This window comes from Phaseolus vulgaris, chromosome 5 (genome assembly GCF_000499845.2).
Source record: "Phaseolus vulgaris cultivar G19833 chromosome 5, P. vulgaris v2.0, whole genome shotgun sequence".
Lineage (NCBI taxonomy): Eukaryota > Viridiplantae > Streptophyta > Magnoliopsida > Fabales > Fabaceae > Phaseolus > Phaseolus vulgaris.
In genome coordinates this window covers 15,885,945-15,958,033 of record NC_023755.2, presented here as the reverse complement: position 1 = coordinate 15,958,033, position 72,089 = coordinate 15,885,945, and the positions used below count along the sequence as shown (strand labels likewise).

General features: G+C 45.8%; 1 protein-coding gene across 1 annotated transcript; it reads left to right on the top strand.

Annotated features, from left to right (window-relative positions):
* Positions 1–51,009: 51,009 nt before the first annotated feature.
* Positions 51,010–51,387, top strand: LOC137834026 (uncharacterized). Its single transcript, XM_068642092.1, has one exon. It carries the CDS (start codon positions 51,010–51,012, stop codon positions 51,385–51,387), a length of 378 nt encoding a protein of 125 aa, XP_068498193.1.
* The last annotated feature ends 20,702 nt before the right edge of the window (positions 51,388–72,089 follow it).

Genomic DNA, 72,089 nt, shown 5'->3' with positions numbered 1-72,089 from the left:
GACCTTTACGTTTCCCCTAGGCAATTGAGCCTCTGACGCGTGGCACGATCCTACGGCCCTCAGTTAGCGCCTCTTGAGTTGCGAAATGTAACGTTTAAGTTACTCCAAACCCCGCGCTCACCCTACTGTTACATTCATTCACTCTGCTACTCCGCACTGTTCATCGCCTCCAAAACCTTTTCCTCTGCAATTGCGATTCTCTCCTCCCTGCGCTCTTCTACTGCCTCCATTCCAATAGTAAAGGTACGATTTCGAGTACTCACGACTCTTCCCTTTCATCGCATTATAGGATTTATTAAACTGCCTGAGACTGTTGTTATTCTCTTTATTACTGCATTTCTCCGCTTCTTCTTCCTCCTCTGATTTTTCTTCGCGTGGGTAACGCTTCCTGGGGTTCTTTGCCCTTCTTGCCATGGCTAAACTTGCTAAACCCTTTTTCCTCTCTTCTTTCTCCAGCTATCTATTTTCACCATGACGCGCGCGAACGCGGAGCCTGATTCTTCCCCTACGACCCCCAAGTCCAACTACAAAGCCTTCTACCCCTGGGCCTCCGATGAGCTCCTGAGTGAGTGCACCAGCCTGACTTCCTTCCAGGACCTGGAAGCTCACCGGGGGGATCCCCATTTGTACAACTTTAACGCCTTCTGCCGTACCCACGATGCCCACATATCCGTCCGTCCCGGCAGGCCTGGGGAACCTGTTTGTTTGGACGACAGACCTAGAAAGGGGAAACCCTTCTTCTTCATGTACCAGACCGTGTTCAAGCGCGTAGGAGCACGTCTCCCGTTCACTCCCTTCGAACGGGAGCTTCTTACTGAAATCAACACTGCCCCCGCTCAGCTCCATCCCAACAGCTGGGCATTCGTGAAGGGCTTTCAAATTCTTTGTGGATACCTGGGCATTCCTCCTTCTGTAGATGTCTTCCTGCACTTTTTTGAGGTGAAAAAGCAGGGGAAAAGCTTCTGGGTAAGCTTTTCCGGGATCGCTGGCAAGATCCTCCTCTCCCTCTTTCAGAATTCTTACAAGAACTGGAAAGGGAAGTTCTTCAGGGTGTGCTGCGCCAAGCACGACCCCACGGCTTTGGATGGCTTCCCTCTCTACTGGACGGAGCGCCCTAAACTGCTCAGGGCCAAAACCCTGGAAGAGCTATCTCTCGCCGATAGGGAGGTAAGCAAAGCCCTGGCGGGGTTGGGGATCGTCTTTGATACCTTGAAGCTGGTCGCCAGCGAGTACAACGCCCACGCCCTGACCACCTATTTTGGTAAGGGGGCTCTCCCCTCATCCCTTTGTTGTGAACAGCTTGCTATCCAGAATTGGTCCCTCTGGGCTATTATACTCATTTTATAGTGTGATATGCTGCTTGCATTTCACGCCTCCTCATGCATTGTGAATTCGCATAGCTGCTTTAGTACTAATTCTTGCTGTTTGGCCTGTCTTGATGTAGGATCGGTGATGGGCGCTTCCAAGAGAACGATGTTGGCGAAAGCACTGAAGGAGGCACGCGCCGCCAAGGCGGGCGCCTCCTCCACCCCTGCTGCCAATCCGGTTCCCCCACCGGTTCTGTCTCCGCCACCTCCGGTCACTGCTGAAGCTCCCTCTAGCCCATCTCCGTCATCTCCACCTGGCTCCACAGCGCTTCCAACTCCCAATTCTCCTCCGCCTATTGCCGCCGTTCCCCTAGCGGCGGCCTCGTCACCGGCTCCAACCCCTCTTGACAAAGGAAAGAGGGTTTTGGAGATTCTATCAGATGATGAGGAATCAGAAGGCGTGGCACCCTTCAGGAGAAGAAAATCCGCGCGGGTTCCTCTTCTGGTAGAGACGTCGCCGCAGGGAGGGAACCCCTTCATGGACAACCCTCCAAGTGCAACCTCACTCCCTCCCATGATACTCCAAGAGGAAAGGGGCGAAGGTGCCGAATCTGCCCCGCCTCCGCCGCCGCCAGAAACCACTGCTTCCCCGGCTCCCGACGCTGCCGCCCCCGACTTCATCGCCATCCCCCCTCCAATCATGCATCTGATGAGGGGTTTCAGTGGCGGGACTATGCCAGAGGGTACCGACAGGAGGGAAGGCATGCCTTTCTACTTGGGGGCCTTCTTGGCGGTGGCTCTCGAATGGCGCTCCCAGGCCAGAAACGCGGTCTTGCAAGCTCAAACCCTCCAAGCCTTGGAAACAAAGGCAACTACCCTGGAAGAGGAAATGAGGACCCTGGGACGCCAGAACGAAGCCTATGAAAACTCTATGAAACAAATACAAGAGTCCAAAGCAGAAACTGAGAGGAAACTGGCAGAGGCCTTGGAGCTCCAAGCTGACTTCTACGCTCGTGAAGTTGCTCTCCAAGTACAGGTAACGGGTCTTCAGGAATTGGTCAAAGCGGATGTAGAAACTCAAAAGGACCTGAAGGACCGTTGCTGTGAACAGGCTGCCAAGGCGGAGCGGATGGAGGGGGAAATGGCCACCCAGGCCAAAGCTATGGACCTCCTTCGTGCTGACTACGACAAACTACAGGTCGAGGTCAGCCGGCTTCGCGTGGAGAAAGAGGCTCTGGAGAAGCAGGTGACCTCTGGAGATGCCGCCGTTGAGGAGCTGGAGAAGGAGAAGAAGTCCCTCATCCAGGAGATGGCGGGTACTTTCGAGGAGGGGTTTCAAGAGGCCCTGACCCAGGCGTCCTGCGAGAATCCTGGCATCAACCTTTCGAACTGTGACCCCACATGCCATGTCGTCGACGGGAAGGTCGTGCCCATGGACTTGGATGACTAAACCGCTGCCTCTCAACCGCCACCTTCAGCCTCACGCTTAACCTCGTTATACTTTTACCTTCGTTTTTTGATCTTATTTGTCAAAACTTGTAATTCTTCGAACTATCCGTATTCTTGTTACTGATCTGGGATGTTCGCATGGTTGCCTTTATGACTTTGCCATATACAATTCTGCTTATGCGATCTCATCCTCATCTTTTCCCTTCACACGCTTCGATTATTTTATCTGTGTTCGGCCCATTTCTTTCACTTCGTTGGGCGGTTCTGTATGATCGGGGAAAGTCGCGTGCCGACCCCACTTCATGGAGAGGCTCACTTAGTGACGCCGTTTCGTCCACGGGGTGTTTCCCATACCCAAAAGGTCCTTTCCATTATTCTTAATGCCCGGCGCCCACGCCTAAGGAGGGGCCTGCTACAGCAGCGCCATATCGTCCTCGGGTGTCTAAGACCCCGGGTGCTCTGGGGGGGTCCGTTCCCTCCATGGTCTTTCCTTCCCATAGGTATCGGGGAACGCCCTGCCAATGATTCGCTGGCGTTTGGCGGTCTTATCTCCCTCCACAGTCTTTCCTACCTGTGGGTATCGGGGAGGCGACGCCTATGACTAACCTTTCTTTCTTCGATTTCGTCTCCCTCCGCAGTTTTTCCTACCTGTGGGTATCGGGGAGGCGACGCCAGTTGGTATTTGGGTTGGCGACGCCCGTGACGTCTCACGCTGGCGTCGCCCTTCACATCCGTCCGGGCTACGCCTCGGGCGTTACCTTTACTTCGACATTGTCTTTAACTCTTGCCTTGGTCAACGCCTGATAATAGCGAAGAGCTCAAGGTTTTGTCTATGCCATCCGCGTGGCACCTCCTGTATGGCTGATGGGACGTTCCGTCATTCGACTTGATCCACGTGGTGCTGCTTGTATGGTCGATTGGGCATCCAGTCATTCCTTTAAGTTCTGACTCCTGCCATACCCCTGACTCACCTTCGACGGCGCATCGTACCACTGGTTATTCTGCTGATACGACATTTTCTGATTTAACCCAGTGGTGCCAGCGTCATCCTTTCGTCTTCTGCCACGTGTATCGATCGTGCGGTTCATCCATTCGCGTCGTTTGGCGCTCTAACCGCTTTATTTAACTCTTCAAACTCTGGAACTATCTTCATCATTTTCTCACTCTTCATAACCTACTTGCGTTCTTTTTTCTTGCACCCTTCCTTCTTGCACCCTTTCTTCTCTGTCGAAAGGTTGTTCTAACCTTCCCTCCCCTCGCTCAACTCTTGCATTTCTGGCAATCCTGATCTTGTTAAAGAATGTCTGCTCACGATGCTTCCTCCAGGGTTCGTCCCAAAGACTTGTACCCTTGGGCCTCGAGTGAACTTCTTGACGAGTATTCATGCTTGCTCTCAACCAGGGCCATACGGGAACACAAAGGGGATTCGTGTTCCTATGATCACCGGGCCTTCGCGAGGAGGCATGATGACGACATCGCTGTGCTCCCTTGCACCCTAGGGGAGCCAGTATGTGGAGACGAACGGGCCAACGGAGGGGTTCCTTTCTTTTACTTTTACCAGGTGGTGTTCAAGACCATCGGAGTGCGCTTACCTTTCTCCCGGTTCGAGAAGGAACTGCTGACGGAGATCAACGTGGCTCCGGCCCAGTTATACCCCAACAGCTGGGCCTTTGTCAAGGCCTTCGATATCCTCTTCGGGTTTCTGGGTTGTGCACCCTCGGTTGACCTCTTTCTTCACTTTTTTGAGGTGAAGAGACAGAGACACAACCTCTGGGTAACTCTCAGCAATGTACCCGGAAGAGTTCTCTTCACGCCCTTCCAAAGCTCGTTCACGGGGTGGAAAGGCCGGTTCTTCAAGATCTGCTGTACTGATCTTGTTCCCGACGCCCGTGATGGGTTTCTGTTGTACTGGGTGAGAGAGGAAAAGGTCCTCAAAGCCAAACCCCTTAAGAATCTGGCTCCAAGTGATCAAATAGCTTGCCGGATTCTTGCTGAGGCAGGTGGTTTTGACTCTGCTACGGTGATCAGCTTGGAGTTCAACGCTAGGACTCTTGAGAAGTACATATGTAAGAACCACTGCCTTAGGCAACTTCGGCCTTCGTTACTTTCTAACTGTGCCTGTCTTTCTTCACGGTGTCTCTAATACATCTTTTCCCTTTGTGCAGGTTCGAAAATAAGCCAAGAAAAGAGGACACGACTTACTCGAGCGCTGCGGGCTGGGAAAGAGGCTTCGCCTTCCTCCAGTGATGACTCTGATGAGCGCTGAGAAGTGGCTTGTTCGCGTTTTTGCATGATTTGTAGCATTTGCTCCGTTTGTACTGAACATTGCTTGTAACAACAATCTTTTCAATATCATACTTAATTTTTTGCAACGCCACTTTACCTTGCATATGCTTCATGTACTGCGCACTTTCCTTTCATCTCGTTCTTCCAACGTTGCATACCTTCACTTGGGTGACGCCTTCTCAGGGCAACGCCCTTATCTAGGCGGCGCCTTCTTTCTGGGCGACGCCAGGGCCTAGGCGACGCTTTCTTACTTGGCGACGCCATGGCCTAGGCGACGCCTTCTTACTTGGCGACGCCATGGCCTAGGCGGCGCATCACATAATCTTCAAACAAGGAAAGATAAAGGCTGAAAACCAAGGCACTTCTTTTTCTCAAACTGGTTTTTTCCTTTATTAGGGTGACCTCATTAAAAAACCCCCGAGAGGGAAAAAGAGCGTCCCCTTCAACTAAATCGTTACATATTGCTTACATAAGTCACTTGAAATAAAATTTTAAGTTGGCTGCATTCCAACTGCGCGGGATAGGGCCTCCATCTAGAGTCTCCAGGTTGTACGAACCATTGCCCTTAGCCTCAGTAACCCTGAAGGGCCCGGTCCACTAGGGAGACAGCTTATTCTCCAACTCGTATGGGTGGGCTTTCCTCATCACTAGGTCGCCCACCTAAAACTGTCGCGGCTTTACCTTAGAGCTATAATGGCGCTCTACTCTTCTCTTCATCGCTTCAGCTTTTATTCTAGCTTCTTCCCTGGCCTCTTCTAGCAGATCCAGGTTTACCCGCCTCTCCTCATTGGGCTCCTCCACCACGAAGTTTTGAAAACGTGGTGAGCTTTCATGTATTTCTACTGGAATCATCGCGTCCGAACCGTACACCAAACTGAAGGGCGTCTCCATAATAGAGGATTGGGGCGTGGTGTGATATGCCCATACAATCCTTGGCACCTCTTCCGCCCACGCCCCTTTGGCTTTCTCTAACCTTCTTTTTAACCCCCTCAGCAGAACTCTGTTTGCCGACTCTACTTGTCCATTGGTCTGGGGGTGTTCAACCGACGCGAACACTTGTTTGATTCCTATTTCAGCGCACAGATTTCTCAACTGCTGACTGGCGAACTGGGTCCCATTGTCAGATATCAGGCGCCTAGGTACTCTAAAGCGACACACAATGTTTCTCCACACGAAATGCTGTACCTTATGCGCAGTGATTTGTGCCACGGGCTCTGCCTCTATCCACTTGGTGAAGTATTCGATGGCGACGATCAGATACTTCATCTGCCTGATTGCTAGTGGGAAAGGGCCCAGGATGTCAATTCCCCATGTGTGGAAAGGCCACGGGCTGTATATGAACCGCAACTCTTCCGGCGGCGCCTTGTGCCAGTCGGCGTGCTTTTGGCATTGCTTACACCGCTGGGCGTGCCGTGCGCAATCCTCTTTCACTGTTGGCTAGAAGAAACCTGCGCGTATTACTTTGGAGGCTAAGGACCTTCCTCCTACATGGCTTCCGCAAATGCCGTCGTGTAGCTCCGCCATTATCCTGGTGCACTCATCGCCACTTACGCATGTTAGGATAGGGTGAGTGAAGCCGTGTCTGAACAGCACTCCATCCACCAAGGTATATCTTGCGGCATTTCTTTTGACTTTCTTACCCTCTTCGGGGTCCACTGGAAGAGCCCCATCCGCGAGGTATCGTTTATAGGGCGTCATCCAGGTGTCTCCCTTGGACAAAACACAGACCTGCATCTGCTCTTCCTCAGGCATACCCGCGTATATGCTGATGCGGGGCGCCCTCTGCGTATCTTGGGTCAAAGAGGAGTGACTCATCGGCCTTCCCCTTGATGCATAAATCTGGAGGACATCCACCCTGTTGTCTTCCACGAATCGACGCGGAGCTTTGAGAGTCTCCTGGATCACTGTCCTCTGTCTACCCCCCTTGCCTGAGCTGGCCAGCTTTGCGAGCAGGTCAGCTCTGGCATTCTGCTCCCTCGGGACGTGTATCAACTCAAGAGCGTTGAACGCCCCCCTCAACAACTGGACGTACTTTAGATACGCCGCCATCTGTGGGTCCTTCGCCTGGAACTCACCCGACACCTGCCCCGTAATCAACTGAGAGTCGCTCTTCACCAGGAGGTTCTGCGCGCCCATCTCCCATGCCAAGAGCATTCCTGCTATCAGGGCTTCATATTCTGCCTGATTGTTACTTGCCTTGAAGGCAAAACGCAAGGCCTGCTCGATCAGTATGCCGTCGGGTCCTTTCAATACTATTCCCGCACCGCTCCCTTGTTCGTTTGAAGAGCCATCAACCGAGAGCAGCCACTGCGCACTCGCTTCCACCTCTTGCTCACCTCCGGGCGAAAGTTCTGCTACAAAATCCGCGTACACCTGCCCTTTGATGGATCCTCTAGGCTCGTACTGGATGTCGAATTCTGACAGTTCCACTGCCCAGCGTACCATTCTTCCTGCCACATCGGGTTTCTGCAACACCTTCTGTATAGGGAGGTTGGTCATCACCACCACCGTAAAACTGTGGAAGTAATGACGGAGCCTCCTAGCAGAGAACACTACCGCCAGCGCCGCCTTCTCCAGTGCTTGGTACCTCGTCTCAGCCCCCTGTAAGGCCTTGCTTACGAAGTAGATGGGCTTCTGACTCTGGTCCTGCTCTTGGACCAACACAGAACTGATGGCCCGCTCCGTTACAGTAAAATACAACCGGAGGGGCACACCCGTTACCGGCTTACAGAGAACCGGAGGTGTCGCAAGGTACTCCTTCAGCTTAACGAAAGCCGCTTCGCATTCATCAGTCCATGCAAAGCGACTGTTTCTCTTGAGGCACTGGAATTACGGGTGCCCCTTTTCTCCTCCGGCGGAAACGAACCTCGAGAGCGCCGCCATCCGCCCTGTCAACTGTTGCACCTCCTTTACCGATGTCGGACTCCGCATGGCGATAATAGCCGCACATTTGTCGGGGTTCGCCTCTATCCCCCTCTCGGTGAGCAAAAAACCCAAGAACTTTCCGGCCTCTACCCCGAAGACACACTTCTCGGGGTTCAACTTAAGGCGGTATTTGGATATTGTGTTGAACAACTCCTCCAGGTCTGCCATGTGCTGCACCCTATTCTGCGACGCCACCACCATGTCATCAACATAAGCGTACACATTCCTCCCAAGCATTGGCGCCAGGACCTTGTCCATTAGCCTCTGGTACGTGGCGCCCGCATTTTTCAGCCCGAAAGGCATCACCTTATAGCAGTAACTGCATGTCTCCGTCATGAACGCAGTCTTGCTCTCGTCTCTTGGGTGCATCTTGATTTGGTTGTACCCTGAGAAGGCGTCCAGGAAACTTAACACCTTGTTGCCGGACGCACTGTCTACCAAGGCATCGATGCTGGGCAACGGATAGGAATCCTTTGGGCACGCCTTGTTCAGGTCCGTGAAGTCAACGCACATTCTCCACTTTCCGTTCGCCTTTTTCACCAAGACGACGTTGGCGAGCCACTCAGGGTACTGAATCTCCCTAATGTGGCCAGCACTCAGCAGCTTCTGCGTTTCGTCTTTCACCACCTGTTGTCGTTCCTCATTGAACTTCCTCCTTCTCTGACGCACGGGGCGGGCCGTGGCGTCCATGCTGAGGTGGTGACACAGGAAATCAGGGTCGATGCCTGGCATATCCGAAGCAGACCATGCGAAGGCATCCAGGTGGCGCGAAATCACTTCTGCCACCCCTTCCTGTTCTTCTGGGCTTAGCGAACTTCCTAACTTGAAAGTTTTGCCGCCAATCTCCCTTTCTATGGCGTTAGCCGCAGGCTGTTCCCTGCTATCATCTTCGACGGACGCCGCCTCTTCGACGGGCGCCGCCTCTTCTACGGGCGCCGCGTCGTCAGGGCCTTCCTCCATTAGCACATCTGCTTCGGGCATCGCCCCCTCCGCTATGGCCGCTTCAGACGTCAGCCCAGCGGGCGTCGCCTCGATCATCGTCACGTCCGCGCTTGGCGGACGTTCATACACCATGAATACGCCTCTCTTCGTTTTCAGGCTGTTTTCATCACCCGGCCACTGAGGTCCGACAGCTTCATTTTCATGTGACGGGTGGAGGACACCGCGCTCAGACGGTTTAACGCCGGTCTGCCCAGCAAAATATTGTAGGCAGAATTAGCGTTCACGACGAGGTACCGGATGCTCTCGGTACGGGAGGCCTCTCCGTCTGTGAACGTAGTCCTCAACTCCAGGTACCCCCGGACTCCTCACTAGTTATCCCCGAACCCATACAAACATCCCGTATAGGGACTCAGCAGATCGGGGGACAACCGCAACTTATTAAAGGTCGACAGAAACATGACGTCTGCCGAGCTTCCTTGATCAACAAGCACTTTGTGGACCTTCCTTCCAGCCGTGACGACTGAGATGACAACGGGATCGTTGTCGTGGGGCACCACATCTCGGAGGTCTCTTCTTGTGAACACAATATCTGACTCCCAGGGCTCCCCCGAGAGCCTCTCCTCGATTGAGTTCACCCCCCTCGCGTATTTCTTCCGCTGGGAGGCGGTGGGTCCTCCGCCGGAAAAACCTCCAGCAATGGTGTGGACCTCGCCAAGCACAGGCATCTCGTGTGCTGGCTCATCTGCCGGCGGTGGCAAGGTGGCGGTCGTTGGGGAATCTGCGACATAATCTTTCAAAAACCCAGTCCTCACCAGCTCATCTAGCTGGTAGCCCAACGACAGGCAATTATCAATTTGGTGCCCGAAAGCCTCGTGGAATTCGCACCAAGAGTCTTTACGAGGCCCTAACACCTTGTCGGTCTTCGCCGGTCGCCTCAGCCTTTCAGCTATGTTGGGCACGGCGATCAAATCCTTCAACTCAACCACGAAGTTGTACCTCGCCGGTCTTGCTCTTTCTCTGGCGGGGCGTTCGCCTCCTGCTGGGCCCCGGGGCTGGGGCTTTCTGGCCTCGTAGGGGCGTCTCGCCTCTGGCTTCTTTCTCCCCGTCGTGGTCTCATTGACTCTGACGGGTTGAACTCGCGTTGGTCCCCTCGGGCGTGAGGGTACGGCGCTGGTGCGCTTCACACATACCTCCCCTTCCGAAGCAATATGCTCTACCGCCCTACGCCGTAATTCAGCGAAGGTCCTAGGGCGATTGCGGATAATAGATTCTCCAAAGGGGCCGGAGCATACGCCTTTCACAAATGCGTACACGATCATAGGCTCCTCTGTTGTACCAACCTTCACGACCTGGGCCCCGAAACGATTGATATACTCCTTCAGGGTCTCCCCCTAATACTGCTTCACATCAAACAGGTCGTAGGAGACCGGCGGCGGGGCCTTGTTGGCTAAGTACTGTTCTCTGAATAACCGCGACAATTGGCGGAAAGATGTGATATGGCCCTCTGGGAGGCTAATGAACCATTCCATAGCCATCCCGATCAGGGTGCTCATGAAGAGCTTGCACTTGGCAGCATCGGAACCGCCTATCAGGACCATCTGCGTGTGAAATGCAGCCAGGTGCGTCTCCGGGTCCTCCATCCCGGTGAAGATCACCTTGGGTCCCGCGAACGTGTTCGGGATCGCTGCGTCTAGGATCTCCTGTGAGAAAGGAGTGGAAAACTCCCTTGGTGGGGAATGGTTCTCCGTCTCGTCATGCCCAGGCCGCCTCCTATCGTTTCTCAGGCCCTGGCGCAACTCCTCATTCACACGGTGGAGCTCTTCGTTCCGCTCATGCGAGGCATCGAGGTCTGCCTGCATGCGTTCTTCGTTCCATCATCTCCAGGACCTGTTGCATGGAGAGGTCTGCTAGGGCTGCGCGTGCTGCTCTTCGTCTGGTGGGGGCCATTGTCACTCCAACCTCCTCCAACGTCACTGTGACCTGGTAAACTATCTCGAAACTTGTGATGGGACTGATGTTTTATATCGGCCCCACGGTGGGCGCCAAATGTTCCGTCCGGTTGACCAGGACGTCTTCGTGCTCGACCTCAACCGTCAGCTAGGGACTCCTTCCCACTGGTTGCCTGTGGATTCCTGCAAAAAAGAGGACAAAGAGGCGCCCTAGCGGCCGTGTGCACTTCGACGCTCAAGTCAGCCAGCAAGAAACACCAAAAACTGTCCACCCACGTCTCTGAGCACCGCGTATGGCACTCTGAAGGTGGTAAAAAGAAACTGTGTATATGTGTGCGTTGTCTCCTTCAGGAAAAAATATTCCCCAGTCACTCGTACGTAACCTTGAAGCACGAGCAAGCAACTAGAGAGTTCTCTGATAAATTTGCCGAAAGTTCCAACCTTCTTTCCAACATTCTCCGCGCTATTTAAACTACCCAAGCATTTAAAGCGCCTTAAAGCGATTTTAATCACAGACGTAACGCACTCATTAAAGCGTTTAATTAGAAAACTTAGCGCATTTAAGACGTTGAAACGCTTGGGAGCCATTATAGTACCTGAATGCTCGAAAGGGAAACTGTATTGAATGACTCTTAATTACCTGGCACCTGATTAAAGGGTGTTTCCATTCTGGCATGGCTGTTGTACACGTGGAGGGCCTCACGACGCCGTGGCCCCATCTGGGGGCGTTTCTGCCCATCTGGGGACGTTTCTACGTGTGAGTCCTCCTGCTGAGAGTGCTACTGCGCTAGGGGTGACTTTTTGGGTGCCAACTCATGCCCCAAGTATCTAGTCACTTACTTTGAGAGCGTATCTGCCTTCCTCTCACACCCTGCGCCCGGTTATCCTGGGCGTGACCTTCCTCTTGGGTCGTATCTGTCCCGAAGGCGTCTCTGGGGCGGCTGGGGTACTTCACAAGTCAGGCTGCCCTTCACTGGTACTATCACTATGGCCTTGAAGCCACCTTTTCCTTCTCTTTATCACTTTCTCGAGATATCGGGACCCGAGGCTTTCCCACGACGTCACTCCCTCCATGGTCTTTCCTGCCCATGGGTATCGGGGAACCACACCGTGATTGCCTTGCTTTAGAACTGTTTGATCTGGCGGCGCCCTGGTTGGGCGACGTCTTCACCTAGGCGACGCCTTGTCTTGGCGACGCTTTCACCTGGGCGACGCCTGGCCTTGGCAACGCTTCCTCTTGGCGTCTCTACACCTAGGCGACGCCTTACGTTGACTTTGACTGTCCAGTCGTTGACTTTGACCTTGACTTAGTCAACACCCGGATACGGGACGGTACAGTATCATTTTAAATCTTTCCCATGTCTCATAGAATGATTCATCTGCTCCTTGTCTGAACAAAGAAATTTCAGACTTTGCTTTGATGTAGCGAGAAATTGGAAAAAATCCTTTCAGAAATTTTTCTTCTACATCCTTCCAGCTAGTGAGACTCTGATTTGAAAGTGATCTGAGTCAATCCTAAGCCTTTCCTGACAATGACAAAGAAAAAATACATGTTAGCTCAGCCTTTCCTCGCATATAACTATCGATCGCTCGCATAATTATAAGAACAACTTAGAAAGAAGCTCAGGCGTTTAATAGCAATTAACATTTCAAGTCTATTCCTAGCCCTAAAATATATTAAGTACTGTTGTTTAGGTCCAAACCCTAAAAATACCTACTGGTCAGATTTAGGATTCTCAATTTGTCACAGAAAGTTAAAAGTAAAACAACAATACAAATAATCAATCAAGAACTGAATATTAATATATAAGATATCACCTCAATGCATAAGAGTTTGAGCATATTATTCCCAATCCCAAAGGGTAGAATTAGCCACACATACTTCTAACACCTTCCATTCTCCCAATTGGGTTACAATTCACTCAATGGTATTTTCCTATCAATATGGATCCATAGGGTTGAGCCTCTAACCCTCTATTTGTTCTAGTTTTCTAGGGTTAGGTTGCTTCTTGTGTCGCGCTAATGGGCTAAATGGTAAAACATAAAAAAAGCTCAATATTTCTTTGCATCTTTTTCCATTTTGGGACCTTCCAGCTTTCTCTTTTTAACTCAAATTATTCTCCTTTACTCCAAATTTTCAATCCTCCCTACAAATTTGCAATTAACACCAAATTTGGGAATAAAATGTTCTTATTCAAATAAAGCTCATAAAAATGTAAAAAGGTATAAATTCATAAATTAGGGATTATTTTATATGTAAATTAGCAATAAATCTTCATAAGTGCCTATTTTTTAATATGAAATATTACTGAAATTAGACCTTATTAGTAGAAGGTACTCAAAGATGAGTTGTGAAAGAGCTGCCAGCTTGTTGTTTCCACACACTCAAGATAAGACCCACTATGAAAACTCTCAAGTCTAACAAAAACACTCTTGCGGAGTTTCTTTACTATATTCAAATTCAATGTGAAAAGACATGAGGCACCCTATTTATAGGGAAGGGGTGCCTTGGTGGGCAAGAGAGAGGAGAGTGGAGAAGGGGGAGGGAGGGGTGCTAAGGTTTGACTATGGTCAATGCCACCCCTACTAATCTAGTTTCTAGAAGGTAGGTCAACCTTCCTAAACCTAGGTGCCTTGTCTTGCAAAAATGGGTTTGGCACAAACCCAATTTGCTAAGTATACTCCCATTTATGCTCTGTGAACCTAATCTACTGAAATTACAAATAAAGAAACTAGCTAGTGCTCAGCTCCCATCACATGGGCTCTACTCCTGGTGATCCTCTGAGGAATAATAGGCTATGAAGCACTGACTAGTGGATGGTCCTGACCTAGCCTTGGATCCTGTGTCATGCTCCGGGTCATCCTTCTGGAAGGTTGGGCTTGGTCAGGAAATGCTCTATCTTTCAGGTTTGCATCATTACTCCTCGTAAATGCTTGACCATAAGGCATTTTCTGATTGGGGGCTCGTACGGTGGTGTCAATGGGTTTGGTGGATTAGGGTTTTCAGGAGTTGGTAAGTTCAAAAGTGGTGAGGTGGGTGTAGTTGTGTTAGATACGTTCTTTGGGGGTATCCCTTTGAACAGGCAGAGTAACAAGACGTGAAACATTGGCTGGATTCATGATGACGGGGGCAACCAGAGCTCATAGGCCACATCATGCCTGTGTGGCGCTCGATCCGATAGGGGCTGAAATAACGTGGGGATAACTTGGGTGAGAGGCAGTGATCAACAGAGTGTTCTCTGTAAGGTTGGAGACGAAGCCAGACCCAACCTCCAACGATGAAGGAGCGGTCAGTGGGGTGGTTGTCCGCTTGGGCTCAAATGCGGTGGCGGTTGCGATGGAGGTTCTGTTTCAAGTGGTGAACGACGAGAGTCTGCTATTGTAAGAGTTTTGTACTCGTTGTGCCCGTTCGCAGTGTGTGGAACATGTCTATGGTGGTGTGCGGTGGTCGTCCGTACAAGGCTGGAAGGGAGAGGTTCTGATGGAGGAGTGGTATGATGTGTTGTACCATAACCCTGTGAGATGGAGGAATTTATACCATGAATGGGGGTTGTTACTGAGCGGAAGTAAGCTTCTAATACCTTATTCAAAACGTTTGTTTGATCATCGGTTTGAGGGTGGTATGATGATTGAAATGCAATTTTGTTCCTTGGTCTTTGAATAGGTTGTGCTAGAAGGTGTTTAATGGCAAAGCCCCTAGCCACACACAACCACATAATAAAGAGGATGAAGTTCTAAAGGTTGTTTATTTGCAAATATAGGTCTAAATTTGGCTTTTGTTTATTTTTGTAGGCCCAATCAAAAGGACAACTCTAGGGTGAAGGAATGTACAAACATATCCAAGAAGACTTCTAACTCATGAAAACATAAACTAGAGCTTTGGTCAGAAGAACACGAGAAGATTGAGTTTCGGCTAACTAATCAACATTATTTTTGGGCCAATATTTAGCTTAAATAAATTGTGTAAAGTTGTTTAGGATTTCATGGGTCATGTATTGGTCCTAGTAGCATAAAATAATTGGACCAAATATTTGGGTCAAGTAGCATAGGTTTTTGGGCTTGTATTTGGGGCATTAGTATTGTTGGTGTGCAAAAGAATGGTTGGTTGCGGGTGTGCGAAAGAATTAAGTGGTGTCCTTCTGTGGTGATGAAGTGTTGCTGCAATTCCTTGAAAATTGTGGGAATAGGGAGGAGATGGCTAACAACAATGATAGATGCGGCGGTTCCTGGCGGAAGAGTGAATTAGCCACCACATTATTTTTTACAAGTTTGTAAATTTTTTGAAAATCATATCCTTGAAGCTTTGTAGTCCATTTCTTTTGTTCTAGTGTTTCTAGTGTTTGAATTGTTTGTGATAACAATGTATTGAGGCTATTTTGAGTAACATTTTTATAATATTATTGTTTCATAAAAAAAAAAACATCACTAAGAAGATTTAGTAAATTTTTATTCTTAGTAACCTTTTTAAAATATTACTTTTTTCATTAAAATAAGTTACTAAAAATTTTAATAACATTTTCATAATGTTACTTTTTAACAAAAATATCATTAAAAAATTTAGTAATATTTTTAAAATGTTATTTTTTTATTAAATAAATGTTACCAAAAATTATTAGTAACATTTTTAAAGTGTTATTCTTTCATTAGGGTTTAGGCTCTGTTGGTTGAAACATTTTTCTAAATCCAACAGTGGAGAAGTGAAGCCCAATCTGAATTGCAAACATCATCCCACGAGGCAAGAGTGTGGGAGCGTTTAAGCTCCCTTTGGAAGTAAATGTATTTTTCTGGCCTTTTGTTGGATTCCAATAATGTATACCTTGGTTTGTTTTCTGTTTGGGAGAGGTTTTTGTGTAGTGCTGCTGCTAGCCACAGATTAACTAAGGCATCAGTATTGTGCCATAGTCTGTTTTGGTGTTATAAGGTGTCGTGGTTGGTGCTGTTATGGGGAGTTCTGATGGACAATCTGTATTAGCAGCTATGTTTCTTTGCTCTGCTTTCTTTTATGCAATTTTGTGTTTTGGTGCCTTTTGTGGTTGGGTTCTTTTCTCAGCTGTCATGATTTGCCCCGCCTTAGGCTTTAGTGTTGGGGGCGGTAGGATCCTATAGTGTTGTTTTGTTTTTTCATGGTAGTACCTTTTTCTCCTCTTTCAGAGCTGTGAAGCTATAAGTTTTGGTGTTAGAAACTTTGTGTGTGGTTTCTGGTGTAATAGTTTGGTTTTGTATACGGGTTGCGATACCCCTGAAGTATCTCTCTTAATTTTATTCATTTATTGTTGATAAAAAAAATCTTTCATTAAATAAATGTTATAAAAAATATTACGTGATAATTTTTTAATTATTATTATTGATATTTAAAAATGTTATTAAAAGTCTTTAATTAGTAACATTTTGTTTGACTTGGTAATATTTTTTTGATGTTACTAATTGTCATATATGTAGTAGTGATATTAGTAGATCTTAGATAGCATCTGCATCTAAAATTGAAATTTGGATTAGAGCTTCAAAACAATTGAGTACCTTATAAAATGATTATGTTATATTGGTGTTGTTATAACCTTATTTGTATTAGTCAATTTTCAGGTTTTATATTCAATTTAAACTCGCAATTCAAATTGATTTTTTTAAAAATAAAAGCTTTCATATTACGCATCACTATGCAACATCTCAGCTATGCTGACATCTCAAGTAATAACAATCATTTGCCATCACATGAAAAAAAATATTATTAAAAAAAATACAAAAAAATACAAAAATATGGGGGAACTAGACCAAAACCCATATGTTAACAAAAACGATACATAGATAGACTATACCTATTCATAAAGAATTCTAAGAACAGACTAGATGGAAGCCTATTATACTAATGAAAAAATTCTCTATGAATAAATCACATATTAGCCAACTTATCAGCACACGCATTCCCTTCGTGATTATGAGTAACCCTAAACCTGATTTCCCCACAGTAACTAAGATAAGAATTCCATCGATTACGAAGCATCGAAGGAACATTGGTCTTAGCAGTAAACGCAACACAAACTAAAGCAGAATCACATTTCAGTCAGACATTAGTAAGCTCCATCTTTTGATCTTTCTGCATAGCATGTATAACCCCATAAAACTTAGCAACCAGAGTAGTCTGAACTTCAAGAAACACAGAGAAAGCTCCAATAAATTCCCCCATACTCCCACGGAAAATACCTCCACAAGTAGAAAGATCAGGATATCCCTAGCAGCCCCATCAGAGTTAATTTGTTAATTTTAACCCAACCTGATGAAGGAAACTCCCATCTAATAGGAAGATGACTAAGAACTTTACCAGTACGAGTATTAGCCTAATCAATTTAACCAAAAGACTACCATCACTCTTAATAAAAGAGAGAAGATCATCCTTATTAGAGAAATGAGAAGTAAGAAAAATTTGTCAAACCCAACTCCAAATACGCAAAGCATTAGAACATTCAAAAAATAAATGTTGAATAGATTTCTCATGCTTTTCACAAAGCGTACACGTGGAACAAATATGCAGACCAATTCAAATTGGTTTTAAATTGCAATTTGATTTGTAATTAATCCACACAATCACGTTCAAATTCGTACTACAAACAAGTTCATTGTTGTTAACAATTTTGATTTCTAATTTTTTGGTCTCGAATATGATCAGAATAGGACTTAACATATAAAAAAAAATCAATATCTTGAGTGAGATAAACTTGCACTACTATTTTTATTATTTTTATTAATTTTGACATATGTTGGATAAAAGAACGCTAAATTATATTAATTAAATTAATATTTCATTTGTATCAACGCTAAAATATCATATTATGTGTGTAAGGCCGATGTTACTTGTATCCGCTTCATGATCAACACTAATGTATTAACGTTTTTGCGCTGCTATTTTAGGGACATTTAACTTATGCAACATCAAAGTTAGCATCAAACTTATGCAACATCAAAGTTAACATCAAACAAGTTGCGTGTTGTTAAAAGTGGACAAAGCAGCATCTTGACCAATCAAATTGTTTATTCTCATAGAAGTACCAAGTGGCACTTAATTGACCATTAATCCATATATAGTAAAAATACACGTTCAAGACTTTGAAGTCTTCAAACTATAAACACTCACATGTTAATTGAAAATGAAAAACTTTTTTTAAATAAAAACAATAAATATAAATAAAAAAAGTTTTTATAACTTGTTCCATTCAAAAAGACATGGATGTAGTATTAGGTTTCTTAATCAGACGATTCCGAATTAGTCAAGGTCAAGTGTTTACTTAATAGGTCTTTGTTTATTAATTCTGTTATCCAAATTAAAAATGAATATTCTTTATTTCTTAAATATTGAGTTAACATAAGAATTGACTTCCAAATATTTTAAGTACACAATTCTCTGATTTGTATGAAAGGCTTGTTGGTTTTTCCAAATGATTATCCGTTTCTTAACCAATCTACTAAGCTCAGTAATATTACAAGAATGTCAAATACCTCAAGATGCAAATTTTAGATTTTAGAATGATTCTCCTATTTTATCAGCAATTTTCTTAAAATAAAAAATTATAAAAAAAGTTAATTATGTTTTTGATAGAACTTATCATAATAAAATACCACGATTTTAGTACCTGTTATTGTTGTCAAGTCTTACGGTGAAAGATTCATTATTGAGAATGTACTTGTATAGATACAATGGGTCTACATCGTGTTGGTTGTACAATTGCTGAGATGTCGGTCGTTTGGTCACTCTTTTGTTGTTCAATACTCTAAGACTCATTCCTTAATTTGTTGGTACTCGGTCGAGATGGTCCTGCAAAAAATTTAATTAAGAGTATTAAGTTACCCGAGCTAATTTGTGTCCTAAAAATATAAGTTAAGAATAATTAAATTATTTCTCTTCGAATAATGAAAAATTCGAATAAAATAAAAAATATATTTACTTTTATGATTAGTTAGACAAAATCGTCAAATTAGCGACGCTGAATATTCAATAAAAAACAAATCGCAGAATGTATTTAACGTGGATTAAAACCGTTGAAAATGTTAAATATAACCCGTTAAAAATATTTTTTCTTATTGTGATAATAATGTTAGTATAAATAATATTAATAAATTTAATAATAATATTAATATTAATAGTATGAATAATAATTAAAATAATATTAATCTTAATTTTAATAATAACATTATTATTAATCATACTATTATTATTAATAATAATATTATTATTATAAATAATTATAATAATAATAATAATTTGATCATTAAATGTCTTCAGTCTAGTAATTGTAGGCTCTTGTATTATTAGAAATACTTATCAGAAAATAGTGAGTCATGTTGATTTATCACTAAATATTTTTTGTTTTAATTAGTAACTAATTTTTCAATTATTATTTATTATTGTTTTTTGCAGTAAATAAAAGTATTTTAAAACCAAAAAAGGAACAAATAAAAAAAGTGTCTCTATTTTGAAAGTTAAATACTATATTTTTAACGTATTTTGTACTGAAAATCATATTAATATGTTTAAATTCACTCCTCCTTATATTATATATATATATATATATAATATATATATATATATAATATATATATATATATATATATATATATATATATTTAAATTTACAATTTACACGGTTTCATTAGTTAGACCAATAAAATTGCACATTTTCTTTTCTTAATTTTCAATGGCAAATTTTCCCTACACTTCCATACCTGCACGTCCATACTACTTTTTTAATTCTAACTAATCTACATTAACTTACAATAAAATATATATAAAAATAAAAAGAGATTAAAAAATTAAGATGTCCATATAAAGTTTCCTGTAAAAAAAATGAAATTAGTAAAATGTCACGTTTAAATTATACCTTATTATTTTGAAAAATCTGTTTGATGTTGTTTATTTTAAAATGTAAGATTAGATAAATAAAAGTATTAAATTATTTGAGTTTGTGTTGTAAAAATAAAAGTTAAAAATGATTTAATTATTTCTTTTTGAATAATAAAAAAAAATCAAATCAAATAAAACAAAAAGATATTTAAAAAATATATTTACTTTTATGAGTAGTTTTAGCGAAAACAACATTTGATTTTCTACATTTATAGTTGTTCTCGCCGGTTGACCTTCAGTTGGATTGACTGTAGAGCTCCGGTTCTAGCTTGTCTCTTCTTGGTGCACTGGAACAATGCTCCGCTGAAATAGATGGGGCTCTGCAAAATAAGTAATTAGTTTTAGTCTAAAGTACTCAGAAACAACATCTCTTTCCCAACGGTCTCAAGCCCCTTTTATAGTTATCCCTTTAACAGCTTTCACCCACGAGAATATAATCTTAACTAAAAGCATATATACCATAAAGATATTCTGCATACGTGCACCTTCTCTCATGGTGCTAACAACATAAGAAAATCTCGTGCACCTTTATTCACGGGTGCTCGCTACTTAATTAACAACTTTACTCATTTAACTAACAACTTTATACATATATTCTAACAACTTTTACATATATTAACATATATATTTGACTAATAGCTTTATATATATTAACATATATATATATATATATATATATATATATATATATATATATATATATATTCAACTCAATATTTTCTCTACTTTAATTATTCATCACCGTGCTTACCATTAAAAATGGGTCGAGCTCATGACCCACCTTTTGGCCCCAAAGCCGAGCCAACCATACCCAAATGCTTGGACCAAGGTTCTGAGAACTCCTATCCAGTACACAAGCCCCCAGGCTCAAGCCGAGCTTCACTTGGCGAAAAGGCTTCCTAGCGTTTCGGCGGCTGACGCGACGTTTTCCTCAGCGGGTAGGTGAGGCGTAGCTACTGAAGCATCCCTGACGAGACATCTCACCACACTGCATCTGAGACATCCACGTGGCACGCGCATCTACGACCAGGAAGTGTTGTTGCTTCATTTTCCCTTTTAAACATTAAAAATCCATTTCTCATCTTACCGATTGCATCGTCTGAACTGGAATTTTCTTTGATCCATTTTCTTTGTCCTGAACTGTGCTTGTATCTGGTTTGTGTTTGTGTTGTGTTCTAGATATAACTGCAATGAATTACAATGCCATGTACCCTTGGGCCAAGAATGACCTTTTAAATGAAACCTCTTTCTATACTACACGTGAACGTATTAGGAATTTAAGAAAGAGTGGTTGCTCCTTTGGTAAGAGGCACGATAGGTTCATAAGAATAACAGAGTGTAGGGAAGATGAACTTGTATGTTATGATGAATCCTCAGACCTCGAAGGTCTATTCTATTTCTTTTATGGAAACCTTTTTAAGAAAGTCCTTTTGCATATTCTTTTTCGATTTTTGAAAATGAATTGTTAACCGAGCTCAATGTAGCTCCTGCCCAGCTACACTCGAATAGTTGGGCATTCATTCGTTCCTTTAGTATTTTGTGTTCACAGCTCGACATTTTGCCGATTGTGGAAGTTTTCCTTTACTTCTTTGAGGCCAAGCATTCGGGCTGCCAATTATGGGTATCCTTAAACAGTGCCCCTGGAAGAGCTTTGCTCACACTCTTCCAGTCTTTTTATTTCAAGGGAAAGTTCCTAAAAATCCGAGCTAACAAAGGATATCCGACCCTTCTGGACGGGTTTCCTTTATGCTGGACCCGTGAACCAAAATTTCAGATGGCTCGGTGCCTGGACGACTTGTCCCCACAAGATCAAGGAGTATGCGAATTCTTAGCAAATCTGAAGATTGTTTTCGACTCTTCCTTCCTCCTGAACAAAGAGTACCTTCCTGGTGTTTTGAAAGCCTATACTGGTACTCCTCATTTTCTACCTTTGGTAACATAAACTCCATTACTGTGCTTAACCACTTAATTGTTTTGTTTTGCATAAACAATGTTGTCCAACATCGACAAATCGAAAATGGCTTAACGTATCAGAAATATGAGAGTTGCTACCAGCCTAATCAAGGATTCTCCTACTCAAAAAAGGAAGGCATCGATCGACGTTGCTCCCACTCCATCTGATGAGGACGAGCACACCAATTCGGGTCTTGTTTTTAAGAGAAAAATTGAGAAGTTGCTTCCCCCACTGAACACTCCAACTTGGATGGTCAAACTCCTCAAAAGGAAGTCGTCACAATCCAAAAGGTTGAAGGCTCCCACAAGAATAGCTTATGGGATGTTGGTTTTGACGCTCTCGCTCCCAGCAAGGCCTCATTTCTTATTCTAGAAAAAAAAGCCAGACTATCTGTTGAAGGTGAAGACCTTCTTCGTCGCAACTCATTGAAGTTGTTCAGTCAAGCATTTTCCTTGACTTGTTTGGCTGACGACAAAGCTCAAGATCGCCAAGCGTCTGAAGCACAAAAGTCCAACGAGATGTTGGAGCTCCGCCCAGGGATGGGCAACCTCAAAACAGAGATCAACCAACTCAAAGACTTGTGCCAAAAAATTGAACACCTCTACATCGTAAAGACCCAAGAAGCCCTGGCTCTGACCGAGGAGAAGAACAAACTGCTGGCCGAGATAGAGAACTTGAAGAAGAAAATGGCACACGATCCGGTCGGTCATCGGTAGTTTATGACGTCAGCAGAAGATAACCACGTGGGCCACTCGTAGGGTGACACGTGGACCGGGTGACAGAGAGATCAGGGAGCAGATCACCTAGAACGGTGATCGGAGGTCATCCAAAGAGGTGATCGGTGGTCAGTAGCCAAGTGGCCACCGACAGACCAGTCGGCAGAGAAGTCAGGGGACAGATCACCCAGAACGGTGATCGGTGGTCAGTAACCAAGCGGTCACCGACAGATCAGTCGGCAGAGAAGTCAGGGGACAAATCACCCAGAACGGTGATCGGTGGTCAGTAACCAAGCGGTCACCGACAGATCAGTTCCCAGATGAACACCTGGGGGCAGAACGCGAGAAGCAATAGGGCACCGATCAGTCATCGAGTGCATGGTCATCGGGGTCTCATGTTACACGCATTTAAGCTGGGACTGAGGTTCCCAGCGAGAGCGTTACGCACGGACCTCGCATGAACATATCTCAGAGAATCGTGCATGAGAGTGGCCTGAGGGAGCTAGCCAACCGGTCAGTGATTGGCGACTCCCTCAACCCATTACGTGCATGACATCGTGAAGGGGAAATCGTCAACGCCAGAGAGCAATGCTTGGTGAGTGTGCCTAGACCAGCCACACCTGGGGTTCTCCTGAGAGTATGCGATTTACCCAGATAAGAGGAATGCGCTAAGTTACTCCGCAAGGGAATAACTTAGGCACACAGAGAGAAGTGCTAGAGCCCCTCAAGTAGTGACACGTGTGTGGTTAGTTGCATGCCTCCACGTGTCGTCATCTGAGAGGGGCGCGGTCCAGACAAAGGTGCACTCCGTACCGTTAAAGGTACAGACAAGCGCAGACACGCGCAGACACTCACGTTTTACTGATTCTGGAGGTACGTTGCCACAGAAAAGCGCAACAGGGTTCTGACACATGCCAGAGAGGCATAACAGAATTCTGTTAGGCGCAGATACAGGAGGAGGCATAAAAGAGAATCAGAATGAGATTCAGGGAGAGTTTTTTCACACACATTACTACACAGTTTTTCTTATTGGTGGTCCTGTGATCTAACTTGATCGTCAGAGTGCAAACGGCTGCTAGAGGCGCCGTCTGTGTGTTTTGCAGGTCGTGTTTGGAGATCCTAGAGAAGGTTCGGAGGGTGATTTTGCAGATAACACAGTCGCGTAGACGGGGTAGGGAGAGAGCTACGAAGCGATTCCTCCACGCTCGAGTTGTCGGCAGGATCAGCACACAAGGAAGAAAATGCCACCAAGGCAATTGAAGCCCTCAAAGATAATGCTACCCAATCCTTATTGGCAGGCTTTGAAACAGCCTTGGAACAAGCAACTGTAGTGCTCCCAACACTTGACCTCTCCACCTTAGACCTAGGTAAGATCGTGGTCAGCAACCAATTAAGGGAAGAGTAATTTAAACATTTTAATGGTCTGTAATATGCTAGCTTTCCTTGCTATTTGAACACTTTATATTTTTATCAGTACCTGATGTGAGTTGATTTTAGGATTGTTCATTTTAGGGTGTGACACTTTACTTAGATTGAGGTTTTAGGAATTTAAGAGTGAAAACCTTAGGAAACTCTCCACTGGACATTAACTTAACTAAGTGGTTAAGTAGATGTGAAGGTTCGTTTCACAAAGACAAAGATCAAAAGACAAGATATGGTGAGAATGGATGCAAAACTCAAATGATAAAGACAAAACTGTAAACAATATAATGAAGGAAACTAAGACAATGAACATAGAATGGAAGGTGAAAATGAAGGAGAATGGAAGAAGTAAACTTACGGAAAATGAGAGTGATGTTCACGCCACTTGATGGGTGGTAACCATCAAGATGAGTGGAAGGTTGCCACTTGAGAGCTTCATTCTTATCAAGATAAGACCAAGGGAGAGGAGATAGTACTCACTCAAGCTCCCACAAAATGTGCAGAGGTTCTTTACTTCTCAAAATTCAACTTGTCAAATACACTAGGTAGGCCTCCTATTTATAGGTGAAGGAGTCTTGGAGAACAAGCTAAAGGGGTAGGATTGGAAAAAAGGAAAAAATGGGCAGCCTTAGGGGTTGACTAAGTCAAACCTGCATCCTAGGCTTGTCCTTCTAGAAACTAGGTCAAAATGCCTTCCAAAAGGGCTAGGAACAAGCTAAAATGCTATCCACACCCGTATTATGCTAAAGGCACCTTATTCTAGCCTATCTTTGTTATTTGGACCCCTAAAGTGAGCCCAAATTATTTACAACATGTTTTATTCCTAAGTAGACTAGCAGGAAGAACTTGAGATGCTCTGGTCTTTGTCCATTTCTCCCTCTAGTGAGGTATTCACTTGAATGTTGAGATGACATTTCATAGTGTGCATCCTTGGTCATCTTCTTGTTGTCTTGGTTTGTATCAATACCTTACTTATTTCCTCTGAATTGCTTTACTGTGTACAACTATTTTAAAACCTTTTACGAATGCAAGCCACAATACTTAACTTATTATATAGCAAACTTCGACCAGCTTAGGTATAACAACTATTATCAACACACATGCAATCTATTACTTATACTAACCCATCTCTACCTCTTGAGCATGAAGTAATAAAGATAACAAGAATCCAACTTAGGTGAATCTAAGCATAAAAAATCGTGGAGTTTCCACTTAAAAAAGAACTAACCTTTTGATGAACTATACACCCAAAGCTAAGACAAGCCTATACTCAATCTCAACTTGCATAGGTGTGTTTCACAAACTTGGCCAAGGACCTTATACCTTGATCTCACCAAGCTTTGCTTCCCAGAGAGCCTACTCGGATAATCATACCTTCTCGAGCTTGGTCTTCTTATTCCATGCTAGGAATGATTCATTCATCACTCACAGTAACTAAACTCAAATAACCACTCGTACACCGAGCTAACCCCTCTTGTATAAGCGTGTGATTCTACTACATATCATTTCATCATTTCACATAGCGCCTAAACTCGGGTGACCGTTCACACACGATGTTAGCTCGACTTACCATGTACCAAAACAACTTATCTGTAACATCTATTTGCAGAGCGCCTATACTCGGGTAGTCGTTCTTACACCGAGTTTGGTCGTCTTACCTTGCATCAACTCAAACAAATTATTTTGCAGAGCGCCTGTACTCAAGTAGTCGTTCTTACGTCGAGCAAGGTCATCTTACCTTGCCTTAATACTTCTTTTACATCAATTTTATGCACAGGGCGCCTATACTGAGGTAGTCGTACTGATACCGAGCTAGGTCGTCTTACTTGACACTAAATAACCAATTTGCACGCAAGGCACCTATACTCAGGTAGTCGTACTAACACCGAGCTAGGTCGTCTTACCTAACACTAAATAACCAATTTACACGCAAGGCACCTCTACTCGGTTAGTCGTACTGACCCCAAGCTAGGACGTCTTACCTGACACTAAACAACCAATTTACATGCAGGGCGCCAATACTCGGTTATTCATACTAACACAGAGCTAGGTTGTCTCTTCGTGTGCTAAGTCAAATAAATCAACTGAAATAATGCACCATCTTTCAAGAACAAATTTATCACTAGATTACGTCGTTAAAAAACCCCTTCAAGGGAAAAAAACATCACCTTAAACATCACATTGTTCAAAAGAAAGCATTAAAACAAAACATTTTAACTGAAGTAAAACTTGAGATTTGCCACGTTCCACGTTCGAGGAATGGATCCCCCCTCCAGGGTTTCCAACCTACACACTCCATTTTCGAGCACCTTGACTACGCGAAATGAGTTAGTCCACTTTGGAGATAATTTGTTTTCTAACTGGTAGGGATATGCTTTTGACATCACCAAGTCAGCAACCTTGAACTGCCAAGGTCTCATCTTGGTCTTTTGCCTCATCTTCACCCTTCTCTTTAAAGCCTATGAGTTAATACAGGAATGTTCACGCACCTCATCCAACAAGTCCAGGTTCACCTTCATTCCTTCGTTAGATTCCTCAACAACGAGCTTGGAACCGCGAAGAGCTCTCTTGTTTGTACTAGTATCATGGCGTCTAACCCACACACCAAACTAAAATGCGTCTTTTTAGTTGTTGACTGAGGGATGGTGTAATAGGCCCACAAAATTCTGGGAGCTTCCTCTGACCAAGTTCTCTTTGCCTTCTCCAACCTCGTCTTCAACCCTCTCAATAGGACTCTGTTAGCTGATTCAACTTGACCATTCGTCTGAAGGTGTTCCACCGAGGCAAATACCTGTTTTATCCCAAGCTCCGAACATAGCTTACCCAGCTGTTGACTAGAAAATTGGGTGCCATTGTCAGAAACTAGGTGCCTTCGGATCCCAAAATGGCACACAATGTTCTTCCATACAAAAAGTTGCACCTTGTGAGCAGTTATCGGTGCAACTGCCTCAGCTTCAATCCACTTGGTGAAGTATTCAATGGCCGCAATGAGATATTTCATCTGACGTATCGCCAAAGGGAAATGACCTAGAATTTTTATTCCCCATGTATGGAAGAGCCACGAGCTACAAATGGACGTCGGCTCCTCGGCAGGCGTGTGGCATTAATCATCGTGCTTCTAACATTGCTCGTAGCTCTGGGCGTACTTCACACAATCCTCCTTCAAGGTTGACCAGTGATACCCAGCTCGGATGACCTTCAACGAGAGAGCTCGTCCCCCGATATGGCTACTACAGATGCCTTCATGGAGCTCGGCCATAATGCAAGTACACTGATCTCCACTTACGCAAATGAGGATTGGGTCGGTATAACCGTGATGAAAAAGTTTGCCATCTATCAGGGTATACCTCCCCGCATTCCTCTTAACTGTCTTAGCCTCCGTAGGCTCGACAAGTAAGGTGTTATCCAAGTCTATGTGGTGTCAACCTGCAAAACCTCAAGAAACTCATCTCCCAACATTCCGTAGGTAGTTATCCTTGGGACTTTCAGGGTCTCCTGAGTCATCGACCGATGCCTTCTCTATTTTCCTGAGCTGATCCCCAGGACCTCCACGTGTCTGACCTCGGTTGGTCTTCCTTCAACTGTCCTAGGCGACTTCAATGTCTCCTGAATTACTGACCTCTATTGACCTCCCTTCCCTAAACTAGCCAATTAGACAATAGGCTTGCTTGAGAGTTTTGCTCTTTAGGAATGTGAACGAAGTCGAACGTAGAGAAGGCTGCTTTCAAGATCATTACATACTTGAGATATGAGGCTAGTTGCGGATCCTTGGCCTAATACTCACCTGTGACTTGCCCAATGACAAGAAACGAGTCACTCTTCACAGCTCCTTAGCTAGCAACATCCTTGCTATCAAGGCCTCATACTCAACTTGATTGTTACTCGCCTTGAAGGCGAACCTCAGGGCTTGCTCGGTCAATAGCCCGCTTGGTCCCTCTAATATGACCCCAACCCCACTTCCCTACTTATTGGAGGACCCATCTATCGAAAGGACACACTTAAAATCATTGGGATCGAGTTGGGTGTCATCAGATGAAAGTTCTACCATGAAGTCTACGTATACCTGACCCTTGATTGACCCTCTAGGTTCATACTGTATGTCAAACTCAAATAACTCCATCCCTAACGAACCATCCAACCTGCTATATCAGGCTTTTGAAGGTCCTTGCGAATGGGCAGATCGGTCATCACAATCACGGTGAAACTCTGAAAGTAGTGGCAAAGTCATCGAGCTATAAACATCACGGCTAAAGCAACTTTCTCGATAACTTGATACCGAGTTTCCGGTCCATGCAGTACCTTACTCACAAAATAGACTGGCTTTTGGACCTTATCTTGATCTTGCAAAATGACTGAGCAAATCGCCCAATCTGTAATCACAAAATAAAGACAAGTAGGGATACATGGCTGGCTTACCAAGAACAGGGGGACTGGCCAAGTACTTTTTCAACTTGGTGAAGACTTCCTCGCATTCTTTGGTCCATGCAAAACATTTGTTCTTCTTGAGGCATTGGAAATAAGGATACCCCTTATCGCCATTGGCTAATAGGAAGTGAGACAGGGAGGTCATGTGCCTAGTTAACTATTGGACCTCTTTTACATTGGTCGGGCTCCTCATTCGTATGATTTCATCGCATTTTTCAGTGTTCGCCTCTATGCCCCTTTCACTTAGCAAGAAACCAAGGAACTTCCTATGAGTAAATGTTGTCTTACTCTCGTCCTTCGAGTGCATACAATTCTGGTTGTATCCCGAGAACGCATCCAGGAAACTTAACAATCAACAACCCAAGGCGTTGTCCACAAAGGAGTCTATGCTTGGTAGGGGTACGAATCCTTGGGAGAAACCTTGTTTAGGTTAGTGAAGTCGACACACATCCTCCACCTCCTGTTTCCCTTCTTTACAAACACAAGATTTTCTAGCCACTCGGGATATTGAATCTCCCTTACATGGCCACCACCTCACCATGGACCCCAAGGTCAGGCCCGTCCGCCAGAGAAGAAGGAAGTTCAATGAAGAGAGCCGGCAGGTCATCAAGGAAGAAACAAAGAAGTTGTTGAGTGCTGGCTATAGAACCAAGTGGTGTTCAAGCTTTGAAGAATCCAAACCCTTTGAAGGATGTTGAAGCCTTGATTGTGCTTGATGTTGCTGTGCTGGTTTAGTCTAGTTCTGGGGTAGTTTGAGTGTTGTAATCCACCCCTTGATCGAATCTAAAGCATAGGCATTCTCAATCTTTGTGAAAGTAAAATGTTTTCAAACTAAGTTAAAACAACCGATTGTTTTGTCAAAACAACCGATTGTTTATACTTAGATGTTTTGAGAAAAGATTGAAAAATATTTTTTAAATGGTTAAGCTGTTAAAACCAAAACTACCGATTGATTCGAGGAAACAACCGATTGTTTGTTTTGGGACCATAACAGAAAAACTGTTTTATCTTTGACTGAGCTTTAAATGATTTAACTGCTTACGCTCCAGTCATTAAATGTTTTGACCACTCTTTTAATGCAATTTAAGAGTTTGTTAAGATTTGATAACAAACTACATCTTTGAATAAATTCAGAAAAACAGATTTGAGAAAAAATCTTTGACAAGTTTTTTGCTAAGAGTTTTTGAGTTTTTCAAAGAGCTGAGATTGCTGAAAGTTTGTGATTGATCAAAATTTGTGGAATAGGATTCTGCTTGTATTGATTTCAGATTATCTTCTGTAACAAGTGAAACAAGTTTCGTTTCTGTGTTTGCTGAGATTGGCTATGTGTTCTTGAGGGTATTAAGATCAGCAATCTTAGTGTTGGTGTGTTGGCTAAGAAGAGTGTGTGTCTTGAGTTCTTCAAGGTCACTTTCTTTGTTGTGGTGTAAGTGATCAAGTTGTGATTGCTTAGTGGATTTCCTCAGGGTTTCTGAGAAGACTGGATCCAGCTCTGGGTTTGGAGTGAACCAGTATAAACATTTGTGTGCAATCTCTCTATCCCTAACTCTTTAAATTCAGTTTTGTTTGTTGTTTGCTGGTATAAACAACCGATTGTTTCTGTGAAACAACCGATTGTTTTTCTGTGAAACAACCGATTGTTTTTCTGGTACTGCTGTTTTTTATTGCTGTTTTGGCAAATTGAATTTCTTATCAATTGTTTCTTGTGATAATTTCATTATAGTTTTAAAAGTTTGTGAAAACCCTCTTTAAACAATTCACCCCCCCCCCACCCCCTCGTCTAGTTTAAAGCCATCCATTCTAACAATTGGCATCAAGAGCTTGGTTCTTGAAAGTTATTCAAGTTGATCCTAAAACTGTTTTTAAAATGGCTGATAGACTACCTTTTGGGAAAGGTGCTTCAATTAACAGACCACCTTTGTTTTGTGGTTTGAACTACCAATTTTGGAATGTGAGAATGAAAATATTTATGGAATCACTTGACAAAGGAATTTGGGATGCAATTGGAAATGGTCCTTTTGTCGCAAAGTTTGAAAAAGATGGATCTGTCATTGAGAAGCCATGGTCTCAATGGACTGATGCAGAAAGCAAAAAGGCCAAATTCGATTGCATTGCCAAAAATATTATAACCTCTGCTTTAAATTCTGATGAGTTTTTTAGGGTCTCTCAATGCAAATCATCAAAAGAAATGTGGGACACCTTGGAAGTCACTCATGAAGGAACAAATAAGGTGAAGAGAGCTAGGAGGCATGCTCTAATCCAAGAGTATGAGATGTTCAGAATGCTTAAAGGAGAAACAATTGCTGAGGTGCAAAAAAGATTCACGCACATCGTCAATCATCTCATGAGTCTTGACAAGACATTTGATAAAGAAGAGCTGAACATCGAGATCTTGAAATGTCTTGATAGAGCATGGCAACCCAAGGTAACTGCTATTTCCGAATCTAAAGATCTAACATCATTAAGTGTTGCTTCTTTGTTTGGAAAGCTTAGGGAACATGAGCTAGAGATGAATAGGCTCAATGTTCAAGAGAGTGAAGACAAGCACACAAGGAGCATAGCCTTAAAAGCTTCCAAGCACAAAGGAAAACAAGAATCCAGTGATGAAAGTGATGAGGAAAACCTTAGCTTGCTGTCAAGAAAGTTCAGCAAATTCCTAAAGAGAAACCGCAACAAAGACAACAACAAAGAAAGATATGGAAACAAGAAATCCAATGATTTTAATTCCAATAACTATACTTGTTTTGGTTGTGGTGAGCAAGGTCATATAAAGGCAGATTGTCCAAACAAATGTAAGGAGAAAAAGTCTAGCTACAAGGAAAAGAAAGGCAAGACAAAAAGAGCCTACATAGCTTGGGATGAAAATGAGGTGTCATAATCAAGTTCTTCATCAAGTGAAGATGAGAAAGCAAACATCTGCTTGGTTGCTAAAGATGATGATGAATCTTGCAGCTCAAGTGAGGTAAGTTCATGTGCTTCCTTGAATGAACAAAATTCCAGTGAATTACTTGAAGCTTTTCAAGAAACTCATGATGAAGCTAATCGATTGGTTCTTTCAAACAACCGATTGAAAGATCTTAACAACTGGCTAGAAAAGAGAGTGAAATCACTTGAAGATGAGATTGAAAAATCTAAAAATGATTTAAAAAATCTGGAAAAGCATTTAAAAAATGCTTCTTGCAAGTGTGACACTCTCATTTGCGAAAATTGTGAAAATCTTGAGAAAAAGGTTCACTACCTTGTTGAAACTGTGGACAAGCTTTCAAAGGGGAAATCTAACTTTGAGAATGTCTTGGCATCTCAAAGCTGTGTTTTTGGAAAGGCTGGTTTGGGTTTCAATCCACAAAACCAACAAGATAAGTTTTCAAAAATTTTTAAGAAAGTCAGTAAAACAACTTGTACCGCCCTGGTGATCGGGTGTAATGACGTGGCACCCTGCTACAGTGTAGGCGTGTTGATAAGGCGCCAGGTTGGCAAGAAGGGAAGGAAGTCGGGGGGCACGCGTAGTCGCCAGTTGCTAAGCTGGCGTGTTCCGACTTCCAGTTTACCAGAATAGGCGATCGCCAGGTTAAAGATCAAGTCGCCAGATGAAGACCCAGGCGACCAAGCAGTCGGAGATCGCCAGAACAAGCACATCGCCGAAGATGAAGGAGAAGCAGATTATGAAGGCGGCCGGCGAGACCACAGGGAAGGTGTATGAAGGCCCTAACTCGCCAGTTCCAGTAGAGATCGCACTCCTAAGTTAGCTATGCACTGGGCAGTACCATGCATAAGTAACTTAGCCAAAATGAGAGCAGAAGCAGCGCCAAGTCAGAGAGCCTCCAGATGATGGCACGTGTACAGTTGGATGCGAGCCACGTGTCCAAGTCTGTAACTGCCAGGAGAGAGAAAACCACCAGGTATATAAGAGTTCTTAACAGACTTTCTGAGGTACGCACGTTCAGTTCATACACTTTACGCTTGCGAGTGATAGAGCTGTTTGTGAGAGGATTTGCACGGTTCTAGTTCTTAGTATTTGGTGATACCGTCACTGACTTGAGCGTCGGAGTGCGATCGGCCGCAGCGGCGCCGTGTCGTTTCTTTGCAGGTTCTTGAGGTAGATCCAGGGGAGGAACGAAGGTGATAAGCGGTGCGCACGTCGATCCTTTGACGAGGCATTCTCCAGCGCTCCGGTCAACAGGCAGGATCATCAGGCACCCACCGTGGGGCCGTGTAAAACTTGCTCCCATCCACAGCGTGAGTTCGTGGAAGTTTTCGAGGTTTTCCGCGCGGTTGTGTGCTGGTACAACCGTCGTTCGCAGTTTCTTTGAGTTTCGTTCGGTGAATCTGTGTTTTGTACCGTTTGTTTGGTTTTCAATCGGTGGAGTGAGGTCTTTTGTTGCTTGCGCGCAACCTGTTTGGTGGAAGTTCGAGTTCTTTTGTGGTTTTCTGCGAAAGTTTTCGGTGTTCTTGAGTTCTTGCGCAGTTTCTTGAGTTTTCTCCGATTGATCGCTGTTTCGATCGTGGTTGAAGTGTTGTTTGCTGTATTCCTGTGGTTCGCTGAAGTTAATGAGAAAGATGAGAAGCAATCGTTCCAGTCCCGTGGCTCCTGTCGCTGCTGAAGGCGACGCCGCCATGACCATGGCGCAAATGGCAGAGATGATGCGCTCGCTGCAGGCAACCGTGGAAGCCTCGCGCGTAGAGCAGGCAAGGATACATGAGGACCTGGTCGCCTCTCGCGCCAGGAACGAGGAGCTTAGCAAGGTAACTGAGGAGCTGCGTCGAGCTCTTCAGGAGCAGCAGGGACGTTCTTCCGCTGAAGAGGTGGCACCGTCGACGCCACCTCGTGTTTTCCCAATGCCTTTTGTTCAGGTGATTACCGACACGCCAATTCCCACGAGCGTGGTTCCGGTTAAAGCTGTTTTTACCGGCGTGGAGGATCCAGAGGCTCATCTGACCACGTTCCACACACAGATGATGCTGTCGGGAGGGTCAGACGCCGTCTACTGTAAGATGTTCGTGAGCACGCTCCAGGGAACGGCGATGGAGTGGTTTGTGAGCCTGCCTAACGGCCACATAACAAATTTTCAACAGTTCTCGAAAATCTTTGTCGAGCAGTACATTGTGAATAAGGCACCGCCCAGGGTGTCCTATGATCTGTTTGATATAAGGCAGTACCACGGGGAGTCCCTCAGAGACTACCTCAATCGCTTCGGAGCGCAGATGGTCAGATCGCCGACCAAAGATGAAGAAATGCTGGTCTACGCCTTCAAGAAGGGCGTGCAGCCAGGGCCATTCTGCGAGGCCTTGATCAGGGCTCATCCAGCGACGTTTGCTGAAGTCAGGCGACTTGCGGTGGCCCACATCGCCGACGAGAGTGAAGTCGCCGAGAAGAGAGGCAGCGTGGCTCCCGCCAGGCCACGCGCCCAGACCAGGATCCAGCCGCAGAGGGTGCTGGAAACGGCGGCGGCGGCCAGAAAAGACCAAAGGACTCGCTATCCTTACGATAGGAGAAATAAGGGAAGAAGCCAAGCGCGCCAACAACCAGCACGCCAGCAACCAGCACGCCAGGAGTACAATCGCCCGCCTAAGCACAAATTCGTCATGGGACTAGCGGACCTGATCGCTATCCCTAACATATCTGCTAGGTTGAAGGCGCCCGAGAAGGTGGGAGACAAGGTGCTGGGGTCAAAGCCGGGCGCCTGGTGCGAGTTCCACCAGTGTTTTGGCCATAACCTGGACTCGTGTTTGTCTTTAGGATACCAGCTCGACGATCTGGTTAAGAGCGGGTTCCTAAATGATTATCTGCTGGATAGAAGGACGGGGGGAGCGTCGAGTTCCCAGCTAGCAGGTGGAGAAGCCCAGCAACACGAGATGCCTATCCATGGGGAGATCCACACCATTGCGGGGGGTTTCTCGGGTGGTGGATGCACCGCATCGCAGAGGAAAAAGTATGCGCGATCGGTGATGTCAGTGGACATGTTTGAAGATCACTCGTCGGAAGTGGACATTACGTTCACCAAGCAGGATCTTCGGGACGTTGTGCCTCATGACAACGATCCCATTGTTATTTCGTTGATCACGGCGGGAAGGAAGGTCCACAGAGTTCTGGTGGACCAAGGAAGCTCGGCAGACGTGATGTTCTGGCCGACTTTCACGCAGCTGGAATTGCCCCTTGACCAGCTAAGGCCCTATGGAGGGTGCTTGTATGGGTTCGCTGGCGACCAGGTGGAGGTCAGGGGGTACATTGAGCTGAGAACTACGTTTACAGATGAGGCTGGGTCGAGGACGGAGAAAATCAAGTACCTCATCGTAAACGCCCCCTCAGCGTATAACATCCTGTTGGGAAGGCCCACTCTTAACAGGATAGGTGCCATTCCGTCGACTCGGCACATGAAGGTGAAGTTGCCGTCAATGGAAGGGGTGGTGATCACGATAAAGTCTGATCAGAAAGAAGCGAAAAGGTGCTATGAGAATAGCCTGAAAAATAAAAGATCAGTGAGTTATGTAACAACCACCCCACCTCCCGGTGTGAAGCCCAGACCGCCGGTAACAGAGGAGGCCGCCGGAAGGGATGTAGAGATGGTGGATGCTGAGCTGGGGGAGAGGAATGCTGGCCTGGAGGAGGAAGAGGCGCGTAATCGCCCCGAGGAAGCAAGGAAACAGGGAATCGCCAGGGCGGTGATCGCCAGAGAATCCAGGCCCAAACCCGTCGAGCAGTGGCTCGAGAAGGAGATCGGAGGGAAAATCTTCAAGCTCGGAAGATCTCTGGAGGTTGATCTCCAGGACCAGATCGCCAAGGTGATTGAGCGGCATCTGGACGCGTTTGCCTGGTCCGCTTCGGACTTGCCCGGGATCGATCCCGACTTCTTGTGCCATCATCTGGCGATGGACAACATGGTGAGACCGGTGCGACAAAGGAGAAGGAAATTCAACGAGGAGAGGAGGCAGGCGATCAGGGACGAAACCCAGAAACTCCTCGCTGCAGGCCACATCAGGGAAGTCCAGTACCCTGAATGGTTGGCGAATGTCGTACTGGTGAAGAAGAGCAACGGGAAATGGCGCATGTGCGTCGATTTCACCGATCTGAATAAAGCTTGCCCAAAGGATTCGTATCCTTTACCAAGCATTGATGCCCTGGTTGATAGTGCTGCAGGGTGCAAGCTGCTGAGTTTCCTGGATGCCTTCTCGGGCTATAATCAGATCAAGATGCATCCCATGGATGAAGAGAAAACAGCCTTCATGACGGAGAGGTCGTGCTACTGCTATAAGGTGATGCCGTTTGGGCTGAAGAACGCGGGGGCCACGTACCAGAGGTTGATGGATCGAGTACTTGCACCGATGCTGGGAAGGAACGTGCAAGCCTACGTCGATGACATGGTCGTGACCTCGCAGGAGAAGAGCAAGCACGTTGCAGACTTGGAAGAATTGTTCACGACGATCGCCAAGTTCAAGTTGAAGCTCAACCCGGAGAAATGCATTTTCGGCGTGGAGGCTGGAAAGTTTTTGGGTTTTCTCTTGACGGAAAGGGGGATAGAAGCTAACCCGGACAAGTGTGCCGCCATCTTGGCGATGAGAAGCCCGGCTACAGTAAAAGAAGTCCAGCAGCTGACAGGTCGGATGGCAGCCCTATCTCGCTTCGTGTCAGCTAGCGGAGAAAAGGGGCATCCCTATTTTCAATGTCTGCGGCGCAATAACAAGTTCGCTTGGACGAAAGAGTGTGAGGAAGCTTTCGTCAAGCTGAAGGAGTATCTGGCGAGCCCGCCGGTTCTGTGCAAACCGCTGGCGGGAATCCCTCTCAGGTTGTATTTCGCTGTGACTAGGAGGGCGGTGAGTGCGGTGCTCGCCCAGGATCAGGATCAGGCTCAGAAGCCTATTTATTTTGTGAGCAAGGTGTTGCAGGGCCCAGAAACGAGATATCAGGCCCTGGAGAAGGCTGCGCTGGCTGTGGTGTTTTCGGCGAGGAGGTTGCGCCACTACTTCCACAGCTTCACAATACTGGTGATGACTGACCTGCCCATCCAGAAGGTCTTGAAGAAACCTGACGTTGCGGGAAGAATGGTGAAGTGGGCAGTGGAGTTGTCAGAATTTGACATTAAATACGAGCCCCGAGGCACGATCAAGGGGCAAATCTTTGCAGATTTTGTGGTCGAGCTCTCATCAGAGGCGACGCGGGTTGAAGGAGATGGTTTTCGTTGGGTGCTTTCGGTGGATGGATCGTCGAACCAGCAGGGCAGCGGTGCTGGAGTCATTTTGGAAGGACCCAACGGCGTGCTGATTGAACAGTCTTTGAGGTTTGCCTTCAAGGCCAGCAACAATCAAGCAGAGTATGAGGCGCTGATCGCCGGGATTCTGCTGGCCAAGGAAATGGGGGCTAGGGTGCTGATGGCTAAGAGTGACTCGCTGCTAGTCACAGGGCAAGTAACAGGCGAGTTCCAGGCTAAAGATCCACAAATGGCGGCTTACTTGGCGTATGTGCAGGAATTGAAGAGTTCCTTTGCCTCTTTTGAAGTAATACATGTGCCCCGAGAGCAGAATGCCCGAGCTGACTTGCTTGCTAAGCTCGCCAGCTCAGGCAAGGGGGGTAGGCAGAGGACGGTGATTCAAGAAACTCTGAAGACGCCAAGAGCATTTGTAGCGGATCACCTGGTCCTTCAGATAAGCAGGTCGACGGAGAGAGCAGCGAGAAGCCATAAGTCCTTGACGCAAGAAACTCTGAGATCACCGAGAGTTAGAGCATGTCGAGGAGAGAAGGTGGACGTGATGCAGGTCTGCGCCACCCATGAGCCAGACACTTGGATAACGCAATACAAGCGGTGTTTGGCAGACGGCCTCCTCCCGCTGGATCCAACAGAAGCTAGGAAGGTAAAGAAAAATTCTAGCAAATACACGTTGATTGATGGCGATCTGTACAGGTTTGGGTTCACTCACCCGCTCCTGGAATGCATACACGGCGAGAAGTGCACGAGAATTATGGCAGAGCTCCATGAAGGTATATGTGGAAGCCACGTCGGGGGTCGAGCTCTGGCCGCGAGGACTCTCCGTGCAGGCTACTATTGGCCATCTATGAGAGAAGATTGCAAGAAGTATGCCCAGTGCTGCAAACAATGCCAGCAGCACGCCGATTGGCACAAGGCACCTCCCGAGGAGTTGAAGTCGATCTATAGCCCTTGGCCGTTTCATACTTGGGGAATCGACATCCTGGGACCTTTCCCACTGGCGATCAGGCAGATGAAGTACTTGGTGGTGGCGATTGAGTATTTCACCAAGTGGATCGAAGCAGAACCAGTGGCCCAGATCACCGCACACAAGATCGAAGGTTTTGTATGGAAGAACATCGTGTGCCGGTTTGGAGTGCCTAAGCGCCTGGTGTCAGATAATGGGACGCAGTTTGCAAGCCACCTGTTGAAGAAGCTTTGTGAAGGGGTTGGAATTCAACAAGTGTTTGCATCCGTCGAGCACCCTCAGACGAATGGCCAGGTGGAATCAGCTAATCAGGTGTTGTTGAGAGGTTTGAAGAGAAGGCTTGAGAAAGCCAAGGGAAGTTGGTCTGAGGAGGTGCCCCGCATAGTCTGGGCGTACCACACCACCGAGCAGTCGGGAACCCATGAGACCCCGTTTAGCTTGGTCTATGGGTGCGACGCCATGATTCCGGTGGAGATCCAGGAGAGCTCGCTGAGATTCCAGAACTTTGTAGAGGAAGACTCGAACGAAGAGAGAAGGCTGAACCTGGATCTGCTGGATGAGGTCAGGGAAGAGGCGAGGCTGAAGGCTGAGGCGGTGAAGAGGAGGATCGAGCGAAGGTACAACTCTAAGGTGATGCCAAGGCAGTTTAGAGAGGGCGATCTGGTGATGAGGAAGGCTCACCAGTACGAGATGGAGAATAAATTGTCACCCAAGTGGACTGGACCGTTCAGAATAACCGAGGCGCTCGGGAACGGGGCCTACCGTTTAGAAACGCTGGAAGGAGGGGCGATCCCTCGTACCTGGAACGCCACACACCTGAAGTTGTACTATAGTTAAGAGCTTTGTAAGTAAAGACAAACACAAATGTTATATTACAATGTCTCTGTTAAAGCAGTTTCAAGGGGGCACTCTTTTTTCCCTAAGGAGGGTTTTTAATGAGGCCACCCAATAAAAGAAGAGTTTTCGAAGTATAAGGTGTTTTCAGATTGCATGTGTGCTATTTTCGAAAGTTTTGAAGAAAGACCTTGTCATTTGTACATGATTTAAGGCAAGAAAAGATATATCGCGTGCTTTCTAAAAAGTTTTAAGTCCTCATCGTTTTTCGGCGATTGGAGGCACCAGTTAAGTTTTAAGTCCTCATCGTTTTACGGCGATTGGAGGCACCAGTTAAGTTTTAAAGTCCTCATCGTCTTTCGGCGATCGGAGGCACCAGACGAAAGACCTCCTCGCCGTCGAGCGAGTGCAGGCGAGAAAGAGAAAGGTCCTCAGTGCATCCAGGGGGGAGGAGATGTACACCCTGGGCAAGTTGAGGCACCAGATAAAGTCCTTCTCGCCGTTGTGCGAGCTAAGGCCAGTTAAAGACCTCCTCGCCGTCGAGCGAGTGCAGGCGAGAGAAAGAAAAGGTCCTCAGTGCATCCAGGGGGGAGGAGATGTACACCCTGGGCAAGTTGAGGCACCAGACAAAGTCCTTCTCGCCGATGAGCGAGTTCAGGCGAGTAAAAGTCCTCCTCGCCGATGAGCGAGTTCAGGCGAGTTAAAAGACCTTCTCGCTTACGTGCGAGCATAGGCAAGATAAAATCCTTCTCGTCTCGAACGAGTTCAGGTATGGCGAAGAGGGTGGAAGAAGCTTGAAAGGTGGCTAAGGTAGGTTCGAAGAGAACGCCTAGCCAGCCGGTCTTTTGCTCCGAAGTTCAGGAGGGCAAAGGAAGATTCCAAAAGGCGTTTCTACCCCAGATAAAGAAACGATTGCCAAAGCATGAAGCAAGGAAAGACTGATGGTACCAAAAGTTCTTGGCGATCGGGGAAAATTCAAACGACGGCGAGAAGGTTGAAAGACTTGTTTGATAAAGCAGGTCGAGTGGGACGTTGTTTGAGCCAATGATTGAGTTACAGTTCACTGTTCGAAGGGTATTCTTGCGATAAGGTTAGTTGCCTTAAGAATACAAGTTGTTTAAAGTGATTTTTGCTTAAGTTTGAATTGGCTCAAGGCGGTTACGTCAAAAGTCGCGTTTGCAAAATCACTAAGTTAAATCCGACAAAGTTAAACATGCAAAGAAGGCTAAAGCGCTTAAAAGGAGTCAGGGGAGAAAATATCCAAGTTTTGTGATTAAAATAAGTATCTGTTCAAAACACATATGCAAGAGTTTTTACAGAGTAATACGAGGGAAATTATAAAGTAGCAGATGAGGTGGAATGGATTAGTCTTCAGCAGGAACGACCTTTCCATCTACTACTTCGTTGTTCAACGACACCATGCTGAGGTCAAGATCGGGGAATAGGCATGCGAGTTGTTCCCGAGCGGCTTCGAATCCAGCAGCCAGAATCTGAGCAGAGTTTAGCTTAAGTTCTTCAAATTGCCCTTGAAGTTCTTCAACCTGTTTCTTGAGCTCTTTGTTCTGCTGCTCCTGCTCTTCAACCTATTTTCGCAGTTGTTCGTTGGTCTCTTGAGCATGGAGAAGGTCGTCAGTAACCTTCTTGGATTCTGTTTGAGCTTGGGCCAACTCAGCAGCCATCTTTCCTTTCTCCTTGTTTGCCTCGGCGAGATCAGCCATGGCGTCGTCCCTCGCTTTTTCTACTTGCCCAAGTAGCTTCTCGCGGTCGATCGACCTCTGCTCCAGTTTTTGCACCCTGGCGGCGTCAGCTTGAATGTGAGCCTCCAGGTCGCTCGCCTTGGTGCGCAGAGGCACGATTTTGCTTTCTAGCTCAACTTTCTCTTGGGCAAGATCATGGACTTTGCGGCGAAGGTCAGCAGCTTCCTTGCGCGCCAGCCTGAGCTCGGTATTGAGAGCATCCTCCACTCGGGTGTGATCAAGTTCTGCGAGCGTCAGGCTGAATGACATTTTCTCCACCTCGATCTTCATAGTGCTATTTTCAGTCTTGAGGTGGTAGAGGTCGTCTTGAAGCTTCCTGGTGGAGCTCTCCACAGCCCTCGTTATGATCGATGGGATATCCTCTGCTATGGTTTTAAGTTTGGCAGTCAGAGGTTCCCACATCCTTGTAACTTCGAGGGAAAGGTTCGCTGCTTGGAGAGGCGCCAGGGGGGCTTGTTGAGGGTTCTCGCCGCCACCTTCCTTAGCAGGATTTTCAGTGTTTGCTTCCTGGCGTGGCGACGCAATCGGGGACTCGGTGATTAGAATTGGAGAGGTATGAGCAACCTCATCCCCGATTGGAACGTTCTCCGCAGCTGAAGTGTTTGAAGGGGGGCCCCCTCCAGCTGAGATGTGTGGCGTAGAGGCACTTGGGGGGTCCTCCAGAAAATTTGGCTCTTGAGCCTCAGCTGCTGGTGGCGCAGTTGCCAGTGGAGTTGCTTGGACTGGTGATGAAGGGGCTTGTGGTGTTGGCGATGAGGGAGGAGGAGCGGGCGGTGATGGTGGTGATGAGGTTGGAAGAGGGGGTGGAGCAGGTGGAGAAGATGGTGCCACTCTCTTCCTTTTCGTGACAAGGCCATCCTCTGTGACCTCGTCGTCCTCTTCTTCCTCCTCTTGGACGACTTGGGGGGGTTTTCGTTTAGGCCTCTTAAGGACCAGTTTCTTGCGCTGGGTGGGTTCCTTGGGCGGTGATCGCCCATGAACGATGGCCTTCTCGACCGCCGAGTTGGGCATCGTCTGGGAACCGGTCGCCAACCCGTGGTTTCGGGCGAGTGCCTTTAAGTCGGCGAGCATGTTTTTACCCAACATGGTGTCTGCATGAAACGAAAATGCATGAGTTAGCTCAGAGAAGAAAAAGATAAGTGTATGAGGCAATGAAACAGCAAAACAGGTATATGCAGAAAAGGTAAAACCAAAGTCTTGTGCGTATCGCACAAGACGCCCAGAAGCAGTATCAGAAGTAATGTCAAAGCAACAGTTTGGATGTCCTAACCTATTTGGAATTCTAACTGGTCCTCAAAGAATTCGAAGGAGATCAGGGTGGGGGTCAGGAATGTTATGTTGGCATCTGCCACCCTCTTCCAGAATAGGCAGAGGTCTCGGTCCAAAGCTCCCATGCTATCAGGACTTTTGGGCCTCTTGAAGCAGCTCTTGGACTCCTTTTTCCCCTTGTCCACCCAGTACAAGGGGAAGCCGTCGAGAAGGGAAGTGTCTTTATCGTTTGCGCGTACTTGGATGAACTTCCCCTTCCAGTCCTTGTATGATTGCTGGAAGATGGTAAAAATGGATCTCCCAGCAATTGCATTCAGGCTGACCCACAGGCGGTCTCCTGGGTGCTTGGCCTCAAAAAGGAACAAAAACACGTCCACCGACGCGGGCAACCCCAGGTGGTCGCATGTTATTTGAAAGGCTCGAACAAACGCCCAGCTGTTGGGGTGAAGCTGGGCGGCAGCAATATTGAGCTCGGTTAAAAGTTCCCTCTCGAATCGGGTGAGGGGAAACCTGAGCTTGACCTTCTTGAAGAAAGTTGTGTAAACAAAGCAAAAGGGCCCGTCGGCGCTTACTTTGTCATCAGCGCACACTGGCAGAGCGGCGGGGCAAGGCAGCACCATCATCCTCTCGTCGTGCTCCTTGTGAAACGATTGATAGGCCTCGTCCCCCTTTGTCAACCGCAGAACTGCTCCTGCAGTGTTCACCGACGAGGTCTCCTTCAGAAGGGTTGGGGTGGCCCAAGGATATAGTGTTTTGAAGTCTGGCAAAGGCGCGGGGGCTCCTCCAGCGTTAGGTGGAGTCGCCTGGGCCAGAGCAGGTTGGGAAGATGCAGGCCTCTCAGCCTGCAAAGAGGAAGCGCCACGAACTTGCGTTGAGTCGTGTGTTTGTGAAGGAGGGTTTCCTGCTGAAGGAGGGGGGTTCGGGGTGATCTTTGTGCGAGTCATGATAGCAACTGCAAAGGAAGAAGAAAGAAAAAACGATCAGGGGATTACAGAGGCTGACTAGGTCATGGAAGGAAGGTGAAACGACGAACGAATGTGAGTTCGTTGCGACGATCGACAAAGCCCTAAGTTACGCAGAAGAGAAATGGAAAAACGACCCACAACGTATGCACCAGGCAGTTACAGGATGATGCAAATCGGTGAAAATGCAAGGAAACCCAGCAGATGAAGGAAAGTAATTACCTTTCAATGATCAGGAAGACGAGGGAGGAAGATGGTGATCTGGAACGTTGAAGAGCGTTGAGAGTTTTCGCAGAGGGAAGTTAGAGCGTTTTGCAAGCACGAAGAAAGTGATGGAACAGTGGAACGTAATGGGTTTAAGGGTTTTCGAAATGGTTTTGGGAAGCGCTAACGGCAGATGAAGATAGCCGTTGATGAAAGCCACGTGTCGAACGATGAGCGAAGGGTTTGGTGGAGCGTCAGAGCAGCAGAAAGTACTATCGCTTGGAATTCTGCGTCAGTGCCACGTAGACCGGTGTTAACGAAGGCTCTTTTAGTCTTTTCGCTAGACAAGTCTTCGCTTAAGACTGGGGGGCTTGTGTACCGCCCTGGTGATCGGGTGTAATGACGTGGCACCCTGCTACAGTGTAGGCGTGTTGATAAGGCGCCAGGTTGGCAAGAAGGAAAGGAAGTCGGGGGGCACGCGTAGTCGCCAGTTGCTAAGCTGGCGTGTTCCGACTTCCAGTTTACCAGAATAGGCGATCGCCAGGTTAAAGATCAAGTCGCCAGATGAAGACCCAGGCGACCAAGCAGTCGGAGATCGCCAGAACAAGCACATCGCCGAAGATGAAGGAGAAGCAGATTATGAAGGCGGCCGGTGAGACCACAGGGAAGGTGTATGAAGGCCCTAACTTGCCAGTTCCAGTAGAGATCGCACTCCTAAGTTAGCTATGCACTGGGCAGTACCATGCATAAGTAACTTAGCCAAAATGAGAGCAGAAGCAGCGCCAAGTCAGAGAGCCTCCAGATGATGGCACGTGTACAGTTGGATGCGAGCCACGTGTCCAAGTCTGTAACTGCCAGGAGAGAGAAAACCACCAGGTATATAAGAGTTCTTAACAGACTTTCTGAGGTACGCACGTTCAGTTCATACACTTTACGCTTGCGAGTGATAGAGCTGTTTGTGAGAGGATTTGCACGGTTCTAGTTCTTAGTATTTGGTGATACCGTCACTGACTTGAGCGTCGGAGTGCGATCGGCCGCAGCGGCGCCGTGTCGTTTCTTTGCAGGTTCTTGAGGTAGATCCAGGGGAGGAACGAAGGTGATAAGCGGTGCGCACGTCGATCCTTTGACGAGGCATTCTTCAGCGCTCCGGTCAACAGGCAGGATCACAACTGATTGTTAAATCGAAACAACCGGTTGTTACATGCTTTTATTGCATGAAAAAGGGCCATTCGGTTAGATTCTGAAAAATAAGAAAATTCTCTGTTCCTAGAGGCTACATGAAATGGATTCCGAAAGGATGTGAGGTTCCAAATGAGAAAAAGAAATCTATTGGACCCACATTTGTGAAGGGACCAAATCTTGTTGCTTGAACTCATGTCTGTGCAGGAATTCTAAAGAAGTGTGAAGTACTAAGTCATGTGATCAAGTTCTTGGAAGAAAAAGACAATCATTGAAGCTGAATCAATGATATGCATCTGTCCAAAGGACCTCAACAGTGAAAAGAGGCTTCTTGATCATAAAGCACATGGCTCATTGAAGAATTAACATAAGGATAAGACTTTCCTTTACTTGTTCTTAATTTGTGTTTTATAAGTCTTTCTCATGAATAAAAATCTTTTTAATATGCTTAGTGTCATCTGCTTTGAACTCTTTCTGCTCATGGTTAAAATTCAAAATTAGTTTTAACTTTTGCAGAAAAACAACCGATTGTTTTGGGTCTGACAACACTATGAAGAAATCTTTTTAATTGCTATTTTGAATTTCTATCAGTTGCAGGTCAATTCAAAGAGAGAATCTTGGTCAAAGAAACTGTGTTGAAAGCTGATCACGTTCAGAGAGAAGTTACAACAGTCATAAAGGAATATATTCCAAAATCTTGGAAATTCAAGAGCCTTAATGACTAGTCAAAGATCACATGTGAAGACCATGTGATTTTCAGCTTTTTCTGACGTTTTCTGTGCTGGGCAGAGTAAGTCCTCTCTCTCTGAAAAATCAGGTACCCACTAAATAAAATTGAATGCTAATTGATTCTTTTTCTGCTATAAAATCTGGTGCAACTGATCTCTTTCACAAGAACAACCAATTGTAACATCTCTTGCAAAAATCTATGAAGTGAACTCTTCTCTGTTTTTCTTCTTTGCCATCATGGAATCAATTCCTCCCACCTCAAAGAGAGTCAAATCCAGGGCTGTAAGGTCTGGAGGAAGGCTAGAAGGCTGGTTTTCTGGAGACAATGATCTTATTGAGAGGTATAGGTATGAAACAAGTATCAAAAAGATAAACAAACCCAAGGTTTTATGCTTTGATTGGCTGAAAAGTCAAAATCTTGACAATGTAAGAAGGCTGCTCAAGGGTCAATCTCTCAGAAAGTTCCTAGAGATGAAGGGAAACATTTATCCAGATTTGCTAAGGGTGTTCTACACAAATTTAAAGTTTGAGGGAAACAATCTAGTTTCTCATGTGAAAGGTGTAGAAATGGAGATAACTCATGAAGTATGGACTGCTGTTGCTAGTCTCAAGTTCTCTAGCCTCAGAATCAACAAGGGAAATCTTGGAGTAGTGGAGGATTTTAACAAAATCCAATACTACAAGAGTTGCTTGAAGAATCAACATGCTCAAGTGAGAACATGCTCGGTTGGAGGTCTAAAGCTTGATGAAAGATTGCTTGCTCTCATTGTGACTTGGATTCTAACTCCAAGGGGGAGTAATCATTTTGTTCTTACTGAGGAAGATCTGGTATATATTTTCTGCATCATGAAGAAGATCAAAATCAATTGGATCCACATCATCAAATAGCACATGCAAAAGGCTATGAGGTTAAGTGACTATCACTATCCATATGCTGTTTTGGTATCTAAATTTCTACTCTATTTTGAAGTGAACCTTGAAGATGAAACTTCTGAGTTGGTCAAGTCAACTCAAGAGTTGAACAATGGATCACTCAACAAAATGGGTTTTACCAAAGTAGGTGGCAAATGGTTTTACCAAAGGATGGTGATCGTGGTGCCTCATCTAGTGGTGTTGCTGATCTTGAACAAGATGAACCTGCTGATGTGGATGTTCAACATGAAGATCCACCTGAAGATTATCAAGATGTTGGACCAAGTGCTGGAGCTGGAAATCAAGAAGAAAGGATGCAAACCATGTCTCCTTTTGAAAGACTCTTGGTGAATAGGCTTGATAGCTTTGCTAAAAATCAAAGAAACCTCCATGATCTCTGTGTTAGTAATTTCCAGAGGATTGACAACAGGTTTGACAACATGGATGCACACTTCATGACTCTAGATGAACATGTTGAAGCTGTCCAGAACCAAATCTTTGATCTTTAGTTTGCTGATGATGATGAATGAAGAAAAACAACCGATTGATATATCGGAACAACCGATTTTTTTTTGTGGCTATATCTGGTGTTTTAAATTTTCTTTCCTTCTGCTGTTACTGCTTTAATTCTGATGTAATCAAAACAATATCTTGTTTTATCTCTTCTCTTTGTCTATTTGTGAAGACAAATAGGGGGAGATATATATGCTGTGTTTAAATTTCTGTTTTTTTTTTAGTTGTTAAAACAGTTTGGATGAGTAATATTTGTTTCTAATATTTAGCTCTGATCTTTAAATCTTATATCTGTGCTAACCAAATATTAGAAGTTTTATGCTTTGTTCAAAACTGTATCTTGCAGGAACTGCTTCAGATTTAATCAGGTACAACTCAAGCATCAGGGATTTGTCTTCATCAAATAGGGGGAGATTGTTGAACCAAGTGGTGTTCAAGCTTTGAAGAATCCAAACCCTTTGAAGGATGTTGAAGCCTTGGTTGTGCTTGATGTTGCTGTGCTGGTTTAGTCTAGTTCTGGGGTAGTTTGAGTGTTGTAATCCACCCCTTGATCGAATCTAAAGCATAGGCATTCTCAATCTTTGTGAAAGTAAAATGTTTTCAAACTAAGTTAAAACAACCGATTGTTTTGTCGAAACAACTGATTGTTTATACTTAGATGTTTTGAGAAAAGATTGAAAACTGTTTTTTAAATGGTTAAGCTGTTAAAACCAAAACTACCGATTGATTCGAGGAAACAACCGATTGTTTGTTTTGGAACCATAACAGAAAAACTGTTTTATCTTTGACTGAGCTTTAAATGATTTAACTGCTTACGCTCCAGTCATTAAATGCTTTGACCAATCTTTTAATGCAATTTAAGAGTTTGTTAAGATTTGATAACAAACTACATCTTTGAATAAATTCAGAAAAACAGATTTGAGAAAAAATCTTTGACAAGTTTTTTGCTAGAGTTTTTGAGTTTTTCAAAGAGCTGAGATTGCTGAAAGTTTGTGATTGATCAAAATTTGTGGAATAGGATCCTGCTTGTATTGATTTCAGATTATCTTCTGTAATAAGTGCAATCCTTGTACTCTGTGAAACAAGTTTCGTTTCTGTGTTTGCTGAGATTGGTTGTGTGTTCTTGAGGGGATCAAGATCAGCAATCTTAGTGTTGGTGTGTTGGCCAAGAAGAGTGTGTGTCTTGAGGTGTTCAAGGTCACTTTCTTAGTTATGGTGTAAGTGATCAAGTTGTGATTGCTTAGTGGATTTCCTCAGGGTTTCTGAGAAGATTGGATGTAGCTCTGGGTTTGGAGTGAACCAGTATAAACATCTGTGTGAATCTCTCTATCCCTAACTCTTTAAATTCAGTTTTGTTTGTTGTTTGCTGGTATAAACAACCGATTGTTTCTGTGAAACAACCGATTGTTTTTCTGGTACTGCTGTTTTGGCAAACTGAATTTCTTATCAATTGTTTCTTGTGATAATTTCATTCTTGTGTTTAAAAGTTTGCGAAAACCCTCTTTAAACAATTCACCCCCCCTCTAGTTTAAAGCCATACATTCTAACACTGGCCACATAAGGGAGATTCAATATCCCGAGTGGTTGGCAAATGTGGTCTTAGTAAAGAAAGCCAACGGGAAGTGGAGAATGTGTGTGGACTTCACCGACCTTAACAAGGCGTGCCCGAAGGATTCATACCCCTTACCAAACATCGACGCTTTGGTGGACAGCGCCTCGGGTTGTAGGATGCTTAGTTTCTTAGATGCCTTCTCCGGGTACAACCAAATCAAGATGCACCCCATAGAGGAGTGCATGATGACATTTATGACCGAGACGTCTTGTTACTACTACACGGTGATGCCATTCGGGCTGAAGAATGCAGCGCCACCTACCAGAGGCTGATGGATAGGGTCCTTGCACCCATGATAGGCAGGAATGTGCAGTCCTACGTGGATGACATGGTGGTGACCTCATAGGAGAGGGGTCAACATGTGTCTGATCTGGAAGAGCTATTTGCGACGATAGCTAAGTATCGGTCGAAGCTAAACCTTGAGAAGTACGTGTTCGGGGTCGAGGCGGGTAAGTTCTTGGGTTTCCTACTCACCGAGCGTGGGATAGAGGCGAACTCGGAGAAATGTGCGGCAATCCTTGCCATGAGAAGCCTGGCCTCGGTGAAAGAGGTGCAGCAGTTGACCGGGCGGATGGCAGCCCTGTCCAGATTTGTGTCAACTGGAGGAGAAAAAAGACACCCCTACTTCCAGTGTTTGAAGAGGAATAACCGGTTCATGTGGACTGAAGAGTGCGAAAAGGCATTCCTCAAGTTAAAAGAGTATCTAGCTACCCCTCCCATGTTGTGCAAGCTGCAGTTGGGCACTTCGCTCCAATTGTACTTTGCAATAACGGAGCGAGCGATTAGCTCGGTCCTCGTCCAAGAGCAGGACCAGGTGTAAAAACCAATATACTTTGTGAGCAAGGTCTTGCAAGGACCGGAGGTGAGGTACCAGACCCTAGAGAAGGAGGCCTTGGTCGTGGTGTTCTCGGCTAGGAGGCTTCGTCACTACTTCCAAAGTTTCACAGTGGTAGTGATGACGAACTTACCTATCCGAAAGGTGCTACAGAAGTCGGACGTGGCAGGAACGATGGTACGTTGGGCAGTGGAGCTCTTGGAATTTGATGTTTAGTACGAACCCCGAGGCCCCATCAAAGGCCAGGTGTATGCAGATTTTATAGTAGAACTCTCCCCAACGGATGCACGACAAGGGGAGGAGGTCAGCTTCAGATGGGTGCTCTCAGTGGATGGATCATCCAACCAGCAAGGCAGCAGAGCCGACGTCATCTTGGAAGGACCGGACGAGCTATTGATTGAGCAGACCCTAAGGTTCGCTTTCAAGGCCAGCAACAATCAAGCAGAGTACGAAGCTCTCATCGCCAACATGCTCTTAGCTAAGGAGATAGGAGCGCAAAGCTTATTGGCAAAGAGCGATTTCCTTCTAGTCACAGGTCAAGTGATTGGGGAATATCAAGCTAAAGACCCATAGATGGTTGATGAGAATCAAAAAGATGTTATCAATAGAAGAAATGGACAAGGGCCAAAGCATTTAAAGTTCTTCTTATTAGTCTTTGCAAAAGATGAGGCCCAAGCCCAAAGCCCAAGCCCAAGCCCAAGAAGGCCCAAGCCCAAGAAGCCCAAATCCAAACCATGAGGGGCAAGGCCAAGCATTAAATAAAAGAGCATCATTTTAATGACTCTTGTAGGAGGTGTGGATATTAAATAAATAGGTGTGAATGTATTAGAGAGAGTCACTTTGTCCATGTGACTTAGTAGGGGGTGTAGGTGTAGTTTTTAGGAGGTGTCATAGTAGAAAAAGGTCACACCTCCCATGTGACTTGTTTTTGGTGGGAATTTCAAATGAGTTTTATTTGAAATTTCCCACCTATTTTTCAGAACCTCTAGGCTATAAATAAAGGTGCTTAGCTTGTACAATTCATATTGGAATTTTATAGTAGAGAGACTATACTCAAATTTGGTGAGAATTTGTGAGTTTTGAGTCTTCTTCTTCTTTTCCTTATCTTGTGAGCTATGGTGAGCTTCAAGTGGTGGCACTCCATCACTTATCTTGGTTCAAGGTTCCAAGTGGCGTGAATGGCTTCTTCCAATTCTCAAAATCCAGCAAGCATCTTCTTCTATAAGTGTTCTTCTTCCCTTTTCTTCAATTTTCCATTCGGTAGTTTTGATTCCTAGAGTTTACTTCTTTTTCTACCGTTTATTTTTGTGTTTCCAGCATTGTGTTCTTAATTCTGTTTTGGTTCAGTAGCTATCATTTAAATTCTGTCTAGTTTTAATTCTTGTTCTTCTTTCCTTTTGTTTTGATTCAATTTCACAATACATGGACTTCAATATGAGTCTTGGTTGGTGCTTAGTTTTGGTGAGTTCTTGAATTTAGAACATTGATCCAATTCTAAAGTAAAGTGCCTTTCAAATCCAACTCAAGTTGTTCCTAAGAATGTCAAGAATAATGTGTTCTTGTAGTTACATTCACATCAATGGTCGCGTACCTGGGGTACGTCCAAGTCTTGAAGAGTTCGTTCGCGGTGTTTGAGCTGGTGCACGTCCAGAGAGAGCCGAATGCCCGAGCCGACGTGCTAGCCAAGCTTGCCAGTTCGGGCAAGGGGAAAAGGCAGAGGACGATGATATAAGAAACCCTCAAAGCACCACGAATATTCGTCGCTGATAATATGTTGTGCACTCATCAGGTCAGTAGAGTTAGGGGAGAGGCGAGGAGTCATCGGTCGTTGACTCAGGAGACGCTGAGGACACCCAATGTAAGTGTTTACCCGGTCTCGCAGGGCAACCCTATGCAGATATGCGCGGTTGAAGAGGGGTACACATGGATGACACCCTATAGGCGCTACCTAGATGTTGGGATACTCCCATTGGAGCCCGAGGAGGGCAAGAAGATAAAGAGGAACTCCGCCAAGTACACCTTTGTGGATCGGGAGCTGTTTAGACATGGGTTCACCCATCCAATCTTGGTGTGTGTGAGCGGAGACCAGTGTACATGAATAATGACTGAGCTCCACGAGGGAATCTGTGGCAGCCATGTTGGTGGTATGTCCTTGGCATCGAAGGTCGTTCGTGCAGGGTATTACTGGCCAACAGTAAGAGAAGATTGCACAAGGTATGCCCAGCGGTGCAAACAATGTCAACAGCACGCCGACTGGCACAAGGCGCCACCGGAAGAGCTGAGGTCGATTTACAGCCTGTGGCCATTTCACACATGGGGAATCGACATTCTGGGGCCCTTTCCTTTGGCGATAAGACATATGAAGTATCTCGTAGTGGCCATTGAATACTTCACGAAGTGGATAGAGGCTGAGCCAGTAGAACAGATCACAACTCATAAGATCCAACACTTCGTATGGAAGAACATAGTGTGCCGTTTTGGTGTGCTGAGGCGTCTAGTTTCCGATAATGGTACACAGTTTGCGAGCCAGCAACTGGGCAAGCTGTGCACAAAGGTCAGAACAAAACAGGTGCTCGCATCCGTTGAGCACCCCCAGACAAATGGACAGGTTAAGTCCGCCAACAGAGTCCTACTCAGGGGTCTGAAAAGAAGACTCGAGAAGGCTAAAGGATCTTGGGCGGAGGAGGTTCCTAGGATAGTGTGGGCTTACCACATCACGCCTCAGTCCACCACGTGAGAGACATCCTTCAACTTGGTGTATGGGTCGAACGTAATGATTCCGGTAGAGATTCAGGAGAGCTCGCTGCGTTTTCAAAGTTTCGTGGCTGAGGAGTCTAATGAAGAGAGGAAGGTGAATGTGGATATGCTGGATGAGGTCAGGGAGGAGGCGAGGATCAAAGCTGAAGCATTGAAGAGAAGGGTGGAGCACAAGCACAACTCCAAGCTAAGGCCTAGACAGTTCCAGGTCGTTGACCTGGTAATGCGAAAGGCTCACCCATACCAATTGGAGAACAAGTTGTCCCCCAAGTGGACTGGTTCTTTTAGGGTGACGGAGGTCCTCGGCAACGGGGCGTACAGACTTGAGACTTTAGAAGGAGGCGCAATTCCTCGTATATGGAATGCGACCAATCTCAAGTTTTATTTCAGTTGAACTCTTGCATTGTACACAATTTCAAGGGACACTCTTTTTCCCTTACAAGGGTTTTTTAATGAGGTCACCCAATAAAAATTTCGATTGAAGTATACGCACTCGAATTTTTGTGCAATGGAGGGACGAGCCTGTCGTCTTGGTGTTTAGACACCTCGAGAGGGAGTGGCAACTTCCTTTAGGACGCCTCCCCTTCGAGCGTGGGCGCCTAGTACGAACAACAAGGTTCAGCCAGGGCGAGCCTGTCGTCTTGGTGTTTAGACACCTCGAGAGGGAGTGGCAGCTTCCTTTAGGACGCCTCCCCCTCGAGCGTGAGCGCTAAGTACGAACAGCAAGGTTCAGCTAGAGACGAGCCTGTCGTCTTGGTTTTTAGAAACCTCGAGAGGGAGTGGCAGCTTCCTTTAGGACGCCTCCCCCTCGAGCGTGGGCGCCAAGTACGACCAACAAGGTTCAGCCAGGAACGAACCTGCCATCTTGGTGTTTAGACACCTCGAGAGGGAGTGACAGCTTCTTTTAGACGCCTCCCCTTGTGGGCGCCAAGTACGAACAATAGGGTTCAGTCAGGGGTGAACCTGCCACCTTGGTGTTTAGACACCCCGAGAGGGATTGACAGCTTTCTTTAGGACGCCCCCCCCCCCTCGAGCGTGGGCGCCAAGTACGAACAGCAAGGTTCGACCAAGCTAAGTCCTCCTTTGCCTGTTAGCAAAGACGAGGCTAAGTGAACGCCTTGAGACTAGAAACCTTGAGGGGAGTGGCAGCTCCCACGTAGGACGCCTCCTCTCAGGTACGGAAGCTAAGCGAAAGGAGCCCTAGTTAAGTCCTCTATCATCTTAGGGGTAAAGATGAAGCCAGTCACTACATCCTTCCCAACCACAAAGCAGAGGTAAGGATCACCAAAGGAATTTTCCTTGCCTTGGCAGAATCAGGCCAAGGCCAGTTAGAGTTAAAGGTAGTGAAGGTAGTAGGCGTGCTACCTAAGGTTCAAAGTCTTAAGTTTGTCAAGAAGGTCGTGTGCTAAAGATGTTAGTATTGAAGCGCTGTCAAGTAAGATCGACAGTAAAAGACGCAGTGCTTGGCAAACGAAGATGAATAAGACAAGCAGTGCAAACGCAGTAAAGACGAGTAAAGAAAGGTGCGAGATCATATTAAATACAAAGTTTACAAAGGGGCATTGTTTCAGAGATTAAATTACACAAGCCTAGCTCCTATTGAGGGCGCCTAGGCACAATCTGTCCATCAATGATGTGGTTCGACGTCGCGAAGGGGGAGACGTCCATCTCAGGATGCTTACAAGCAACCTGAGCAAGAGCATCTTCGAACCCCGCTGCGTAGGCGTCGGCGACATCATCGATGAGCTCCGCCTTGGCCTTCTCAAGGACTTCAGTCTTTACGGTGAGCTCAGCCTCCACCTTGCCCAGTTGCACCTCCCGATCGGTGGCCCGCTCTTCAAGTCTGGCCATCTTAGCCTTGTTGGCCTCAGCTTCTTCTTGGAGTTCCACCACCTGGATACGTAGTGGCACAACTTTGCCCAGCAGGGTGGTGTACTCTTGGCCTTTGTCGTGGAGTTTCTTGTTAGCTTCTAACTTGGCCTGTCAGAGGGCACTTAGCTTCTGGTTCAGTTCAGTCTCACGGTTGAAGAAGACCAGAGCCTGTTGCGCAAGTTGTTCCTTCACTAGAGCCAGTTCTCCAGCCAAAGCTAGTTGCTCTTTTGTCTTCGACTCTGCCTGGAGAAGGCGTCAGCTTGGACAAAGAATTCACCAAGGATGAGAGCCTTTTTAGTAACATTTTTATTCTTAGTAACCTTTTTAAAATATTACTTTTATAATATTGTTATAAATAAATGGTGAATATGAATTGGTTATGGTGAGTCATGGCAGTTGATTGGACCTTGAATCCCTAGAATTAGAAATATAGAGAGACTGGTTCCATAGTTTGACAAGTTCCAACAGTCATACATATGTTATACTTTTCTTCCATTAGTCTCTATTTTTTCCTATAAATTCCCACTTTCCATCAACCAATATCATAAACTTCTCTTCTCTTCTCTCCTACTGCCACTGATCCTGCCCGTTGACCGGAGCGCTGGAGAATGCCTCGTCAAAGGATCGACGTGCGCGCCGCTTCTCACCTCCGTTCCTCCTCTGGATCTATCTCAAGAACCTGCAAAGAAACGATACGGCGCCGCTGCGGCCGATCGCACTCCGACGCTCAAGTCAGTGACGGTATCACCAAATACTAAGAACTGGAACCGTGCAAATCTCTCTCACAAACAGCTCTGTCACTCGCAAGCGTAAAGTGTATGAACTGAACGTGCGTACCTTAGAAAATCTGTTAGGAACTCTTATATACCTGGTGGTTTTCTCTCTCCTGGCAGTTACAGACTTGGACACGTGGCTCGTATCCAACTGTACACGTGCCATCATCTGGGGCTCCCTGACTTGGCGCTGCTTCTGCTCTCATTTTGGCTAAGTTACCTATGCATGGTACTGCCCAGTGCATAGCTAACTCAGGAGTGCGATCTCTATTGAAACTGGCGAGGTAGGGCCTTCATACACCTTCCCTGTGGTCTCGCCGGCCGCCTTCATAATCTGCTTCTCCTTCATCTTCGGCGATGTGCTTGTTCTGGCGATCTCCGACTGCCTGGTCGCCTAAGTCTGCATCCGGCGACTTCATCCCCAACTTGGCGATCGCCTATTCTGGTAAGCTGGAAATCGGAACATGCCAACTTAACTATCGGCGACTACACGTGCCTCCCGACTTCCTTCCCAACTGTCAACCTGGCGCCTTGTCAACACGCCTATACTGTAGCAGGACGCCACGTCATCGCACCCGACCACCAGGGCGGTACACAAGCCCCCCAGTCTTAAGCGAAGACTTGTCTAGCGAAAAGACTGAAAAAGCCTTCGTTAACACCGGTCTACGTGGCATGGGCGCAGAATTCCAAGCGATAGTACTTTCTGCTGCTCTGACGCTCCACCAAACCCTTCGCGCATCGTTCGACACGTGGCTCTCATCAACGGCTATCTTCATCTGCCGTTAGCGCTTCCCCAAACCGTTTCGAAAACCCTTAAACCCCTTACGCTCCTATTGTTCCATCACTTTCTGCACACTTGCATACGCTCTCATTTCCTTCTGCGAAAAGCTCTCGACGTTCCTCGACGCTCTAGATCACCACCTCCCTTTAACATTCTCCCGATCATCGAAAGGTAACTACTTTCCTTCATCTGTTGGGTTTTCTTGCATTTGTACCGATTTGCATCATCCTGTAACTGTCTGGTGCATACGCTGTGGGCTGTTTTTCCATTTCTCCTTCTGCGTGACTTAGGGCTTTGTCGATCGTCGCAACGAACTCACATTCGTTCGTCTTTCACCTTCCTTTCATGATCGAGTCAGCCTTTGCAACCCTCCTGATTATTTTTTCTTCCTCCTTCGTTTGCAGTTGCTATCATGACTCGCACGAAGATCACCCCGAACCCCCCTCCATCAGCGCGAAACCCTCCTTCACAAGCACACGACTCTACGCAAGTTCGTGGTGCTCCCTCTTCGCAGGCTGTGAGGCCTGCGTCTTCTCAAACCGCTCTGGCCCAGGCGACTCCACCAAACGCTGGAGGAGCCCCCATCCCACTGCCAGACTTCAAGACGTTATACCCATGGGCTAACTCAACCCTCTTAAAAGAAACGTCGTCGGTGAACACCGCGGGAGCGGTTCTGCGATTGACCAATGGGGACGAGGCCCACCAATCATTCCACAAGGAGCACGATGAGAGAATGATGGTGCTGCCTTGCCCAGCCACTCTGCCAGTGTGCGCCGATGATAAAGTGAGCGCCGACGGGCCCTTCTGCTTCGTCTACACCACCTTCTTCAAGAAGGTCAAACTCAGGTTCCCTCTCACTCGATTTGAGAGGGAACTCTTAACCGAGCTCAATATCGCTGCCGCCCAGCTTCATCCCAACAGCTGGGCGTTTGTCCGAGCTTTCGAGATAACGTGCGCCCACCTGGGGTTGCCCGCGTCAGTGGACGTGTTTTTATTCTTGTTCGAGGCCAAGCACCCAGGAGATCGCCTGTGGGTCAGCCTGAACGCCATTGCTGGGAGGTCCATTTTCACCATCTTCCAGCAGTCGTACAAGGATTGGAAGGGGAAGTTCATCCAGGTTCGCGCAAATGACAAAGATACTTCCCTCCTCGACGGTTTCCCCTTGTACTGGGTGGACAAGGGGAAAAAGGAGTCCAAGAGCTGCTTCAGGAGGCCCAGAAGTCCTGATAGCATGGGAGCTTTGGACAGAGACCTTTGTCTCTTCTGGAAGAGGGTGGCAGATGCCCACATAACATTCTTGACCCCCACCCTGATTTCCTTCGAGTTCTTTGAGGACCAGTTGGAATTCCAAATAGGTTAGGACGCTAAATCTTTGCCTTGACATTGCTTCTGATATTGTTTCTGGGCGTCTTGTGCGACACACACAAGACTTTGGTTTTATCTTTTCTGCATATGCCTGCTTTTGCTATCTCTTTGTCTTGTACACTTACCCCTTTCTCCTTTGAGCTAACTTATGCACTTTCATCTCATGCAGACACCATGTTGGGTAAGAACATGCTCGCCGATTTAAAGGCGCTCGCCCGCAACCACGGGTTGGCGACCGGCTCCCAGACGGTTCCCAACTCGGCGGTCGAGAAGGCCATCATCTAGGGGCGATCACCGCCTAAGGCGCCCGCCCAACGAAAGAAACTGGTCCTTAAGAGGCCAAAGCGGAAAGCCCCCAAGTTGTCCAAGAGGATGAGGAAGAGGACGACGAGGTCACAGAGGATGGCCTTGTCACGAAAAGGAAGAGGGTGGCACCATCTTCTCCACCTGCCCCGCCCCCTCTTCCAGCTTCAACACCACCATCAACACCCGCTCCTCCTCCCTCATCACCAGCACCACAAGCCCCTTCACCACCAGTCCAAGCAGTTCCATTGGCCACTGCGCCACCTGCAACTGAGGCCCCAGAGCCAAATTTCTTGGAGGACCCCCCGAGCGCCTCCACACCACATATATCAGCAGGAGGGGGCCCTCCTTCCAACACTTCAGCTGCAGGAATCGTTCCAATCGGGGATGAGGTCGCTCACACCTCTCCAATCCTAATCACCGAGTCCCCGATTGCGTCGCCACGCCAGGAAGTAACAACTGAAAATGTTGCTAAGGAAGGTGGCGACGAGAACCCTCAACAAGCCCCCCTGGCGCCTCTCCTTGCCGCGAACCTTACCCTCGAGGTTACAAGGATGTGGGAACCTCTGACCGCCAAACTCAAAACCATAGCAGAGGACATCCCATCGATCATAACGAGGGCTGTGGAGAGCTCCACCAGGCGGCTTCAAGACGATGTCTACCACCTCAAGACCGAAAACAGCACAATGAAGGTTGAGGTAGAGAAGGTGGCATTCAGCCTGACGCTCGCGGAAATGGAACATTCCCAAGTAGAGGATGCCCTAAGCACCGAGCTTAGGCTTGCGCGCAAGGAAGCTGCTGACCTTCGCCGCAAAGTCCATGAACTTGCCCAAGAAAAAGTTGAACTTGAAAGCAGAATCGTGCCTCTGCGCACCAAGGCGAGCGACCTGGAGGCTCACATTCAAGCTAACGCCGATAAGGTACAAAAACTGGAGCAAAGGTCAATCGACCGCGAGAAGCTGCTTGGGCAAGTTGAAAAAGCAAGGGATGACGCCATGGCTGATCTCACCGAGGCAAACAAGGAAAAAGAGAAGATGGCTGCCGAGTTGACCCAAGCTCGAACAGAATCCAAGAAGGTTACTGACGACCTTCTCCACGCTCAAGAGACTAACAATCGACTCCAAAAACAGATTGAAGAGCAGGGGCAGCAGAACAAGGAGCTCAGGAAACAAGCTGAAGAGCTGGGACAGCAGAACGAGGAGCTCAAGAAACAAGTTGAAGAGCTTCAAGGACAATTTGAAGAACTTAAGCTAAATTCTGCTCAGATTCTGACTGCTGGATTCGAAGCCGCTCGGGAGCAAGTTGCATGCCTGTTCCCTGATCTCGACCTCAGCATGGTGTCATTAAACAATGAAGTAGTAGATGGAAAGGTCGTTCCCGCCGAAGGCTCAACCAATTCCACCCCATCTGCTTCTTTATAAATTCACCTGTATTTGCCTTGTAAAAAAACTCTTGCACATGTGTTTTGAACAGTTATTCATTTCAATAGCGAGACTTGGATATTTCTTCTGATTTCTTTTGAGCGCTTTACTTTCCTTGTATGTTTAACTCTGCTGCGTTTAACTTAGCGATTTTGCAAACATGACCTTTGGCGTAACTGCTTCGAGCCGATTCAAACTTAAGCAATAATCGCTTTAAACAACTTGTACCCCTGAGGCACTAACCTGATCATAAGAAAAGTTCCAAGCAACGAACCGTGATTCAATCATCGGTTCGAACAACGTCCCACTTGACCCGCTTTATCAAACAAGTCTTTCAACCTTCTCACCGTCGTTTGAATTTTTCCCGATCGCCAAAACCTCTTGGTAACACCAGCTTTTTCCAGCCTCATGCTTTGGCAGTCATTTCTTTATCTGAGGCAGAAATGCCCTTTGGGATCTTCCTTTACCTCCCTGAACTTCAGAGCTAGAGACTGGCTGGCTAGGCGTTCTCTTCGAACCTACCTCAGCCACCTTTCAAGCTTCTTCCCCCCTCTTCGCCATACCTGGACTCGTTCAAGACGAGAAGGATTTTATCTTGCCTATACTCGCACACAAGCGAGGAGGTCTTTTTGACCCAAGCTCATCGGCGAGAAGGACTTTTACTCGCCTGAACTCGCTCATCGGTGAGAAGGACTTTAAACGGCCTTAACTCGCTCGACGGCGAGAAGGACTTTGTCTGGTGCCTCAACTTGCCCAGGGCGTACATCTCCTCCCCCCTGGATGCACTGAGGACCTTTTCTTTCTCACGCCTGCACTCGCTCGACGGCGAGGAGGTCTTTGATGGGCCTTAGTTCGCACAACGGCGATAAGGACTTTATCCGGTGCCTCAACTTGCCCAGGGCGTACATCTCCTCCCCCCTGGATGCACTGAGGACCTTTCTCGCCTGCGCCCGCACAACGGCGAGGAGGTCTTTAACTTGCCTCTACGTTGCCCCGGGAGTTACATCTTCTCGCTCCCAGAAACACGGAGGACTTTTCCTCTTTCTCGCCTGCACTCGCTCGACGGCGATGAGGTCTTTCATCTGGTGCCTCCGATCGCTGATAAACGATGAGGACTTAGAAACTTAACTGGTGCCTCTAATCGCCGAAAAACGATGAGGACTTTAAAAACTTAACTGGTGCCTCTAATCGCCGAAAAACGATGAGGACTTTAAAAACTTAACTGGTGCCTCTAATCGCCGAAAAACGATGAGGACTTTAAAAACTTAAGTGATGCCTCTAATCGCCGAAAAACGATGAGGACTTTAAAACTTTAGAAAACACGCGACATATCTTTTCGTGCCTCAAATCATGTACGAATGACAAGGTCTTTCTTCGAAACTTTTGGAAATAACACATATGCAATCTGAAAACACCTTATACTTCGAAAACTCTTCTTTTATTGGGTGGCCTCATTAAAAACCCTCCTTAAGGAAAAAAAGAGTGCCCCCTTGAAACTGTTTTAACAGAGACATTGTAATGTAACATTTGTGTTTGTCTTTACTTACAAAGCTCTTAGCTATAGTACAACTTCAGGTGTGTGGCGTTCCAGGTACGAGGGATCACCCCCCTTCCAGCGTCTCCAAGCGATAGGCTCCGTTCCCGAGTGCCTCGGTTATTCTGAACGGTCCAGTCCACTTGGGTGATAGCTTATTCTCCATCTCGTACTGGTGGGCCTTCCTCATCACCAGATTGCCTTCTCTAAACTGCCTTGGCATCACCTTTGAGTTGTACCTTCGCTCGACCCTTCTCTTCACCGCCTCAGCCTTCAGCCTTGCCTCCTCCCTGACTTCGTCCAGCAGATCCAGGTTCAGCCTTCTCTCTTCATTCGAGTCTTCCTCTACAAAGTTCTGGAATCTCGGCGAGCTCTCCTGAATCTCGACTGGAATCATGGCATCACACCCATAGACCAAGCTAAACGGGGTCTCATGGGTTCCTGACTGCTCGGTGGTGTGGTACGCCCAAACTATACGGGGTACCTCCTCAGCCCAACTTCCCTTGGCTTTCTCGAGCCTTCTCTTCAAACCTCTCAGCAACACCCGATTAGCTGATTCCACCTGGCCATTAGTTTGAGGGTGCTCGACGGATGCAAACACTTGCTGTATTCCAACCCCTTCACAAAGCTTCTTCAACAGGTGGCTTGCAAACTGAGTCCCATTATCTGATACCAGGCGCTTAGGCACTCCAAACCGGCACACAATGTTCTTCCATACAAAGCCTTCGATCTTGTGCGCGGTGATCTGGGCCACTGGTTCTGCTTCAATCCACTTGGTGAAATACTCAATCGCCACCACCAAGTACTTCATCTGCCTGATCGCCAGTGGAAAAGGTCCCAGGATGTCGATTCCCCAAGTATGAAACGGCCAAGGGCTATAGATCGACTTCAACTCCTCGGGAGGTGCCTTGTGCCAATCGGCGTGCTGCTGGCATTGTTTGCAGCACTGGGCATACTTCTTGCAATCTTCTCTCATGGATGGCCAATAGTAGCCTGCACGGAGAGTCCTCGCGGCCAGAGCTCGACCCCCGACGTGACTTCCACATATTCCTTCGTGGAGCTCTGCCATAATCCTCGTGCACTTCTCGCCGTGTATACATTCCAGGAGTGGGTGAGTGAATCCAAACCTGTACAGATCGCCATCAATCAATGTATACTTGCTGGAATTTTTCTTTACCTTCCTAGCTTCTGTTGGATCTAGCGGGAGGAGGCCATCCGCCAGGCACCGCTTGTACTGTGTTATCCAAGTGCCTGGCTCATGGGTGGCGCAGACCTGCATCACGTCCACCTTCTCTCCTCGACAAGCTCTAACTCTCGGCGACCTCAGAGTTTCTTGCGTCAAAGACTTATGGCTTCTCGCTGCTCTCTCCGTCGACCTGCTTATCTGAAGGACCAGGTGATCCGCTACAAATGCCCTCGGCGTCTTCAAAGTTTCTTGAATCACTGTCCTCTGCCTACCCCCCTTGCCTGAGCTGGCGAGCTTAGCAAGCAAGTCAGCTCGGGCATTCTGTTCTCGGGGCACGTGCACCACTTCAAAAGAGGCAAAGGAACTCTTCAATTCCTGCACATACGCCAAGTAAGCCGCCATTTGTGGATCTTTAGCCTGGAACTCGCCTGTTACTTGCCCCGTGACTAGCAGCGAGTCACTCTTAGCCATCAACACTCTGGCTCCCATTTCCTTAGCCAACAGAATCCCGGCGATCAGCGCCTCATACTCTGCTTGATTGTTGCTGGCTTTGAAGGCGAATCTCAACGATTGTTCGATCAGCACGCCGTTGGGTCCTTCCAATATGACTCCAGCACCGCTACCCTGCTGGTTTGACGATCCATCCACCGAGAGTACCCAACGGAAATCGTCTCCTTCAACCCGCGTCGCCTCTGAAGAGAGCTCGACTACAAAATCTGCAAAGATTTGCCCTTTGATCGGGCCTCGAGGCTCATATTTAATGTCAAACTCTGACAACTCCACTGCCCACTTCACCATTCTTCCTGCAACGTCAGGTTTCTTCAAGACCTTCTGGATGGGCAGGTCAGTCATCACCAGTATCGTGAAACTGTGGAAGTAGTGGCGCAACCTCCTCGCCGAAAACACCACGGCCAACGCAGCCTTCTCCAGGGCCTGATACCTCGTTTCCGGGCCCTGCAACACTTTACTCACGAAATAAATAGGCTTCTGAGCCTGGTCTTGATCCTGGGCGAGCACGGCGCTCACCGCCCTCTCAGTCACCGCGAAATACAATCTGAGAGGGGTTCCCGCCAGTGGTTTGCACAGAACCGGCGGGCTCGCCAAATATTCCTTCAGCTTGACGAAAGCTTCCTCGCACTCTTTCGTCCAAGCGAACTTGTTATTACGCCGCAGACACTGGAAATAGGGATGTCCCTTTTCTCCGCTTGCTGACACGAAGCGAGATAGGGCTGCCATCCGACCTGTTAGCTGCTGGACCTCTTTCACTGTAGCCGGGCTTCTCATTGCCAAGATGGCGGCACACTTGTCTGGATTGGCTTCTATTCCTCTTTCAGTCAAGAGAAAACCCAAAAATTTTCCAGCCTCCACGCCGAAAATGCATTTCTCCGGGTTGAGCTTCAACTTGAACTTGGCGATCGTCGTGAACAATTCTTCCAAGTCTGCAACGTGCTTGCTTTTCTCCTGCGAGGTCACGACCATGTCATCGACGTAAGCTTGCACGTTCCTTCCCAGCATTGGTGCAAGTACTCGATCCATCAGCCTCTGGTACGTGGCCCCCGCGTTCTTCAGCCCAAACGGCATCACCTTATAGCAGTAACACGACCTCTCCGTCATGAAGGCTGTTTTCTCTTCATCCATGGGATGCATCTTGATCTGATTATAGCCCGAGAAGGCATCCAGGAAACTCAGCAGCTTGCACCCTGCAGCACTATCAACCAGGGCATCAATGCTTGGTAAAGGATACGAATCCTTTGGGCAAGCCTTATTCAGATCGGTGAAATCGACGCACATGCGCCATTTCCCGTTGCTCTTCTTCACCAGCACGACATTTGCCAACCACTCAGGGTACTGGACTTCCCTGATGTGGCCTGCAGCGAGGAGTTTCTGGGTCTCGTCCTTGATCGCCTGCCTCCTCTCTTCATTAAATTTCCTCCTTCTTTGCCGCAGCGGTCTCACCATGTTGTCCATCGCCAGATGATGGCACAAGAAGTCGGGATCGATCCCGGGCATGTCCGAAGCGGACCAGGCAAATGCGTCCAGATGCCGTTCAATCACCTTGGCGATCTGGTCCTGGAGATCGACCTCCAGAGATCTTCCGAGCTTGAAAACTTTCCCCCCGATCTCCTTCTCGAGCCACTGCTCGACGGGCTTGGGCCTTGATTCTCTGGCGATCACCGCCTTGGCGATTCCGAGTTCCCTTGCTTCCTCCGGGCGATTCCGCGCCTCTTCTTCCTCCCGGACAGCATTCCTCTCCCCCAGCTCAGCATCTACCATCTCTACGTCCCTTGCGGTGGCCTCCTCCATTATCGGCGGTCTGGGCTTCCCACTGGGAGGTGGGGTGGTTGTAACATAGCTCACTGATCTTTTATTCTTCAGGCTATTTTCATAGCACTTTTTCGCTTCCTTCTGATCAGACTTTATCGTGATTACCACCCCTTCCATGGACGGCAGCTTCACCTTCATGTGCCTAGTCGATGGAATTGCGCCTATCCTGTTAAGGGTGGGCCTTCCCAGCAGGATGTTATATGCTGAAGGGGCGTTTACGATGAGGTACTTGATTTTCTCCGTCCTCGACCCAGCCTCATCGGTAAACGTGGTTCTCAGCTCAATGTACCCCCTGACTTCCACCTGGTCGCCAGCGAACCCGTACAAGCACCCTCCATAGGGCCTTAGCTGGTCAAGGGGCAACTCTAGCTGCGTGAAAGTCGGCCAGAACATCACGTCTGCCGAACTTCCTTGGTCCACCAGAACTCGGTGAACCTTCCTCCCCGCCGTGATCAACGAAATAACAATGGGATCGTTGTCATGAGGCACAACGTCCCGAAGATCCTGCTTGGTGAACGTAATGTCCACTTCGGGCGAGTGATCTTCAAACATGTCCACTGACATCACCGATCGCGCGTACTTTTTCCTCTGCGATGCGGTGCATCCACCACCTGAGAAACCCCCTGCAATGGTGTGGATCTCCCCATGGATAGGCATCTCGTGTTGCTGGGCTTCTCCACCTGCCGGCTGGGAACTCGACGCTCCTCCGGTTCTTCTGTCCAGCAGATAGTCGTTTAGGAACCCGCTCTTAACCAGATCGTCGAGCTGATACCCTAAAGACAAACACGAGTCCAGGTTGTGGCCAAAGCACTGGTGAAACTCGCACCAGACGTCCGGCTTCGACCCTAGCACCTTGTCGCCCACCTTCTCGGGCGCCTTCAACCTAGCAGATATGTTAGGGATAGCAATCAGGTCCGCTAGTCCCATGACGAATTTGTGCTTAGGCGGGCGATTGTATTCCCGGCGTGCTGGTTGTTGGCGTGCTGGCGGTTGGCGCGCTTGGCTTCTTCCCTTATTTCTCCTATCGTAAGGATAGCGAGTCCTCTGATCCTTTCTGGCCGCCGCTGCCGTTTCCAGCACCCTCTGTGGCTGGATCCTGGTCTGGGCGCGTGGCCTGACGGGAGCCACGCTGCCTCTCTTCTCGGCGACCTCACTCTCGTCGGCGATGTGAGCCACCGCAAGTCGCCTGACCTCAGCAAACGTCGCTGGATGAGCCCTGATCAAGGCCTCGCAGAATGGCTCTGGCTGCACGCCCTTCTTGAAGGCATAGACCAGCATTTCTTCATCCTTGGCCGGCGATCTGACCATCTGCGCTCCGAAGCGATTGAGGTAGTCTCTGAGGGACTCCCCATGGTACTGCCTTATATCAAACAGATCATAGGACACCCTGGGCGGTGCCTTGTTCACAATATACTGCTCGACAAAGATCTTCGAGAATTGTTGAAAATTAGTTATGTGGGCATTAGGCAGGCTCACAAACCACTCCATCGCCGTTCCCTGGAGCGTGCTCACGAACATTTTACAATAGACGGCGTCCGACCCTCCTGACAGCATCATCTGTGTGTGGAACGTGGTCAGATGAGCCTCTGGATCCTCCACGCCAGTAAAAACAGCTTTAACCGGGACCACGCTCGTGGAAATTGGCGTGTCGGTAATCGCCTGAATGAAAGGCATTGGGAAAACACGAGGCGGCGTCGACGGTGCCACCTCTTCAGCGGAAGAACGAACCTGCTGCTCCTGAAGAGCTCGACGTAGCTCCTCAGCTACCTTGCTGAGCTCCTCGTTCCTGGCGCGAGAGGCGACCAGGTCTTCATGTATCCTTGCCTGCTCGACGCGCGAGGCTTCTACAGTGGCCTGCAATGAGCGCATCATTTTTGCCATCTGCGCCATGGTCATGGCGGCGTCGCCTTCAGCTGCGACGGGAGCCACGGGACTGGAACGATTGCTTCTCATCTTTCTCATTAACTTCAGCGAACCACAGAAATACAGCAAATAACACTTCAACCACGAACGAATCAGCGATCAATCGGAGAAGATTCAAGAAACTGCGCAAGAACTTCAAGAACACCGCAAACCTTCGAAGAAAATCGCAGCTCCACCAAAAACCACCGTTTCCCCGCGAACCAAACAACCAATCGAAAGAACTCGAATCCACCGATCGAAAAGCCAAACGAACGGTTTAAAACACAAACTTCACCGAACGAAACTCAAAGAAACCAAGAACGACGGTTGCACCAGCACACAACCGCGCAGGAAACCTCGAAAACCTCCACGAACTCGCGCTGTGGATGGGAGCACGTTTTACACGGCCCCACGGTGGGCGCCTGATGATCCTGCCCGTTGACCGGAGCGCTGGAGAATGCCTCGTCAAAGGATCGACGTGCGCGCCGCTTCTCACCTCCGTTCCTCCTCTGGATCTATCTCAAGAACCTGCAAAGAAACGATACGGCGCCGCTGCGGCCGATCGCACTCCGACGCTCAAGTCAGTGACGGTATCACCAAATACTAAGAACTGGAACCGTGCAAATCTCTCTCACAAACAGCTCTGTCACTCGCAAGCGTAAAGTGTATGAACTGAACGTGCGTACCTTAGAAAATCTGTTAGGAACTCTTATATACCTGGTGGTTTTCTCTCTCCTGGCAGTTACAGACTTGGACACGTGGCTCGTATCCAACTGTACACGTGCCATCATCTGGGGCTCCCTGACTTGGCGCTGCTTCTGCTCTCATTTTGGCTAAGTTACCTATGCATGGTACTGCCCAGTGCATAGCTAACTCAGGAGTGCGATCTCTATTGAAACTGGCGAGGTAGGGCCTTCATACACCTTCCCTGTGGTCTCGCCGGCCGCCTTCATAATCTGCTTCTCCTTCATCTTCGGCGATGTGCTTGTTCTGGCGATCTCCGACTGCCTGGTCGCCTAAGTCTGCATCCGGCGACTTCATCCCCAACTTGGCGATCGCCTATTCTGGTAAGCTGGAAATCGGAACATGCCAACTTAACTATCGGCGACTACACGTGCCTCTCGACTTCCTTCCCAACTGTCAACCTGGCGCCTTGTCAACACGCCTATACTGTAGCAGGACGCCACGTCATCGCACCCGACCACCAGGGCGGTACAGCCACCATCTTCATCTTCATCTTCTGCATTCAATTCACTCTCATTTCAATGCCTCTTCCTGCACCTTCCTCATCCAACTCTACCATGGAATTTTCTATAACCATCACCCAGAGGAGACCCACTCCTCTTCTACTCGCCACAACAAAACACAACGGAGGAAGACCACGTCATCCACAAACAAATTAAACCACAACAACCAAACACACAGACACTCCTCTGCTAACAAAAACAGCGCACAATCCACATAAAGGAAAAGATCCAGTAACAATCCTTCCATAAACACAACCAAACTGCTTCCTTTCTTTCCATTTTTTCTTTGGTCCCAACCAACTTTATTTCGTCATTATCTTCCAAACTGTAATCATGTAATTAATGATGAAAGATTTTGTTGCATTATGTCTTTATTTCTATATTCTGTATTAGAGCTAATCAATTCTTTAGAATAGACACTTACAATTATTAAACTTGATATAACTGTGTGAATGTTATAATGAATTTGATTCTTTAAGAAGTAGATTATAGTTCAGAGAAGAAGATAGGTTTAACACAACCATCGATAACAATGAGTGACAAATGCAGTGAAGAAAAATGATATTCTATCCTACAGAGGAGGATTTTGACTAAAATAGAAGAAACTTGATAAGGAATTATTAACTACAAAATAATTAGTGAAGAAAAAAAGTGGACGCCTTCAGAATGAGACTCTAATCGCATTGAATGTGTGAATAGGAAAAAAATTAGTTAGTAAAATAAGAAAAATATATAAAATTTATTGTTATAGATTGTTATAAAATTTATTGTTATAGATTGTTGTAAAATTTATTGATTTTTATTTTATTTTGGCAGTTGGTTTGTATTATTGATTTCTATTTAGCTATTTAAAAATGTATCTAACTGAATATTAAATGAATCATTTACCAGAGTATAGTCCTTTTGAAAACAACAGTTGTTGTTTTGTATATAACATTTACTTGGGACTGCCAATTTACTTTATGTTTTTTCTTATTCTCAGTTGTAAAACTTTTTAATTCATGTCCTTATCTGTTTACATTTCTTATTATAATAAATAAATAGATACACGAAGTAAAATAGCAATACAAATAAATATGTATTAAAAAACATTAAGAAATAAAGATAATAAATATACAATTAAACATGTCTCTCATTTTGAAATAAAAATGATATTTTATTATACACAGAAGGATTTTGACTGAAATAGAAGAAACTTGATAGTAGATTATTAACTACAAAACAAGTTGTGTTGTTAAATGGAGACAAAAGAGCATCTTGACCAATAAAATTTATTCCAAGAGAAGCAGCAAGTGCCACTTAGTTGACCATTATAAAAATACGCGTTCAAGACTTTGAGGTCTTCAAATTATAAGCACTAACATGTTAATTGTAGTTTTCTTCCTTTTTGTATATTACTCTGCATTCATTACTTCTGAGAGCAAGAGCTAACAACAAGAGGAAAAGAAGATTGAAGAAAAATTCTCAAAAATCTTAAGTGGCTCTAACACCCTTCTCCGTACAACCATCATTTATGTTATCTTTATGTCTGCTCATCCCAGATAATTTTATTTCAGAAAACACTACAAATTAGTATTATGGAGAACTTTGATTCCCTCTCCTCCCATATCGTTTCATTCCTAAGTCTAACAATTGTGTAGTCATTAACACTGCCATAAGTTCAGCATGAGGGGTTAAGATGCTTTTAAAAGTAACACTAAGTATTCTAGAATGGCGGTATATCAATCCTAGAGATTTCCACTCCCACCAGAAATGTTGTATATAATCCACTTTAAATTAATATTTTTGCTTTCATAATAGTTAGAGAGACCGAGAGGTCGAAAAGTCATTAGAGTATTAAAAAAATTAAATGAAGTTAGAATAATATAAAAAAATAATAAAATAAGTGAATAATGTATCAAGATCTTTCAAAAATATTAAAAATACATTTAGTAAGTGCAAGGTCTAAAAAGTAAAATCCAATTAAATTAATAAAGTCAATAATGAATACTATAAATAGATTATTTGTTTAACAGGTAAGTAGAGTGTTTTTATATAACTTAATTAAACTGATTCTGACTTTATCATCGGAGCACCTTGTAGGTACATCCAACGGCCGAGAGTGAGCCCATGCCCAGTAGCCAAGAGTGGGCCCAAGACCATATGACCAAAAGATTGTCCAAGTCAATTGATCCAGTAACTAAGCCCAAGTTATCAGCGAGAGAATAAAAGGTTGTGAGGAGGAAAGGAAGAAAATTTATTTACTTCAAAGGCCCTGTAAGAACATTTTGGTGCCTATTGTAGGGCCCGAAGTATTTAATTGAAGAATTGAAGGATGAAAAGTAGAAGGGGAGACCAAGCAGGAGCACAGGAAGATAACCTGAACGCCATGTCAATGGCTATGTTAATGAAATTGCAAAAGGAGTTTGAAACTCTAAACTTAAACACTGATGAAGAGCTGAGTATTTTAATATTTTAAAACGTGTATATGAAACAAAAGTTGAATGAAGAAACAATTTTAAATAAAACCTCATTTGGAAGCAATCATAAAGACTCTATTGCTTGAGAACTAGAAAAATCCAACCATGGATAAGTATGATGGAAGCACGGATCCTAATCAGCCTATAGTTATTTACACAACAGAGATAAGCTTGTATACCTAGAATGATGTCATTCTATGCTGAGTATTTCCAACAACTTTGAAGGCAGCGGCGTTATGTTGGTTTACTCGTTTACCTCCACTATCTATTGACTGTTTTGATACACTTGTCGAGAAGTTTGGAATGCAATTTGCTACAAGTGGACCACATCATTTAACTTCAATTGATTTAGTTAATATAAGGCAGGAAAAAGGAGAATCGCTTAGGTTGTTTATGGAAAGTTTTGGAAAAGTTGCACTCAGTATACATAATTTAAGTCCATAGGTAACAATGCATCACATGATCACGAAATTAAGGTTAGGACCTCTTACCGATAACCTTCGTTAAAAACCTACTACTAATCTCGAAGAAATGAGACACGTGTAACAAATTTTATGCAAATGTAAGAGTTGAGGGATTTTCGAAATCAAGTAAGAGAAAATAGTGGAGTTGAAAAGAAACATAGTGAAAGAGAAGGAGGACATCAGTATAGAAGACTTAGAGAAGGACCACATAGAAAAAAATTTCAACATTTCACACCTTTGAGTACTAATCGAGCTTGGATATTACAAAAGGCAATGACAGTAGAGATAATACCAGCACCGAGAAAAGCATGAACAACAGAATGAGCTTATCAAAGCAAACACTGTCAATATCACAGAAACCATGGTCACTACACAGAAGAATGTATAACATTGAAAGGTTGAAGAGAAGAATTAGTTTAAGTTGGACAGTTAAGGCTTTTTGTAAGAGATTGGGGAGTTCCGAGAAGGGGAAAAATTCCAAAGCAGAAGGAAAGGAGGTATGGGAATAAAAGAGAAGAAAGGTATGATACAAGGGACGACAAAAGGGAGGAAAAGGTTGAACGAAAAGAATAGAGGAACCATCAAAGTTCTCAAAGGAGAAGAAGCTGAGAACGAAATTTAGGAAGACCTGTTAGAGGATTTATTAACACAATTTCAGGAGGGTTTGCTGGAAGAGGAGTATCCTCATTTTCCAGAAAGAAGAATTTGAGAAACGTTGGGACAATAAATTCTATTTCTAAAAAGAGAAGTATGCCACCAATTATGTTCACTAACAAAGACTTTCAAGCAATTCATCCAGAACAAGATAACCCCATGGTGATTACGGCGGAGATAGCAAAGTATGCGATTATGAAGACTTTGGTAGATCAAGCAAGTTCTGTTGATATTCTATTTTGGGAGACATTTCAGAAACTCAATTTGAGGGAAGAAGATATTATACCACACTGAGAGCAAATAATTAGGTTCTAGGGTGTGAGGGTAAGTATAAGGGGATATATAGATTTGAAAACCACGTATGGAATGGGAAATGTGACGAAGAAAATTAAAATTAGATACTTAGTTGTGGATGCATGCACTTCGTACAATGCTTTGTTGGGGAGGTCTTCATTAAACAAGTTAGGAGCTATAGTGTCAACACCACATTTAGCTATGAAGTTTCCAACTGAAAAGGGAAAAATTGCAACCATTTATGTTGATCAATGAGCAATAAGGGAATGTTATATGGCAAGCCTTAAAATAGTTTAAGAATACCGAGAAGTAGAGAGGACAAACAAAATTTGATTGCAATGGTTGATTTATATTCGAGAATGCAAGATGAAGAAAGAATTGTTGTTTATCATGGGCCTGTTGTTATTGGGTGGATTAGGAAGTTGGGTCATGATTAGGAGTGCATTACCTAATGCTTGATCATTGATTAGTCTCGTTAATCCTATTTAGGCGTAACGGTTTTGGTTGTGTCGATCGGTTTGGACTGAATGCTAAGTCAGAGTGTCAATCATGCAGAATATACATACACACATATACATACATATATATATATATATATATATATATATATATATAATCAAAGTTTGAATCAAGCATAATAAAGTTATCTTCAAAGGGAAAAACGAAAAAAAGTACAAATAAAAATTTCTATATTTTGAAAGTTGAATACTATATTTTACTATGCATTTAATATTGAAAATCATATTAATGTGTTTAAATTCAGTCCTTAAAATCTTATATGCATACAATTTAATTGGGAAAAAAAGTTGCTTGGATTTTCTAACTCACTAGCATGTGTTTTCATGAAAACTTACCTGCTACATTTCTTTAAAATGAAAATTACACAGTTTGTCAGCTATCCTTGGCATGCTCAATAATTCTTTGTAGGAAACTCGAAATTTGGACCGAGTTGCTAACTCCTCCTTGGCCTTTGTCTTGGGCTCATTTCTCTTGGCTACGTATGGCACGTACCTCGAGTTCATTCTCTTCTCGGTCGATGTTTCGTTGACTCGTAAGGGTCGAGCTCGATCGATTTCCTTAGGACTAGCTTGCCTTAAATGCAAGTTGTCATTCTTTCTAACCACATCCTTAGGACAGCTCATTCTCGTACCTCGGAAAATTTCTCTACTGGATTTTTGATTAACGAGTCGCGATCTCTTCGGCAATCATCATATCTTCATCATGCGCACTGAACCTATTTAGGTAATCCTTCAATGACTCTCCCTCCCTTTGCCTTACGCCAAAGAGGTCATATATCATTGGGGGTTTGACCTTGTTGGAGGAGAACTACTCTCTAAACATCAAGGAAAACTAAGAGAAAGAGGTGATCTAACCATCAGGGATCCCGGTGAACCATTGTAGGATTGTACTTGTAAAAGTACCCATGAACATTTTACATTGGATGGCATTCGTTCCTCTGTAAAAGCTCTTGCTCAGCTCGGCTTCCGCTCCTAACCTCTCCTACTCAACTTGGGCTTTCCTAGCCTCTCTTGCTCAGCCTTGGCTTCTTCTTGGATTCGTTCTTGCTCTCGTCTGTGCTCCTCATTTGCCTCTTGGAGGGCCCTCATGGCATCCATGAGTTGCTGTAAAACAGGGACATCACCTCCTTCAGATCTCTGCGGGCCTTGCCTTGTGTTTCTCATCACTTTAGAAAACTCAATTACGAATGCGGATAGGATCAAGTTTTATCGTACTCCATGGTGGGCGCCAAATGTTTTCGCCAGTTGACCTTCGGTTGGACTGAATGGAGAGCTCCGCTTCTAGCCTATCTCCTCTTGGTGCACTAGAACAACATTCCACTAAAACCGAGGGGGATCTACCTGTTGATCACACTCCGATGATCAAGTCAGTGATAGCATACAAAATTAGTAATCAGTTCCAGTCTAAAGTACTAAAAAACAACATACCTTTACTGGGGGGTCTCAAGCCCATTTTATAGTTATCCCTTTAACAACTTTCACCCACGAGAATATAATCTTAACTGAAAGCATATATACCAAAAATATATTTTGCCTATGGGCACCTTCTCTCACAATGCTAAAAAAAGAAGAGAATCTCGTGCACCTTTATTCACGGGTACTCGCTACTTAATTAACAACTTTACTCATTTAACTAACGACTTTATGCATATATTCTAATAGCTTCTACATATATTAACATACATATTTGACTAACAACTTTATATATATTAACATATATATTCAACTCAATATTTTATCTACTTTAATTATTCCTTACCGTGCTTACCATTAAAACTGGACCAATAGTCATTCTAGTATCGAGCACTCCTTCTAGTACAATAGTCATTCTTCCAAAAGTCACAGAAATCAGAAAAAAAAAATATCAGTCCGGTGCAAAAAATGGAGCACACAACTAAAAACAAATATCTTCACATTGGGAAACGTTGAATACAATGAATATTTTCGCCAACCTTCTTACATACGGTCAAATGATGAAATTGCTCTCTCAAACATTGC

Excerpts from the sequence above, each read along its gene's own strand:
- LOC137834026 (XM_068642092.1), top strand. The coding sequence starts at position 51,010 with ATGATTCCGGTAGAGATTCAGGAGAGCTCGCTGCGTTTTCAAAGTTTC.